Below are 61,263 nucleotides of genomic sequence, written 5' to 3' on the forward strand. Positions count from 1 at the left end.
TCACCTCAAACATTGACTATTCATGTCAGTGACAGCTTCTTTTTTTTTACACTTTTAGATGACAATGAAGCACTTTTCAGCATACACATGAAATGAGCCGTTGTGTACCTTTTCGTCTGCAAAGTTTCACTGCCAGCTTCAACAGCTGGATGAAGCAGAAGGAGACATTTTTTTGTGCTAATGGAAGAATAGAAATAGAAATGTCGGATTGTGTATTAGAGAGAGAGAGAGAGAGAGAGAGAGAGAGAGAGAGAGAGAGAGAGAGAGAGAGAGCGGGATTGATGTGTGTGTGTGTGTGTGTGTGTGTGTGTGTGTGTGTGTGTGTGTGTGTGTGTGTGTGTGTGTGTGTGTGTGTGTGTGTGTGTGTGTGTGATAATATAATAATGATATCTTGGATTTATATAGTGCCAAGAAACCCAAGGACATATATTTTATAACACATTTAAAAACAGCAGCAGCTGACCAAAGTTCTGTACAATGCACTAAAGAAACAATATGTAAATATGACAGTTATAAAAATACATGTATTATAAGTAGTAGTAATACTAATGTAAAAATAATTTATTATTTACATTTTCATTTAAATTTTAATAGATTTTTTCCCATACTCTACAACAAATGCCAGTTTCAACATCAATTGATTATTTCTATTTCTAATATTATATTATGTTTAAATCCCTGCAGACCTGTCTGGCATCATCCATACATTTATTGTATAACTGTGATTGTTTGTATGTTTGTACATTGTGTGTTTGTTGTCTTCATGTCTTCTTCTCACTTTCTTTTTGTCCCTTTTCCCTTGTCGTGCTGATTTCCTCAAGAAAAAAAAGGAAACATTTTTCTTGTCAGATCACTTCACAAGGTTGTACATAACGGGAACGGTGAAGAGATAGGGTGACTTTGTCCACAGATAATGCTCTAATAGCACATGTAATCATCCATGTAAATTAGAGGAGGCATGCATCTGTGAAAAATTGAAATGATGAAATTGCTTCTAAATTGCATCACTCAGCCCTCCTAATGCGTTTTGGTCAGCTTGGTCTAATTAGAGTGCTGACCCTCTCCTGATTCACTAAGAGGTTTGAATCTGTAATTGAATGTAACCACTGGGAGAGTGCAATCTGCTTTGGTGGAATTCTGACCAGAAAAACAGAGAAATGCTGAAAACTTCTCCACCCTGTGTGTGATGTGGTCTGTCCTCAGAGAAAGACATGGTGATGGGGATGATCAAACAGGCTCTGGATGGGGTGGACCTCTCGGGCCAGCAGCAGGAATTTCCACGCAGTGAATCTCTGCTGACATACGGGCCATCATTCAAGAACTCGTGGAGAAAACCAGAGAGAAAAAGGTCATGATGGTTGCTTTAATCTTCACAGTGTTGCTCTGTCTAAAACATTTTGTTGTTGAGTTTGAAAACCTTTTTTTTTTTTTTTTCTAAATCTACCTCCATAGCTCATACAAAGTGAACCCAGCTTTCATCAGTGACAAACCAGGTAACTCAATCGTGTCCTTCATGTCTCCTTTGAAATTTTTTAATGCTGAAAAATCAGAAAAATCTGTGTTTGTAATTCTTCTCCCACCTGCTCTCCCATATAGCCTCCAAATGTCTCTTTTACAATAATTATTACGACAGAGTGATTTAGTTGTTCTTTTGTATGCTTTAAGGTAGAAAAACCCAAATTAACAAGAATGAACAGATCTATCTTTCTGTTGAGGCCATGCCATGTTTGCTTCTATAAGAGTTATTGGCATGTTATTGATCAAATATGGATGCTTATGTATCTATTCTCTGCTACAATTTTTGTTCCATCTCATTAATGGACCTGTAATGTTAAGTAACCCCCGTATTGTATTCGATTAATATGGGACGTACTTCTTGCCCTCTCCTGCAGAGATTATCGGAGATGCAGAGGTCCTTGAAGTCCACACTCATCACAATCATCCTCACGACGAACCATTTGAGCACACAGAGATCGCATAGAGATCACTGAATTTAATCAAGGAGATGTTTCCCATCGGCTCCTATTTTTATCCCGTCCATGATAGAAGATATCGAAGGGTTTCTTCTTTTTTTAGGTTTTCACTTTGTAGATGTTTCTTAGGAACCTGCAGGTCACAGGGGCACTTCAGTTATACAAAATACTGCAGGTCTGATAGTGTTACAAATATGTGTGGTGTGCATTTTAAAAAAAAAATCATATTTGAAACTGGGGAAAGTTCAAATACAAGATGTAACCTGTTGTTACCACCACATGTTTGACATTGGTGGGTTTCGACTGAAATGTTGTGATTTAAAAATTTTAACAGATGTTTGTGTCCTAGAAAAAAAACATTTGACTTGTCCTGTTCTTTGGTTTATTCTACAATTCTACAATTCACTTAGCAGACGCTTTTATTGAAAGCGACGTACATCAGAGAGTAAGTACAACACAAGCAAGGATCTAGAAAAAAGGGAACAATGTCAGTAAGAGCAAACGATCAGCTTTGAGTCCGATTGGACACACAGGTGCTGACAGGCATTGCACAGAGGCAAAGCACAACATTGAGGGCAGTTCTTGAGAGCTCTAATCAGTATAGAAACCATCTTATAAGTCGCCGTTATCAAACAGAAACCATCGTCATTACCATCATCATCATCAATAATATTGAGACCATCATCATTAACACTAGACACGACCGGCATTCTATCACTACTAGAAAGGCCATCGCGGTCATTTTGACTGTTTACGAATTATTTGCATATCATTTCAATAATCAATATCAAATATAAGAATAAATGGATCTGTAATGTTGTGAAAGGTATAATAAACTTCAGGACACAAATATTAAATTCTAATGAATTTGAAATTTGAATAGTTTATTGAAAACCACGGGAACAGCAGCCGGCGTTTTTTGCGAATGGGAATGATCTCTGTATCATTCTCAGGTTCAATCTCAGAGCCCGTGTCAGATGAAGTTTCGAGAGACCAGGAGACATCACTTTCCGTATCCGAACCTGCGCCTCCATCAGACTCTGCCTCATCAAGGCTTTGGAGCCTCTGTGGCAGCAATCCTCCTCCTTCCTGACATTTCGTTCTATTCTGTTCTAAATCAGATCCTAATTTACTCTATTCTGCCTTTTCAATGTTGATTAATTCAAGTGTATGTCTCCTATTCTTTCTATATGGTTTTAGGCGGGTAAGCTTTCTTTCCTCCTTGGCTCGAGCGTTATAAACAATAGTTGCTAGGCAACAGCGATGTGCACCTTCAAGTAGTGGTGGGCGATATAACGATCTTAGATCGTGAAGAATTTTAACTTGCTGACGATCTGCCAAAGCAGAGAGATCGTAGAACCGGGCTAATGTGTTTATTTTATCATGCTGCAGTTTATGCTCCGACACAGACACCTTCTGCTCCGCCGCGGTGAAAACGAAACTTAAAAGTAAAGTCCGCAAAAACAACTCCATCTCGGTTGTATGCAACTGTTCTGATATTTTGTTCTGACATGCTGTGAGCAACAGTTAACTTATCTGCATAGTGTGCACAGTTAAGATTAGTCTACATCTCAGATAGCGACACAGAGAGACGTTCACAGTCACACTCAGACAGAGCAGAGCTCAGACAGACAGTGGAGTTATAACCCCGATGTTTCAAATGTTGCTGTCGGTGTTTTCTGCTCGCTCTCAGTTTTTAAAAGTTACTATCATCCTCTCCACTCGAAGCTCACCTGTTGTGATAACTGAACCTATAGGGATTAGGCTAAACGACGTTACAAAGCAGCAGGCAGGTGAGAGTGAGTAACCATGGTGACTGTCTGTCAATCAACAATGACCCGCCCCCTCTATGAATTAAACTCTTCTGTCAGTAAAACTTACTTTGATCATGTGTCACAGAATGAACACATTCTGTATTATGTTTGATTATATATAAACTAAACTAAAGTTAGTCCAATGATGTCATAAAAACAACAAAGGCTGCAGAGCCTGTATGAAGCTACAGCTGTAGGAACTCTGCAGGGCTAAAACAGAGCAGAAACACAAGAACTTGAAGTCTGCATGTTTTTAAATGAATGCATCACTGCGTGAAAATGTTCCTGATGAACATAAAAAGAGGACACATAACTAAATCATCATTTCAAAGTGGTGAGGAAAACCTTCAAATTGTGCATAAATATTGATCAAATTGAGGGAAAGACATTTCTGGTGCTAAAGATGTTCTGGGTGAGAGACCTCCAGACCTCCTACAAAGATGTTTCTCTAATAGACTAAACTTGTCAGCTCAGTTTTTGTGCATTTAAAAACATTATACAGGTAAATAAGTTTGGTTGAACTGGTCAGCAACTTACAAATTTGTCTAAACAATATGAAAAACATCGTGATAAAATCGTGATATAATATTTTTCCCATATCGCCCACCTCTACCTTCAAGAGTGGGAAAAAGTAACGAATACTGTAATGATACACTGGCTATAATGCATGCAGTCAATATGACCGCTATGGACTTTCAAGGTAGAAATACTCAAAACTCTTTTTGACAAAATAACAATGCTAGAATAAAATATAGACACATTTAGGAAAAGTCATGGTCCTGTAGTTACATAGGTTTTATTTTAAGTAAGTTATTACATTGCAAAATTAAAAAACAGTCAAAATGACTGCCTTGGTCTTTCTAGTGTTAAGTTAGTAAGTATTCATGAAAGAGCTTTTCTTGTCTAGTCTTATGTGAATTGTATTCCCTTGATACATTACCATTTTTTCTTTATCAAACCCTCCCCAATGCCAGCAGCATCCGAACAAAGTGACTCTGAAAGCTTGGTGACAGCATTTCAGGAAGTTACCATTTCACTTTAAATAACTATGATTCATGCTGCAATAAACAAAGATTGTTTTTGATTCTATTTTATTGTTTAATGAACAATTCTGTCAATGTCTTTTTTTCGGATAATAGTTATCTATTGTATCTATATAATTTTTTTTTTTTTTAATTGAACTGATACCACACATTAGAACATTTGGACTGGTGGACAGGGGACTTGCAGGAAAAAAGTCTGGGTCAAGTCTGGGTGAAATTTAGTTTTGCCTGAGTTCACTCATGAAGCGCCCTCTCTCTCTCTTGACCTAGACTACACCAAAACAATGTCAGAGTTTACGAACAAACTGACTAAGACTTGTTCTAGCTTCAAACCTTGAAAATGCAACAGTAGAGAACAAATATTGATCAGTTGACCGCTCATCTCCAACAGTGTTAGAAAATGATGGGTGTTGTGAGGTCACAGACTTGACAATTCAAATCTTGAAGATAGTTTTTTTTAAACTTTATATAAAATGCAGCTGCTGGCAGAGGGGCAGTCAAGAGGTGATCTTGCAGCTATCTGAGATTTACAAGTGCAATATAACGGTGGTGAAACAAAGCAGCTTCGTTTGGAGTTGTGTTCACACAAGTAGTTTAGTACAGGGGTTCTCAAACTTTTCAGCTCAGTAAGTTAATTATGAAAAACCCTACATATTGACAATGAATGTGAGGGTTGTTTCCTCTCAGACTGCCACAGTGACACTAATAATGTGGTCATTAATATGACTCCCCTGCAGGACAAAATATCGGTCCTGGGAGGACAGGGCCTTCTCCATTGCTGCTCCCGACCTCTGGAACTCACTCCCAAAAAACATTAGAGACTCACCCACACACACTTCCTCCAAGAAATCCTTAAGAACTCACCTCCTCATCACTGCCTACAACCACTAACTCCCATCCACCCCCCTTACATTACTCCTTCGTTGTACTGTCCTCAACGTTCTTGTTTAGTTTTTGGTTGTTTTTGTCAAAGCGTCTTTGAGTATTTAGAAAAGCGCTATATAAAATGAATGTATTATTATTATTGAAGCAAAAACAAGCAATGCTAGAGTTACTTTCCCAAGCAGGCCTGCCCGCAAAAATGTGGGCCCAGTAAATGGGCCCTCACAGGTCGACAGTCCATGGTCGCATGGGACACATGACCAAGTAACTAGTTCAATTTATAATGAGGTAACTCAGTTTGTAACTTAGTTGCATTTAACTGTAACTATTAGTCATTTTTATTTTGCCCATCATTTTTAATGTCTATAAGTTGACTGAAAAGACGATATTTCCTTACATGTTTTTCTATTAAGGAGGTATTAAGGTGTTTCTTTAATTTAACATGGATGGAGATTCATATTCTGTTTTCATGTTTAACCCCCCTCCCCAGAAAAAAAGGAAATTACTGAGGAGCCTCTGTTTCATTGTCTATAGAAAGTAACTCGGAGGCTGCATAACAGCGGGCTCACCACATCGATATGAGTCAGAAAAAAATTATGTCCTTATGATGTACGATTTTCTGCAATAACGATATCATGATATCATGTGTTAAAGGGTAAAAATATCCAGTATGCCCGGTAGATGAAAAGAAAACACCTTTAAAAATGTTTATCTGTTTAATGAAGTTTTCAAGTGATCATTTCTGATGCTTCCCAGGAGGTCAGGGAAATACATACGCTGATTGGCTTTTGCGAAAAAGCACAAAATGAATTTGTGGCCCATGTACTTCTTTCTTTCTCCTCAGTCATCTGCTGCAAATTGGCATGCGTTCGACAGAACAACATGGTCAGAACATTCCTTTAGAAAATGCCAACTGTAACAAGCAGCCATTAAAAACGCACAAATAGCCTAGCGGTTATGTCCCCCCCCCCAGGTCGTAGGCTTTAGTCCTCGTCACAGCTGCTGTGGGTTTGAATTTGAGCTCGGCCCTTTGCTGCATGTCATCCCCCCACTCTCTTCTACCATTATTTCTCTCTTGAATTGTCCTATCTAATAAAGGCAGAAAAGACCCCAAATTAAAGAAGTAAAACCTTGTTAAATTTCTAGCAGAAGACTTGTGGTTTGAAGTTTATAAACAAAGCTAGATTCATTTTACATTTTGTGCCCTGCGGCGGAATTTGTATTGACTTTCTTCCTATCTCTCTACAACATCATGAGGAAAGGAAATGACCTCATTAGCACCCTAAATCATTACAGACAAACTCTTGATATGGCAAATATAGGTGACACTTTTTACTGCATGGCCTTTGCACTAATTGGCAGGAACCTCCGCTGCACCACTGGCGAAGTGAGAGGTTCAAGGTCCCGAGAGACCAGAGGGGATTTGAAGACTTCGAAGTTTCATTTGCTCTGAGCCCTGAAACGTGACCCTGAAATGAAGTAAGAGATAAGAGCTGATTTATAAGCACGACCGTCAGACAGGGCTTAATTTAAAGACGAGCAAATTTAATGCAAATGCATGATTATGTTCCACTGATTTCAAATCCTCTGAAACAACCCTGGAGATATAGATTATGTGGATGATATGTACATTTTTTATATAACTTACATTCCCAATGATACTTATGATTCTTGTTAAATAAACCATAATGTACATGCTGCTCATTAAATTCACCAGAGAAGTTGTCGACTGACTTCATTTTAGTGGTAGGCTGTATCATCTATAACTGTGCCTGCACACATTAAAATTAGACATTATTATATCAGAAACTGTTGGGCCCAATGCTGGTCTCTCATCTCTCCTTCTGCCTTGTGAGAAACGCTGCTGATAGAGCGCCCAGCTGCCTCTTATCTATCAGAGCCAACAGGTGTCCTTGTGAGAAGGATTCATGACGTGAATGCTGAACTTCACCTGCTGACCAGGTCAGGTGACCTCAAAGTGAGGTCACGTCGCCAGGAGGGAGATGCAGCAAGGACATGTATGTGGAGCTCAAGTCTATTCTATCTAAAATTGCTCTGATGCTCATCATTCATGTCTTAATTATTCCAACATGGGTTTGAGAGAAAGTGGATTTTTAAAACAACACTAGGGATGTGTGACAGACTGAGGCTTTGTTCAGACTGCAGTTAAATAGGATTTAGGTTTCAAATCAGATATTTAACACAGACTGTCAGAATGCACTTGATGAAACCTGGTGTGTACAACACATCTCCAAGCCTTTTGCCTTATTTGTTGTTGTACTACTATGTAAGGGGAATCATTATTTCTGCTTGTGAGGTTGGTGAGAGAATGAATTCACTGCAGTCAGGTGTGTGTTTGACTGATTGTCTTTGATTAAGCCCAGGTGTGGGGAGCTTATACTCTGTGTTGACTCATTATCATGCTAACTCAGTAGGGTCAATTAAGTCGATTAACAATCAATCTCAAGGATGCTTATTTCCATGTCCCTATTTTTCGGGGACATTGGAAGGCTTACGAGTTCAAAGTCCTCCTATTTGGCCCCTCTCAAATAATCATTCACATTCACGTACAGCTCAGAAATTGACATGCAGTTGTATGATGTGAAGACAGAGAGAGAGAGAGAGAGCTGGTTCACATAATAGACACAGATTTACTGCACACTTAGAGGTAAATATTTAATAGATTGTTTAGACAACAACATTAACTAAGACAATTGGAAGATTGTTTTTTTTTACCCAAAATAATTATTATATCTATTAGAAGTATATTGTAGTTTAAGGGTGCGTTCGAATTGTCATTTTTGCTCAGGAAGGTTCCTAACTGAGTGAAATGACCCGGAAGCATTGAAGTGGCGGCCATGATAAGAGCCGTTCGAATTCTCTAAAAGCTAAGGAAAGGTGGGTCAATGCTTCCTTTATAACCTCCTTTAGCATAGGTTACACTGGACCGTCCTTTACCAAAGGAGATGAGATATGCCGCCCCACAATTCCTTGCAGCCGCAACATTTAAAGCGAGTCGCGCATCCGACCGTTCACGAACATTAACGATGACCATAAAGGGGCTCAGATCATGTTTTATTCAACGTATTTCATTCACTTAATGATGCTATGTGCACTTGTACATTTACAACATTATGTATATCTTGCATAAATGTAACAATTAATTTCAATCATGCTTATTTTGATGTTGATTTCTGAGTGGACAGAAAGGTGATGGTTTCACTTTTCTTACTTGTAGCCTGGTTTGCTTTTATTTCAATCCCAACCTTTTGGTAATTAGGATTATTTCACCAGCAAGAAGGCACAGGGGAAAGTTTTTTAGATGATCTTTTTGTAGTCCATTTTCTGAACATTGTAGTTTCACCACGGCGGACCCACGTCATTAACCTCCGCCGGCCCGTCGCATTTAATGACGTCGCCTAGTGGAAATGTGGTCGAATTGTCAGAGCAGCGAGATCGCCTTTCCCTAAGTCCTTTATGAATTCTCCTGACATCTTTCCTTAACCTCATGACGTTTTCCCCGGGGTTAAGGTAAAGTGGACAGTGAAAGGAGATAGGAGGGACAATTCGAATCCACCCTTTGTATATTGTGAAAAGAGGGCATACTTCCAAGAGGTTCAGGTTCAGAGATTTGAATTTGTTGAGTGATGCTCTGATTTTAAAGACAGCTGCCCTCACCTGATTAATTTTTAAAGCACTGAAGCCTTTATTTGCACAACTTAAGCCTTAAAGGAAGAATGTGTGACATTTTACACATAAATATCGCAGAAATCAAGTATTTCCTGTTTAAATGTCTCTCTGAGTCATGACTCTCTACAATGAGTGAGGAGCGCGAGTCCCGTCAGCTGTACTGTAGTCGGGCCGTGTTTACATCGTGTTTACATGGACGAGAAGACCTCGTGTATAAACCTGTTCGTTGAGGACTAGAGAGAAGAAGAATAACACAGCCTACTCACTGCCTATTTGGATGTCATGAAAGTGTGTTTAGATCACCGTCATTCTGTGTCAATGTGTGTGCAATGTGAAGCAACGAGCTAACCACGGCGTGCTAACATTAGCCTGCTAACACAACAATGGAGGCTACAGGCAAATGCAGCTGGAGCAAAGACCAATTAATGGTGCTTAATTACGATGCTTTGTAATTGATTAAACTCCGCTGGAGTAGACTGAGTAGAGGCTTCAGAATAGCGGAGGTGTCGCCAAACAGCAGCTTGTTTCGGTTTCATGCAGGTGCTCAAGGGCCACATTTACTGGATCAAGAAGTTAAACATTCATCGTTTAACGCAAGTTCTGTTAAAATCCATCTCAGACCACATAAAGTTGTCAAGGCTGCATTGTCTACCGAGCTATTGACATTTTTTATTTCTACTGTGATGTTGGGCATTTTATCACAGCGCTTTATAACCATAAACTCTATTTTCAAGGCAGCCTCAAGGGGCCCCTTCGGAACTGCAGTTGTTTTTCTCCACACTGCTGTGTTTGCGTAACCTGTTAAACCGTTCTAGCCTTCAGTTAACTCTTTGCTCAGAGATAGGTCTATTGAAATTCCAAGCACGCTTTTTGACGGACAGCACAGCTGAGGTTTAATATATGTATTCTCCTGTCTCTGACTATGGCAGCTCCAAAAGCTAAAGAATGGCTGATCCTGCTTTTGAAAAAAAAAATGCAGCTTTTAACCTTGTCACCATAAAAGCATGCTGCATAATGTATCACTCCACCTCAGCCATGTGTTTTGAATATAGTTAATCACCACAAAAGAACCCTAGAACATCCGTCAATAGCCTTTTGATAGGCTTTGATTTACTTATTACTCTGCCTTTATGTTGGACAGGCATCAGTACAAGACTCACCTTTAATTATTTTCAAACCAAACTCAGGCACAGCAAAGACTATTTAACTGTGTACAAAAATCAGGACATCAATACTGTAAAACTAATTTAATTACAAACCACTATTTGACCTCGCTATGTCAGAGAGTATACTAACCTGCTCAACAGCTGATACCCATTCTAGCATTATTTCATCCACATTAATCTATTAAATTCTATAAGAAACAAAATGTGCAGAATGAAATATGTACAGCAGAAGCTCTATTTAAAAAAACATGACGTTTCAGATTTCTTCCAAGCATCTCTCGTGCATCCAACTCCGTGTTAAGCTTATTAAAAATTCTTGTCAAGTTTGACCTTCAGGAAGAAAACAAAAAAAAATCCAGAGTTGGTCCTATCTATCCCTTCTCCTTATCTCGGTGCAGCGTCCTTCACAGGCCGTATAAAGACTGGAGACTTGATGTGTTGCTTTGCCGTCACTGCCATAGACCGACAACATGCTGCCTGCTGTTGTAAAGCTCTGCTGTGGAATCTCTTACCCCCACCTAAGGAACGTGGCAGGTAAAGTTAAAAATGCTTACTAAGACTTAATTTCAATTACGCCTGATGTTTTAGACTAAGTCCATTTATTTGAAACCTTTATTAAGGATTCATACATAACCTTGTATTGCTTTTACCCTTCTGATTTTCTTAATCTTTCTAAGTTGGATCTACTATTGTCAGTTTGCTCTTTGTTTTTCATCAGCTTGTCCTATGTGATGCATTTTTGGGCTTCATGTTTGTTTAAAAAGTTGAGTTAAATTTAGTTGGGTTGATGTATCATCTGAGGGTGGACTTGTTTCATTTAATGCAAACTGATACATGTTTTTTTTTTTTTAAATTTATTCATTCTCTTTACCGTTCAATCCTGCAGGTCTTCAACGCACAGCTGTGGCAGTGATAGGCCAAGAGATCACACATCTGCAGGGATGGAGATGCATGCAACACCTCATAGGAGTGCCTGCTGGATTCAATTATACAGGTAAAAAAAAAAATCACAAGTCTGTTTGTTTCAAGATTATTATTTTTTTGTTTGTTTTAGAGCGTTGAATACTAAGGAAGTTTCTTTTGCAGAGGGCAAATCTGAAGATAGAACAAATGTGCAGTCAAAAGGAGATCAGCTGTTTTATGTACAACAAGGCCACAAAGCAATGAGAAATGCTCTCAGGATGTTGGAGGACAATGAAGGATGGAGAGTTGAGATTGCAGAGGTATAGCTTCGGGTTGATTTAAGTGCAACCTCACTTGATTGACAGCCTCTATGGTTCTCTTACAATAATTAACACTGGTGGTGTTGTTGTTTGCTTCCTCAGAGTAACGGGGATGTAATCTGTAGCAAAGTGATGCCGGATGCCAGGAAGGTCTTCAGGCTGGAGGCGGTCCTAGAGGGCAGCGTCGACGAACTTTACGACCTCTTGTTTGTCAGAGTGGAGGAGATGAACCTGTGGAACCCGAGCATACAGCAAATCAAAGTGAGTGTGATACATACTGTTTAAGCAGACTGAGGAAAGAGGAGTCACATTTTTTACAAGGGCAGGTATCTTTCAGAGTTGTATTGATCTGCCTCTTTCTGTGTAGAGCCAAATCTATTGATGCCATGTTGTATTAGATGCCGCAAAGAATGTTGGAACCCCGACCTTCTCTAAAAAAAAAAAACATTGTTAACTAATAAAATAAAATGAAAAACATTGGCGAGTAAAAGAGAAGGCAGGATGGACAGTCATGCATTAAATGGTTACAATTGAGTCCTGCAGTGTTTTGAAATTGTGTCTCATGTGTTTTTAGATTCTGAAGCAGGTCGGACCTGAAACAATGGTCACTCACGAGGTGTCCGCTGAGACAGCAGGAAATCTGATTGGACAGAGAGATTTCTTAAGCGTGAGGCACAGCTGCAAACAAGAGTCAAGAGTTTATCTCGGAGGAGCAGCCATTCAGCTGGAGTCCTTCCCACCGCAGGCGGGCTTTGTGAGGTAGGATCACACAGCTCGGGCATCAGTCCGTTTCAACTGAACATCAAAAAAATGTAGAAGTGCGCAAACGCCCCATTAAACTATCTCTCTAACACTGTAGTGCTTTAGAGGAATCTCAGTCTGTCAGTCATGAGTTTCATGTTTGTGATATAAATCATTTAATAGTCCACTTATCCAGCACAAAAAAACAGCAACAATGCAAATAACGAAAAGCTAAATGATTTGTGTAGTCGATGTTATAAGGTGTTTAAAAACTGAGAATTGTCTCTCGGCTTAATTGCCCTCAGGTAATAACATTATGACATTAACATTCAGGATATGAGGAAACGGGTCTGTTGAGGAGAGTGCTTTTTGGTGGGCGGCAGTAGCTCAGTCTGTAGGGACTGTAGGGACTTGGGTTGGGAACCGGAGGGTCGGTGGTTCAAGTCCCGGTGCGGACCAAATATGGAAGTTGGTCTGGTAGCTGGAGAGGTGCCAGATCACTTCCTGAGCACTGCTGAGGTGCCCTTGAGCAAGGCACCAAACCCCCTCCCCACCATCAGCTCAAGAGCGCCCGCTGTGGGCCACTCCATCACCCTGACATCTCTCCATTAGTGCATGTCCATAGGATCCTGTGTATCCTCATGTGTGTGTATACTTCAGCCTATGTGTGTGTTGCATGACTACAGAGTGTAAAACCTGAAATTTGATCAATGAAGGTGAATCTCTCTTATCTCTTTAAACCAATTACGTACTCCTCCTGCTGTATCACAAAAACCTTTGACTTTTATCTGTGGAGTCTGAGCTTCAAAATAAACTGTGGAAAAAAAGAGCTGGGGCTGGAAATGCACTCAGCATGAGACCTTTGCTCTCGCAGCAGAGAGTGGAAGTTGTTAAGAAGCATACAGGGAGAAAATTGATCTTAAGGCTACTGTGGGGAACTCTCCATTTCTCTCATCCTGACCCCTGTGGACAAACAGTACTCCTTCTTGATATGTGGATAATGTCCAGTTACCTGCATCAGGAGTGTTTTCTGTCAAACATTTAATCCAGATTCCTTTAAAGTGTCAATAGTATCAATCCTTGCCAAGAATAAATGTGGCAAAAATGTGTTTCAGCAGTGCGCTGTAAATCTGTGGAAGCTGCAACACATAAAATAAGGTTTGACTGCCCTGATAGTGTGGAGAGGCAGTCTAAACTGAAAGTCCGAGGCACTCTGATGTGGTATAAAAATCCTTTATTAAACAGGGATGTGTCTACGCATTTCGATTTCTGATACCTGATACCTGATTTCCACACTGCAATAGCCTTTGAATAATTATTTATATTAAATATTAACACATGAGGTTATTAATATTAAGAAGTATATGTTTTTTTCTTTCATATAAAATGGCAATAACCATTTAATTTCCTTTTATGATTTTCAAAATAAATACAATAACCTCTCAACCAAATCAAACCAAGTCACTGACTTGTCCTGGAACCACTGATTATTATTGGCAGCACACAGATTTAATAGAAGGGACTACAAATAGTCGTATTTACCTCACACACTCTTCAAAAGCAATTTGACGTACCTTCAGGCTGCAGATACAAGTGGCTCCATAAAAGAAAGCATGCCTTTTAATGCACAGTGCATATTCTGTCACACTCATAACAGCTTGAGCATGTGTGGATGCTTGACCTATTTTCTTCTATTGTTGTGCACACTTACTCTTACTAGTGCCATTTTGAAACTGAACCAAGCCACACGTGTATGGTCTACTCTTAAACTGTAGTATGTCCAGTTTTGTCTTTTGAATCACACTGACGCTTTTACTAAAATGAAGTTCCAAATGGATAAAAAGGTCAATAAAATTGAATTAAAAGTTTCAACCAAAAAAAAAAAAAGGCTATCAAAATAAAAATATATTAGATCATTTAGTACAAGGACCTTGAGTTTGGTCACGCCTAGAGTAGCACTTGATGATACATACAATGATATCTTTGTTGGTTTTTTACAAGAATAAAACATGTTTCATATAAAAGACATGATTCATTGAAATTGAGACCCAATCATGGAAATGTATACAGAAATGTCTGATTATGGAGAAAATCCTTGTTAAGCTCTGGCTAAATGAAAGTAAATTAATTGAGTGTCTTTGCATGCCCGCAGAGCCGAGGATGGACCAACTTGCATCATCATTCAAGCTTTGGACAAGGACACAAGAAAAAGCCGCTTCACATGGCTCCTTAACATGGATGTTAAGGTACCTTTTCTTCAGTACATTTTTCTTTTTGTGTTTGATTATAGTAGAAGCTGGGGCATGTCCGCACTCTTTTGACTGGGGCGGCCTAATTGGGGCCATGACTTATGCATGAGTGGAATATATGTGCACATACACATGATTGAATTTCAATTATTTACCTTTTCTATTTCCACCATCTACTTTTAAATAACAAAAAAGAGGGTGAAATATAAATCTGTCAAGCTTTATTTTGAAAGAACTCAAAAAGACTTTGTCCAAAGCCACAAAAAAATGACATTGATATGAAAACTCTAGCAGCCTGTTGCAACACAGCCCCATGTTGTTGATTTTTACCACTAGTCCCACCTCTGACAAGGCAAATAGTAAATCATAGTTTAGGATTTTTGGGGTGGCTAATAAGATATCGGGGGGGGGGGGGGGGGGGGGGGGGGGGGGGGGGCATGGCTACTCCCTCTGGACACGCCCCTGAGTAGAAGCATCTGCTCAATGGAAGGTGTGCAATATGAATTATTATATTATTATATATATTCCATTATGAGAGATAACATTTGATGTGAGGAAGCATGTGATGTTTCCTACCACACTGCTTTATTACTGCTCACACACTTTTATCAGCATCTCTTTTTGGCTGAGCTTCTCAACAACAACAAAAACAATCCAAATTGTATTCAAATTACCGGCTGCAATATACAAGAATGCTATAATGATGTGCAGTGAGGCCCAGCAGGGTAGAATAGTCGGAATGAAAATGACTCAAAACGTTTGCATTTCAGGACCTGCGCTTTAAATGATACAACATGTGAATGTTCATATTATCAGCAGAACCCAGCAGACACCCATAGGAGATGCAATTGTGTGAGATACAAGGAAGCGACATAAGTAGAATATACAATCAAAGGTAAATATTCATACGACCGTGGCTTGGGGAGTCGGTGGAAGTAAATTGCACAATCAATCATCAACAGTGCGACGAGTGAGGAGCGAGGAGGCAGGGGCTCCAGCTAGTGAACAGCCAGCTTTGTGGAGCGAGATATTCCTCTTTTCATACAGCTGAAGACAAACCCCACCACCCCAGTCATTTGGCTAGAAGGCCCCTTTTACTCAATAATACTGCCCGACATGTTTAGTAATCCATGTGACATCAAAATTGAACATCTGAAACATAGTTACAATTCAGACGTAAACTGTAACTTCATTTAAAATTTGCACGGGAATAAAATGTGTGAACAAAGACTGGAGTATGAAAATGGAGGATTACTCAAATAGAAGGCATACAGAGTAAGAAAGGTGATTATAAGTGTCACCTTCTAGCATTAGCATTTAATGTAAATTTCATTTAAAACAAATGTTCCACTTGTTTTTGTACACCTGATACAGGTTAGCTTCAGGGTTGCATCAGGACACCAATTTAACTAAAAGGACAGGACCATAAACGCTCGATGGTTTGGGAATATCATTTCATGAGGACATATAAACATCACACAAAAATCGTTCATTGTTAACTGTTTGAGCAAGTCAAAATATTCTTAACCCCCGTCCAATATGAGACACATCCCAAGATCCTAATGTGGCACCTAAATGTATACGAGTAAAGTGCAGCTGTGTTAATTTGGGGTATTAGCATGCCAATGTTATATCTGCCATAAGAAAATATTAATTGTACAGAAGAGCATAATGGGATGTCATTATATAAAAAATATTAGTTTTGCTGCTATTTGACAAAAAAGTCAAAAGACTTATTTTCCTGTTAAAGGTTTCAAAGTGGAAAATGTGGTTCCTTACTTTGACATCTCTTTGACTGTTTACTCCTCATGGGGAGTCCTTCTTGGATTATCAAGGCTGATCAGTCTAACAAAGATAATGTCATTCTCAGGGCTGGCTGCCAACATCCATTGTCAATCAGGCTCTGCCTCGGGCGCAACTTGATTTCACCAGACACCTGCGCAGACGTCTCGCAGTGAGCGCTACCCTGGGCTGACTCAGTCTGTGTGATTTCCACATCGCTGCAGAACCCTGTCATCACTCAGGGGAACACCGTGAGATGGAGTCTCAGTGATAGCCTGGCTGCTCAACAAAGTGGCGCCATTTCAGCACGAGCTGAAAATACTCCCTGGAGGAGACGCTCAGCCCCCCACGCTCCACGGAGCAAAGCTGGCAGACATGAGAGTCAGTAGGCCAGTGCCAGCCTGGCGGATAAATGCTGGCTTATTATAGGAATTACTGTCACAGTGTGCCACTGAACCTCATTATGATTTCCTGATAAGGAGTCAACATTGACACAAGTATGAATCTGAAAGTCCCTGAATATGACTGGAAAAAAAATGAATAAAGTACCTGAATGTGCTTGACTCCTTTTCTTTTATCATACTTTAAAATTGCTTAAAACAAATCAAAGAACACTGAAATTGGAATCATTTTCTTAAGTAAATATTCCATGAAATACATTATGGGACTGGACGTTATACAAACTCAACTCAACACACTCTAAAGAGAAAAGCTTGCAGCGAATAAAGAAGTTGCACAAAAAACAGAAACCACAAAAATCTTGTTTCTTTCAAACATGTTTTACTTTTTTCTCCATTTCACTTAAAAATTCAATAAATATTAACATTTAAAGCTTTCATTCATGTACGTATATACAAGAACTATACAATAAACATAATGATGTTATGATCTGCAATGCAGGAATGATTTGACAGTATGAGCAGCTACAGTCTGGTGTCGCCTGTATTTTCCAATGGCATCATACCTTCGGCTTTATTCCTGGTTGTTAATTACTTTTCATAACCGGACAATTTACACTATATACATTATTATCTGAGAAATATATCAGTTACCTAAAAAAACATTATAACATAAGGAGTTTTCTTCAATTGTTTTGTTTTTAAAGTGTAAGTGACTGACTTCCACGTAGGCAGACTGAAGGCATGCTACAGTAAGTTGCCGTGATTAAAAACCAGCGAGGATGATCACCAGTACGTTGGGTTTGGGGGGAAAGATAAGAGCACCGGAGAAGGAGAAGCCATCAAGCTCCCTGTCTGGAGGGATGGTTATGGAGGATGGAGTGTGCCAATAGAACAATTATAGAGATAACAGGTGCTTTATTCTGATCACACATCCTTCAATCTAGTATCATGTAAATGAATACATTTGCATCTAAAAGACGGAAAACGAGAAAAAATGATGAGTGACATTTTTGGGATGCGCTTTTTTCACTTCTTGGTTTGGAATAAAATGACAAGACTGATACAGTCCTATGTCTGCATTCTAAAGATGCAAAACTTGATGTGAGGAACACTACCTTGCACGGTCTTGGGTCGAGAAATACATCAATAAATCCCTTTCTTTTTTCTCCTCCATCTCTGAGCCGTATCAAACAGTCTAAAAAATAGGCTAACTGGCTAGGAGAGCCCATTGCCAAAGTTAAATAGAGCTGTGGAGCGCCCTGTGGAAATGGGATATACGCCGTTCTCCCTGCTGAATTATACTATTAGATCGACCTGAAACTACTATTTTAAGTTGGAAAAGTTACGTATTGTTGCCTTAAGCAACAGACATTCTGATGAGCCTGCTGTTATTTAATGCACAGTGCACCATCAACAAATAGAAACAGGAATTCTGAGACATTCAAAAATGATAAATGGTAGGAGTTTTAAAATGTTGTTTCTAAATTCCTTCTATTCTTAAGGATAAGAAGTGGATGTTCCTGTGAAGAACTTTCTGTTTGTGTAAATATTTCGCAACTGTCTTTTCTCATCTTACCCTGTTCATGTGTAAGTAGTATTTTTTTTTGCCAATTTTTATGTTTTTTTGCTGCCTTTAACAATAAATTTTAAAACACCTCGTATGAATCTTTGATGTAGAAAATGGCTGATTCTGAATCGTACCGCTACTAACTTTGACACCTACCCTGCAGCAGCAGTCTCAGGCACTGAAAATAAAATAATAAATCTTAATGCTGATGGTCTTGTTTCACTTTTTTTGGTCATTTTGAGGCATCACTTGTTATTTGATTGTTTCATAAACTGTTTAAAAAGTCCTCAGAGGATATGAGGATTAATCAGCATATTTTGAGAGTGTTATTAAAAACATCATTAACATTGTATATAATTATTTTAACTTGGCATTATTGGTTGTAGTTGAGACAGTCTATAAATATTCTAGTGGCACACTCAGGCCTCCGTAGTTAACACATGCACCTCCATAGCCATGGCCTTCCAGCTCTCCTCAAATGTTCACAATACAAGTTCAATAGTAGTTCTAATGCACTTGAAAGAAAAACAGTCTGACACAACTGAACACAGATAAAAACATGAATGTAGCGATGCAGTCATCACATTTTGAGCACGTCTTGTAGTCGTTTTAGTTTACAGCACCTGAAAACTTTTTTTTTTTCTCTTCCTTCCATTTCATATTTGAGGCCCGAGGGGGCGGAGCCACGCTGCACACAGATCACTCTGGAGTTTCGATGAGGTAACCATCATTGTCTAGTCAAAGTTCACTGGAGTGGAAAAAAAAATCTTTGTGTAAAAAAAAAAAAAAAAAAATGAAGAAGAAAAAAATCTGCAGTGACACTGCAAGTCTTTTAGATTCTGCAAAGGCAGAGCTGATGTTTGAGAGCGTCTCACTGAGCAGCACGTTCACATCATTGCTCGCTGTTTGTTTTTCAAACTGTCAGGGTTCTGTGACTGGAGTCCCTCTCCGATCCTAAATCGTCCCTTCTTGACTTGGCAGTGACTGGGCCTAAAGTGCTCTTTGGACTGTGCTCTTTAGAGGCACCTCCACTGGAGTCTGCGGTGGGCCGCGCTGGCCCTGGAGGTAGAAGAGGCTCCGGGTCAGAGTCTGAGTCCCCCCTCCCAGCAGTGAGGAAGGAGTCCCTGGTGGGACCCGGGGACATAGCAGCACCCTTGGATGGCGAGGCTTCGGCGGCTGCAGAGGTGGTTGGAACTGGAGCAGTGGAGCGAAGCCGCCTGCCGACGGATTTAGTGGTTTGCGGCGGGCTCAGTGTTGTTAAAGGAGCTTTTGGTGATACAGCATGAGAAGTCGCAGAGGTCTCTGGTTTAACGGAAGCCACCGGTGTGTTTAGGAGGTCAGGAGTGTGTGTGGTAAAAATGTCTTTCTTGTTGCAAGACTCACAACAAAGCTTATTATATCCAGGGATGGAACAGTAACGGGCGAGAACCTCCATTTGACAGAAAATTGATTTATCCCCCAAACATGGCTCATCTAGAAATGACAGAAGAGAGGACATCACTGTGAGGGAGATTGGAATAAAAACAGATGTGGATGTAGGATAATGGAAATCAAAGTGAGTGGTTTGTGACACAAATTGCATATTGACTTACTCGAAGTGATTTTGTGGACAGGGTTTTCGGGATCCCTTTGGTGCACAGCTTCGTCTTTTATGGTGGAGTTTTCCATTGTTTCAACTGTGAGAGAAGACACCGGCTGCCCTGGAGTAGAGTTAAACAAAAACACAGCATAAAACATATTCCAACATCGGGTGTCACAGGACTAAGAGGACCTGAAAACTTCGTGACAACCTTCTGCTACAGAGAGAATACAGAACAGTGTGGTTTAAAACCTGTAATAAAGCTCACTGGTGTTTAAAGAGCGCAGAGAACAACCTGGACTTTTTTCTTCACGCTTTTGATCAAAACCACAATTTTCCACTCACTGCCTTGGCAGGGAAAAGCGGAGAATTGCCGACCCTGACCTCTTTGAAAATGTGTGTTTTGACACTGAAGCTGAATTAATTTCTCTGCACTCTTTCTGTTTTGGTATTTAGAAAGTTATTTTCTTCTAGTACTGAGGGTATTTTGTAAAACCGGAGAAGGCAAAATTTAGTCAAACAAGCAAATGAAATGCTTGGTTACGTTAGATCTGGCTGCCAGACAGGGTTAGAAAACATGACACCTAATATTCTATATTCCACATCAAGACTGTGGCTGAATGAGCATCAAATAGAAGGAAACAACCATAGGCAAGAAAAAAACCTCTGTGCCTGGTTATTAACAGCTCCCCCCACCCTTCTGCATCACTCATAAAAGGGAAATGAGTCGATCAAGCAGGGGCGGCTTCTGTACACTGATGGAAATTGTCCACTGATTACCCCATGATCGTACCTGGACACGTGTTCAGGTTGCAGATGAGGACCGTTTCAGGCTTCTCGCCCTCACATTCTCCGATGGTGTTGTCGCTGGCCTTACAGACCACCTGCCTTTGCTGAATCCCCTCGCCACAGGTCACTGAACACTGCATCACAACAACAACAACAACAACAACACACAAGCAAAGAGAACAAAAAAAAGACACATTGATGCAACAGGAAACATGCATCCAATCATGTTTGTGTGTTGAGACATGCAAGTTTTACAACTCGAAAGGTCCACAATGACATTTTGCCCCTTGAGCAGAGTCTGGTTTGTGCTTAAAAGAAACATTATTACAACAACAACAACAGTCCTTGATTTTTAATTAAAGTGTAATGAATAACTGTTATCAATGGTCATGAGATATTTTCACACTACATACTGTCCATGGGAAAGTTTACCATGGTATAACATAGTGCATATCCTGGTATTTGTACCATGGTACACCTTCTTACGGGTTCTTAAATACATTTGGTTGCACTGTGATTTAAAGCTCCTGTGAGGAACTTTGAGTTTGTTATATTTGGCAACCCCTGTAAAAAAAAAAAATACATCTAATCCTTTGCTGACTCTATCCTGTACACGTATTAACCTTTTTTTTTTTTACCCCAAAAAAATCCTCCTCTCTGAAGCAGTTAAATGTATCACTGTGGAGTTGTAAAAAAACCCAAAACAAAGCTGTTTTGACAGCCTGCAACAATTTGTGTCATATAACTACCCCACTGCAGCGGTTCCAGACATCTAAAATAACTGCAGATTATGTAGGAATAGTCTATCCTTATGCTGATGGTCTTGTTTGTTATTGTAGATCATGTGGTGGTTGGCAGACAAAATAATAATCGGAGCTTGTCAGAGCCAAACTAACCCCGTCTCCAAGTACAAGCGTTGATAAAGCGCTGTTGCTTCTGAGGATTATGTCATAAGCATTGCTGATCATTTTGCAGCTGACTCCAAATGCAAAAACATTTCTGTCCAATAAATCTTTTAGACCCAGCATATTTAAAAAAGGGACACTTATATGACTGAAATAGACAGTCATATAATTTAACTGCGAGATAGTATTGAGAGGAAAATGTTGCTAATAGCTAAGCTAACCATACCAATACTATTTGGTCTCTAGTTATTGTGAAAATGTGATTTGAAGTGAATTGCTTTATAAAATGTTATAAATTGTAAGACATTTGACAGCACCTTCGCTATTCTTTAATTTAAACAATCATTTATTAGCAAGCTGAAGTTAGCATAACAAGTGACTCAAGTAAGCTAGTACAGTAAGCTGCACATTAGCTAAAATGCAGTTAGTAGGTGTAAATGTTTAGCAACAGGCTTTCTCTTTGAGAGTTTTTCTTTGAGGTTTAGCCTGTTTTACACGTTACAGTTATCTTTAGTTTGGGGCAGCTAGCTCACCTGAGACCACGCCCCTGTCCTCCACTGAGGGGGGCACGTGGTGCTGTTGCAGACTCTCCTCATTTCGGGTCGATCGGCGGTGCAGTGTTTACTGTGGACGGGCCTGTTGGTGCCGTTGTGGAGCATCTGCATGCACTGCACCACTCGGGTCTGGTAGCCGAGCTTCCCGCAGGTCTTACTGCAAGGACTCCACTCCTCGACCACCCACCTGTCAGCACAGCGGGCTCTTTAAAAAGTTTTTCCTGTCACCTGGCAATTACTCTTTTTTCCCCTCCAGTTCACAAAAACATTATAAGGGTGCTTGTCTCTGTTTAAAAGCATATGTGCTGTGAAAAGTGACAGACAGATGGAGGTGCTGGGGGCCATCATTACCTGTAATACTTGAATGCAGCAGACGGTATTGAAAGAAAAAAATAGATTGACCGTTCATAGTTAAAAGTCACTTACGTTGGTTGACTGCAATCTTGGATGTTGCAGCGTTTGCGGATCGGTTTGGGCTTTTTGCTGGTTTCACAGAAATTACGATGCACCAAACGACTGTCACTCTTCCTTCTGCATCCATATTTTGTGTACTGAATGCCTGAAGGATGATCGACAGATAAAAAAGTAGACCAAAAGACAAAATCAATATAGGACATCTGCACACACATAACAAATAACTGCAGTACATGTAATGTGTTTTGGTGCATTGATTTATACGAATAGAATTGGGAATATTTAGCATATGTTGTATGGAGGGTAAAAAGTGCCCTTAAGAATCTGTTAATTGAAGGCCTATTTTCTTTTATTTAAATTGTATTTTGTATTTTCCTTGAAATACAAAACCAGTTATCAACATTCTGTGTCGTGTGTTTAATTAATTCTCCACCACCTCCAAGAGTCTAACCTACATTAGCCCAGTACACCTTAATTTGTTACATCTTGTTTTTTTTGATAATTTATTATTTATAAATACATATTTGATTTAAAGTAAATTTTGTATCCTGAGTGTTACAGTGGGGTCATACAAGCACAGGTAAAAGCACTAATTCAAAATCTTAACCCTTTTTTTGGGGGGGGGGGGGATTTTTGAAAATAAAATGACTTTAACTTTGACATCCGGCGCCCCCAAAATTTCAACTCTAAAAGGAAGAATGTTAAACTTTTTGATCCCTTGAGCACCAGCACTACACCAAAACAAACTGCAGCTATGTGACACCTCCGTTATTCTGAAGCCTTCACTCTCCTCCAGGGACACACCTCCAACCCCACTCCACTCGTGTTTACACAAAGGAGTTATGAATTAAAAAGCACCATAATTAAGCACCATTAAGCGCAAGAGGGGGAAAGAAATTGTCCTCTGCTGGAGCTTCAATTACCTGCAGTCTGCATTGTTGTGTTAGCAGGCTAATCTTAGCACACCGTGGTCAGCTCGTTGCTTCACATTGCACATACATTGACACGGAATGACGGTGATCTAAAGACACTTTCATGACATCCAAGCAGGCAGTGAGTAGGCTGTATTATTCTTCTAAAATGTGGCACACTCTTCCTTTAAATCTTTTTGTCGCTTTCTCCAAATTGAATAGAGAATCGAATCAGATTCATATTTTAAATAATTTCAAAACATGCATGTCTAAGGCTTTTACTCTTTGCTTGTGTCTGTCTACAGTACCTCTTCATTCCACATCAAATCTTTTTTAAATTGTTATATTTTAGACTGTGGACTATGTGTCCAAAATGTGTTGCAAGTGGCAATGTTTCCATGGCTTTGAAAAGTTCTCTTTTTGTCTTTTCTTTTAGTCTTTTCAACTTTCAGAAATCAAAATATATATTTTTATTATGACTAGACTCAAAGAAAAGTGACTCTGCAAAATTGGAACTAGCAGTGGTTTGTCATTCATAGATGATTCAGATGGTTATCAAAGCTGTTCTTAATTCATTTCCCATTGATTCCCATGCTTGATTTGAAGAACATTTCAAATCAAGCACAGTGACAGTCAGACTGCACTGTGGTGGATTTTCTGATTGCCTGAAGGATACTGTGCTGTGACAAACATATTAAATTGCTTATTTGTTACATGAAAACACACTCACTGACCTCCTCCACAGGGTTTGGAGCACTGAGACCAGCTCTTCAGAGCCCACTCATAGGTGTCGAGTTCAGCCAGGAGGACGTTGTTGTTGGTGATGAGCGGCAGCAGGTCCTCGTGGATGATGTACTTATATGTCAAGCTAATCTTGGCGTCATCTTCCTGAGGAATAACCTGAAACAAGGAGAAGACACTTAATAAGACAGAAATTAAGAGATAAATCACTAAAAAAAAAAAAAAAAAAAGGTACTCCAGTCGTACTCACCAGCACCACAATGCCTTCATGCAGGGGCCCGCTGGTCTTCAGCGTCTCCTTCTCTCCATCCATGGAGTACTCCCACTGTAACCCGTTTTCTATGAAGTTCTTTGATTCTGCTTCTTCACTTTTTGCATTTAGAATGAAGTTTCCAGTTACTTGATTCTTCACAGCTGTGAGTAATGAGAGTGGGGAAAGGTTTTAGTCATAAAAAATAAAATGTGTGCACGCTGTGTAGTCTTTAGTTTCATTCAGTAAGAAGCTCCAAAAATTTAATGGACATCCATCATCGACAATGCTCTGCCAAACAACGGCGAGATTTCCCTTTCAGCGGGGAATGTGTCAAGATTAATGTTGGGATTTTTGGCACTGTGGTACGCAACACAGACAGTAACTTCTCAGGGATGTGTGTCATCTTTTTTTCCCATGAGCTCACAAAAGCGAGTGAGGGGGAAAAAAAGAGCGGAGAAAAGAGGAGTCAGTGTTCTGCTGTGTGCCAATTAAAGTTATCCTGACTCAGGACGCACTCGTCCGATTACGCAACGAGAGTTGAATGTTACAAGTCTATCAGTCGGGCCCCACATGTAGCTTCTTAGTTTCGAGGCCTGGGGCTGTATTCACCAAGCTTCCTCAGTACAAAGAGGTGCTCCTGGTGAAAAATCTCACAATCATGACATTTTCTAAGAATTTCACCTTATATTTAGGACCAGATCCTTGTGAAGATAAAAGTTATATTCACTAAGCATCTTAGCCTTTAAGAGAGCCTGAAGGTAAAAACTGTTGGGAGACTTTTAAGAGGCTGAAGAATTTCTCTAGAGGAGAAAAATGGGGAAATGGATTCCACTCACTGAGTGAAGAACATTATTATTTAATCATAGTTGGGCTGAAAAGACCAAACATATTTATGCATTTCAATCCATCTTGGACTTTTTTCCAGTGCAACGTGAGACATGCACATTGAGACCCTGTCAATGTGGTTATCTCCACGGGTGCATCCAGTCACTGACTAAAGACCTTTAATGCTGATGTCACTATCAGCATGTGATGAGACTACTTATACACTGTACTGCTACATACATTAAAAGCATGGCTTTTAATTTATTCAACAGAAATGTAAATTTCAAAGTGTATTGTACCATTTGAACACACAAACACTTAAAAAAAAGAAGAAGGTGTTAATGGTGTCACTTTTTACAAACCAATTATCAAACGTTGCCCTGGGTGTTTCATACATTGTAACAGGATGTGAGAAACTCACCAATTATATGAGGAGAGGTCTCGTTCTCTTCAATGACGATGTGTCGGGCTCCTATCGGGATGTCGAACATTTTAAGCATTCCTAACAAGACACAGAGACACAGGATGGTCATACTGGGGGCTACACAACACAGGGCACTGAATGTGAGCTGGGATAGCAGCCAATTATTTGTGAATCAAAACACTGACACAAAGTTGGCTCCTCTGTTTGCTCATAAGTAGGATACCAGTCGTGCTAAAACATAGAAGATTTGGATGAAGTCATATTCTTTTTTTTATCGTTTTTTAGCTTTAATATGGAAAGTCGTTGCATTGAATGACACCTGTGAAGGAAAGTTGAGTTCAATCTGATTTGTCCACTCAGCGGATAATTACCGTTCTTCTTGGGCGTCTTTGTGAGCGTCAGCTTCACGGTGCGACAGTGGGAGTTGTCCCCCTCGCACACTCCACATTTGTCCTCTTGTTTGTAAGAGCCGACCTCCTTGTCGCAGCCAACATGCTGTGAGGACCAAAGGATACGGCAGTCAATCAATCAGGCCGGTGCTGTGTCTGACTTTTATAAAGACAGAGATTACTCTTCTGGGGAAATGATGCCTTAAGAAAACTCAGCATGCATCTGGTTTGATGTCTGGTTAGTGATGATGCATAACAGAAAGCAGACATAACAAGAATAAAGTCTAAACACATAAAAGCAGCCAGCCTGCAACAAGGAAACTCTCGACTTTATCTCCAAGGATTCTAACATTTAGACAAAGCCATGTATGTGAATGTTTTTGTGTTGGAGCAGAGATTACAGCTCACTGACAGTTGAATCATCATCATTATTATTATTATTTATTTATATCTTTAAAGCACTGCAGCGTAACTGTATTCAGTTGAATTTATTTGGCCTGTTTTTGAGTTATTGAAATCCCAAAATGCCTCGAGATGGTAATTACAAATGAACACGTTTCAAATTAAAAGAAAACCTGCAGTCAAATATACGACATGAGTTCTACAATTCTACAATTCATATAGCAGACGCTTTTATCCAAAGCGACGTACATCAGAGAGTAAGTACTCTAACTAACACACTCTGGGCTTTTTCTTAAAGGTGCAGAGGGACTCTGCAGATCGAATGGAGTTTGGAAGTTTGTTTCACCACCGGGGGGCGACAGAGGAGAAGAGTCTAGTTAGAGTTTTAGGACCCTGTTGTGAAGGTTGGATCAGACGCCTTTCATTGGCAGAGCGTAGTGGGCGGGAGGGAGTGTAGACCTGGATGAGAGAGTTTAGGTCAGGAGGAGCCGTTTTTGTCGCTGTTTTGTAAGCGAGCAGCAGAGTTTTAAATTTGACACGAGCAGTAACTGGAAGCCAGAGATGGAGATGAACAACAGAGTGACGTGCTCTTTTGGGTAGGTTGAAATGCTGCTGCATTTTGGTTCATCTGCAGGGGTTTCATAGTGCATGTAGGATGTGTGGGAGTTCATATGCACGGGTGGGATTACAAAATATAAAGCCTCCAGTTCACAGACTGAGAACAGTATTTGTTGTGCCATTTTGCCTTTGTTGGAAAGGACAGCTAAAGAGAGACAGGAAATGTAGGGAGAAGAGAGTTGGTGATGCCATGAAGGAAAGGGCCGAGATCGGATCGAACCCACGGGCGATGCGACGAGGACTATATCCTCTGTACATGGGGCACGCAACATAACCACTAGGCTATCCGACACCCCTGAAAACTGAGTTTTAAATTACACACTAATGAAGTGAAAAAGTAACACATAACTATTGACATGAAGACTTTTTGGCATTATTATAGATTCTGATCTCTCACGAGACAAATATAAACAGTGTATAAGTACATTTATTTAGGTATACATACTATAGAAGACATACCAAACATTCTCCTCGAGCGCACACGCTGAATGGTTCTGAATAGCTGCAGTGCGTCCCATCATGCATCACCTGGTTCATGAACACCACCTCTCCTGTTTCCTTTGACTTACAGCTCAGCTCACACTTACGAGCCTCTGAAATACACAAAGCACACACGCACACACACCTGGGTTCATACGAGAGTTGTAAGGACCTGAAAAAAAAAAGACCTCAGCAGGACACAGAAGACTTTTAAACCTGAGTCCAAATCTGCAAAGATCATCATCTGTCCACTTGTGCCGCGTGAAGAATTTAAGCCAAAAAGACAACTTTGAGAGAGACAACTTTGCTCTTTATATTCACCATCTGGGTGCTCATACGGTAGCCAGGTGTGCTTGATGTTTTTGTGGTATTTGTTGCTCCTCTGGACGCACTGTTGAGCACGGAAGTCCTCGTAAGGTCCAGCACACTCCTCCGTGTTGCACATCTGGTAGTCAAAAGTAGAGCCAGGGCAGTCTCGACCACCGTAGGCAGGCCTGGCGGATGAGAAAAACAATCGATTGCATGAAAGATGTTTCACGTCTTCATTTCTTTCTTAGCGTTTTAAAAGCTTGTCTCTCAAGCTATAAATCAGGAGATCATTGAGGATATTTATCCTCGAACAAATCGCTCTCAGCAGCACAAGCTTTTGTATGAAAGATCAGAATTCAGAAGGTTCTGATGAAAACGAAGGTTTCGAGACATCCAGTCAAAGTTAACTATTGGACTTAAAAGTATCTTGAGTTAAATAAAAGTTTCATCATAGCTATACATTCTTCCACACTTTCAAGTTTCTGTTTACTTAATAAAAGCTTGTTTTGGATCCCTGCTGTTCAGAGCTTCATTCACACATTAACAGTTACGTCATCCTACGCTGGATGTACACACAGATCATAAACTCACAAACTCTTGGCCTATGAAAGTTTCCTCACTGCCACGGTACTCACGTTGGGTTGTTGCACTGTCGGCTGCGGGAGCGGACGCCGCCTCCGCACGTCCTGGAGCAGGAGCCGAACTTTGACCAGGAGCCCCAGCTGCCATCGTGGCCCTGAGGCTGCTGGCTGGATCTCCAGATGCAGTGTCCCTTAAAGCACCACTTTAAAAAAAAAAAATGGCAAAGAGAGGAGAAAAGTTGAGAGTAATGTCAATGACATTAGAAATAATGTCATACCTTTCAAGTAACATGACATACTGTACATAGCTCAAAGCCAAATTGCAGACATTTCCTACCTTTCCGGGTGCGCACTCTGTTCCATCAACTGGAGGACCTTTTTTGGTTTTACAGAAGTACTGATTATCGGGGTGGCTGCACCACAGCTGCTTGCAAGGGTCGTATGTTCGAAACTGAATGAGAAAAAAGCAGCCATTCAAATCTTCAGTCATTCTTTTCTATCTTTTTCTAAAAGAAACTACAATTTCCTCCAAGCCAGTGTGCTGCTTTCTTTGTAAAAGTCTGAGTTTCTTGCAGTATCTTTTCAGGGTCCTGATATGTATTACAATGTGATGCTGATGTGCCAAAAGATGATTTCCTTATTTGTGAAACCCCTACTAAAGTATAACTTCACAAGAAGCTCCACGTTCCTCATTTTTCTCTTTATTTTAATTCATTTCTAACTATAGACTAAGATAACAACTTTATTCGCTCACGTCTTTATTCTCTCAAATTTACAGCTTTATTCTCGTATATTTAAGACTTCTCATAAATGTACGACTTTATTCTTGAAGATTGATGACTTTAATCTCCCTGATTTCCCCCCTTAATGTGGCCCTAAAACTCCTTTGTACCATGTATTGAGTTTTTCTTTTACTTCTTTATCTTTGTTCATGTCTTTAGGTGAGGTACTGAGATAAGCCCACAGTGGGTTTCTACCTCAACAGCACACGTGATTTATTTGTATTCACTTTATTCTCTGTCTGACTTTTCTGTGCAAACTAAAAAATAAATCAATTATTTTTTTTGATTTGGACTCACAGCTGTGCACATCTTATATCCAACGCCAAAATCAAAGCGGCACTGTTCGTCCATTGAATAATTGATTCCAGGGAGCTCGGGAAGCTTGGGCCACTTATGTTCAAAGGGATCATCCAGCAGGCAGTCGTAGGAGCTGAGAGAGAGAGAGAGCATAACAAAAACCATAAACGTGAGAACTCTGGACAACAGACCAGATAAGGAGAAAGTTCTGAGAAAATCAACAGCTTCATATATAAGCCGTCCAGCGATGACCCTGTAGTTGGAGGATGATATATAAGAAATTATGTACTGTGCGAAACAGAACCTACTGGATGTATCGATTGAGCTCCTGCTTGCTGCAACGTGACCAGTGATAGCGATGGAAAGCTGCTTGGACGAGAGGTGCCATGATGCTACCCATGCTGGTCTCATCTGCACAACGGTTACCCTGCCCGTCATGCTCCATGCCGAGCCTGATGGGAAGGAAAAAAGGTTTATTGAACAGGAGGCGCACAAAATGTATGGGGGGGAAAAAAACAACAGAAAAAGCTCCCTTTTAATCGATGAAAATGAACTCAAAAAGAGTAGTAGAGTAATGTTGTCTGGTTGTAGAGCAACCAGACAACATTAGTGTAGTTCTTTTGTAAGGTGGTCTCTTTGGAAAAGGTCATCTCTTTGTCATCAAAGACTGTCTGAAGTCTTTCAATATTTAGCAGTGCTAAAACAAAGAAAACAAAGCACTACAAAATCAGTCAACCCCAATCATTATCAGAGGGTGGATGTTGTTCAGCAAGGTTGAAATTACATTCACTCGGAGCGTCAGTCACACTTGAAGAGGTATTAAAGCAGGGACCAGCATAGCATGGAGTCTGTCAGCAGATGAAGGGGTTACTGACATCTTTCTTATGATCTTTTGTGCGACATGGCAGTCAATCAAGTTTCCAGATTCATGCCACAGCAGGCGGCGCACTTCACAGGGGTGACCTTGTTAACCTTTTCAGCACCATCGGGGGAGAAACGTGTGACAATGGTGGACATTTGCTTGTGATTCAAGCTAAAGATCACAAAATCAATACATACTGTAGAAAAGACGCAGCCTGTTGCTAAGCTATTCATCAAGCAAGAATCATAGAACAGGCCAGATTGGAAAGATGCTTTTCAAGGTAAATAATGATGATTTTTTTAACCTTAAAAGAAATAAATGACATTATGAGAAAGGTGAAGCCAAAGCTTGCAGCCAATTAGCTTAGCAGACATAAAGAACATCAGAAACAGTTAGCACATCTAAAGGCCATAAAATAAGCCTAGCAATCCTGAATAATAATTCCTGAATTTATTTGTATTATTTGATTGCAGGGATGTATGTTAAGTTAAGCACAGTCGTGTGTGATTGGCTGTCCAACAGATGGGCTGTCAGTGTGCTGCTGCTTGCTGATATGTAATTGGGCATGTGTGATATTATTATAGGGTCGACATAATGCGGGCGTAATGAATGAGATGAAGAATGGATCAAGTCATAGAATACACTTTTATCCCAGGTCTAGAAGACAATTAGCTTTATTAGGGGTTTTACCTCCTAGGTAGCAAATGAGGATTGGATTCAGCACAAAAAAAAGAGTAGTTTAAAGATCAGTAGACAACATGAAATATCTGATGAATCAGGATATGTAAATCCTTAGTAGTCTCCTCGACTTCATAGTTTTCTACAGTCAATGCTAAGAACACATTACTAATGTATTGAGGTTGGATTCCCAACGCGAATAAAACTTCTACTTTTAGATACAGCTGTTTGGCTACCTGTTACTGCTAATGCTGTATACTAAAAGCCTAGTTACAGGACTCCAAATGGCATGTGTATGATATTTTTGGAAATAATTGTGTTCATTACTCTTTTAATATAAATTGTAAAATCCAAAAAATCAGCTTCTTCATTCTTCAGTGGTCACACAGTATTTTTATGGATTATTTACGAGACCATTTTAAGTATTGAATAAAGAATGTGCTCAGTGGCTTCTTCATTAGGTGTGTCAAGTAAAAGCTCATGAAATCCAGTATATCCCTATCATAACATCTACCTTTAAGGTGTTCCCAACTAGGGGTAATTGCTCAAGTTGGATTTGCGTAAATTACATTTAGAGGTGCTTCTCTTTCCCCTTCTTTCCTCCTCGTGTAAATCAGTGTAGTGATGAAAGATACAACAGAAAACTCAAAGCACTTGGTCTTTTTCGATTCTCAATTTTTCAAAATCCATCTGCCTACATGAAAAAAATATATAGGCCATAATTTAGACATCCAATTACTAAGACCTCAGTTCTAAAACATATCACGCAATCAACACCTTTATGATAATCAATTAACACTCCTATAATAATGAAAAAACTCTTGACATGTGCATACATGTACCTGGGTATCGGGTGTACTGTAATACATGTGGTTTATGTTCTTCCTACTTACACACTTATAATGTATTTGGTTTGTTTTCCAAAAACAGCGCTGAATAATCTCATCTTGTCTGGCTGAGTAACTGCTTGCATATGTTGTTTTATAAAGACAACAGAGCCCAGTCAAACGTCTCTCTGTGCCGTGATTACAGCCTACAGTTACTGTGGAAAACGATCGCCTTAATTGGAGGCAGTCAAGACTCATGCCGGTTTGCTTTTTCATTGTCATGTCTTTACTCACACATGGCCGGTTTCGTGAGCGACCACAAAGGCCGAGGAGAAGCCGTCCTCGTGGTTCAGAGTGCAGCTCCTCAGTGGGTGGCACATCCCTGTCACTGGAGCGTAACCTGGGCAACACAAAGACCACACAGACCTAATAATCAAGAATCAGGGTGAAGGTCGTGACATTCTCGCTGATGGTCCACGTGGAAAATTGCTCTTCATGTGACGTAAATGGAGTTTAGAGAGTCTGAAATGAGACTGTGGGTTCAGTCACTGTGAAGATCTCAATCTTTTTCTTAGTGCACTGCTGGCCGACACAATCTGGAGTTCAAATTGGCGGATGGAAAAAAGAGAACCACAGACTGTGACGCTGCTGGTAATGTCTGATAGACTCATATGTTCTACTGTTATCTGATGCAGAAGGTTGCACTCAGCAGGCTCAAAATAGTCAAACACACACACACTTAAGGTGAGAGACAGACAGAGGGAATGCCCCTTATAAATCAGTGACAGTGACTTCTGTCCAAGTCATTTGATCGGACAAGAGCCATGCTCTACGATGAGTGCTGATAGGGTATGACAGCACTGAGTCTTTTAACTATATCAGGTGTTCAAGGCACCCTTCAATAAATTACAGCAAACGTTGTGTTTGTCATGAATAATCAATTACATGTGCCATAAAAACACAACGGTCAAATCATTAAGTCAGCCTCTTGTACAACTGTTGTATGAATGCAATATCACACTTGACGTTTTCTGCTGTTGAACTCAATATTAGTATGGCTGTGATTATAGTTAACACTTAGCCTACAGCCTCATGCCTACAACTTTTTAACATCCTACTTATTTTCAGGACTGCACTCCCTTTAGTGCGATGTTGCTAAGCTAACCTGCTACATCATATAACCGTGTTCAGAAAAGATGAATGCAGTACGTCTTATTTTAGATGTGAGAGCCTCTTAAAAAGAACATTCAAATACTGACTACGCTATCAGAAAGAAAAAATGTCCTCAAAGCACCATAATAAATTCACAGCATATACTTGGTGAAGTTTGAACAGGTGGACGAGGTATGACGCAGCTTTTGCTGACAGCTTGCCAATTGATCATCTCGTTATTGTGCCTGGAGGCAGACCAACAGTAAACGGCGAGCTCAGAAGCCTCTCGCAGTGTTTCCCAGCAGCCATCTGCCCGGCATCAAAACATTTCACACAGGTCACCACCTTTTTAAGCAAAGCAAAAACATCAAACAAAAACTCGATCAAGAGGTGTGCAGCGATTCAGCTTGGTGCGCTTGATTTGGATCAGGAGCACGCTTTTTTTTTTTTTTTTTTTTTTTTTTTTTCACCTTTTTGGCGACTTTCAGATCATTTCCATGCTCTCTGACCATCAGAAGACATTTCTTTGGCATGCAGGTAAAAAGCAGAAAATGCAGCAGACAGACAGCCGGTGATGGAGACATGTATGTCAGGTTATGTAGTTGATGATGGTAAAGAGAAACATCTACAGAAAGTAATATGAGTCATAGCAGAGTGTTTCTTTCCTGCTACGTGATGATGGAAGTGCTTTATGAAGGCCAGTTTGGACCCAAATTGTTGAAGGTTCTATTCATGAAGAGCAACACAATGAACACATGAAGTGCCACAAAAGAAAGCGAGCATAACCCTTTGTCTGAAAGGCAGATAAAAGGAATTAAAGATGCACTTTGCATTCCCATGAAGAGGCCAGTGGGAGCTTTGCACATTGAAGCGAAAAAGGTGCAGCAGCAGAAGCTAGCGGCAAAAAAAAAAACAACAACAATTTTTTTCGACTGCTGATGTGCCGAGAGAAGTCAAGTGGTCTTCCTGCAAGGTCGAAAATACATACACACTGAACATTAAAGGAGCAATATGTAAGATACTGAATTAAATCATAAAATGACCTTACTAAAACAACAGATATGAAGGAAGCTATGTTGAAAAGCTGGCTTCTCTGGCAACAATCCAGCAGCCAGTATGTCCTCCTTCTAAGTTTCCATTCTGGTCCAGAATGGTTTGTTTGCCTGGCAAACCGACAGGTGTCGCAGCGGGCAAGCGATCTGGTTCAGATATAACTGATTGTACCCGACCCAAAAAGCCTCAGCATTTTTCGAATAAACTCCAAGGCTAGAAACGTGGTGAAACTAGGATCAATATTGGAGATGCTTTTTGAAAAATAGAGGTTAGAACCTTTCAATATCGATGCAGAGCTGGCTGAACACTGAAGCTTCCCTGTACATGACATACTGAGCAGTAGACACTAGGGAGGAGGGGGCTCTCGCCAATGTTTTGAATTTGGACTGTAGTACCCATTTTTAAACTCTAGGTGCCAGAGTTACATATTGCTCCTTTAAGGGTGAATAATAAGTCAGCCAATTAAGTAACAGTGCGTTTTGTAAGAGTAGACAAACTCATTAACGGTAAGCTTACTTTATTCTGCATTGACACACGGGACTAGACAGGGTTGCACTGTGACCTTTCAACCCCCCCTCCCACCCCAAAGCACCACCACACTCGATAAAAGAACCTCTGTTCAACGCACCAAGGTCTCCCTCCCTTTGTAAGGTATTTACTCCTTAGTGGTAAGGAACCATTATTATCTTTATTTGCTAATGGCCTATTACATATATCAGACCAAATGAAAAACATTCATTACATATAACTGATTTCTCAGACTTTTAGTCATTCTCGGGGTCGAAGTCAACCCACTTCACCTCCACTCGAGATCCAATAAACAGCCTTGAACTACGTCTCTAGTTAATTGATATTCCCTTTAAAAAATCAAATTCAAGTGTGGTTCATACCGTTGTATCATTTTTATTTGTTCGGCAGCTTCTCCATGAACATAATGCAGACTTTCTTATTTTTTATCACACTGCCAAAGATATGCGTTTGGATAGAGAATCTACCATCTCACATCTAAACTTTGACAAGGGCGTGTGATGTCTCCTCGTGACCTCCAACACACAGCAGCACAGCAAAAGGTGCCATAGCAACCGGGCGTTGTTATGAACACAAAACAACGGTAGCTATGGCAACGTGCAGAGTTGTGACAAGCAAACCAGGTAGCCTCAGGTCGTACTCTCAACATCTAAACATGACACTGGTGCTTAAAAAAGTTAAAAATACACTCAGTTATTGAACTTGGGCTCAGAGGATGTTTGTTCATTCTGCACCGAGTTGCTCTGGCGTTTAGGGCTGCTCACTTCAAATTTTGTTTTGAAGGGCTGGAAAGAAGAAATACAGCATGAGTCAAACTCGAAAACTCACAGAACATGTATGGTACAAAACTCCTCCTACAGATTGCATACATGTGTTATTAGGAATGAAAGTTTATCTTTCAAACAACATTTTTTGGTCTGTAATAAAAAACTATCACACATTTCTGATTTTTGTCTACATGCCAAAAACCTCCTTCAACAATATCAGACGTTATTTTTTCATATCCAGGGTGGCATCAATGTCAAGTCAGCAAGGTTTTGGAAAGTTTCTCAGTATTTATTTTTGCTGTGAGGTCAGCGTCCGGAGAATTGGTTTTGTGAACTCAGCTGCGGCTTCCACTTTTTTTTTTAGTCTCTAATCGACCTTACCTGGGCAAGACTTGAAGCCAACCCCTTTGTGAATGGAAGCAGATATCAGCACTCACTCTGCACAGTCCTCGATCGAGAAAAATACAGTACCTTGCATACCTGCGGGACCAAAATCTTGCCTTGTGAGGAAGATGGCGTGATCGTGGTACTCGGCATGGTCGGGGTCCCGGCGCTGCTGCGTGTTGGCCCATCGGCACACCTGCTCCAGGCTGCGGGATGGGTTGCCACGCTCGATCAGACTTATAGACTGCAGAAAGACAAGGCACAGGGAGATGACGATATGTGGTTCAAATGATCAGCTCCTTGCATGGGTAAAAGCTTCTCATCATTTTCCCACCCCTGAAGCGTGCATAGCCTTTCACTTCATAAATCCCAGAATAAGCTAACTTTCTCCCTAAGTATTCTGCATAATGTGTGGAAACTTGGTGAAAATAGATTGTTTTTACTATTGTTTCTGTAAAAAAAAAAAAAAAAACGTATTAAAAGGTATACTATTTAATGGCAAACTGCAGAAAAAGGAGCACACAAATCTTCAGGTGCACGATCGCAAAAAAAAACACTTTCAGGAAAACAGAAAAGTCAGCACACATAATTTCCTTTAATGTTTTAAAATCTGGGTAGAGCAGCAGCATATAGATCAGCAACTGGTATGTTTCAGCACAAAGTCGTCACCCGCGTTCGTTGTCGCTTGACCATTGGCTATTCTGTTTTCTTGTTATACTGTTTCATGTCTTCATCAGATGTTTTCACCTGAATATGACTTGACTTTTTCCAGTGATTATAGAATAATAGTGGTTTGTAATTCACATGATCTCTTAATTCTCCTTTCTTTGGCATCTGAGGTGGCAGAAGTATGCAATGAAGCTAAATTTGAATATAAATCCCACTTAATGGAAGTGTCCACTAGACAGATAAAAAATACATTTGTGAAAGACACAGAGTGCAGATCTTTGTTCCCCTCTGATGCCCAAAGTGTCTCACACAGGACCACATTTTGCATCGTGAACACTAAAAGTTGCTGTATGTGTGCTCGTCTATTCCCAATCTGGCATGCGGCTTCAAAACCCACTGGTGACTGCAGACAGATAGACTTCCAAATGGAAACTGCTGCAGGAAACTGAAAAGGCCTGACAAATATCAAGTAGACATGGAACGCACTTTCCTGTTTGTCTGGCGTGTTGTGAAAAAGCATCCAAAGAAATCACCAACAAAACTGAGGCTGGGATGAGCCAGCCTGTTGGTGGATAACATTGCTGCCCAAACAGTATTTTGCAAACTGCTTTGGCACCTGGACAAGAAAAGCCAGATGCCAGTATCCAAGCAACATCAAGCAGTCAAATGAACAGGTGCTGACAAAGTGATGGACATGCACTTGGAACAAAGTCCATCATTTTAGCATATATACATGAGAATTATAGTATAATTAATAAATGTCTTGAACCCTGCTGACAACAAAATTTTATGAAGAACCACTTCAAGCAGTAAATCAAACATGACATGAAACAGAATTACAAAAGCTGTTGAGGTTTTGACTTTGACTAACAGCCTACATTAAATGTTATTTCCTTGTGTGACAGGCTTATTGCATGGTTAAATAAAAGAAAATCATTTCTTCCTATGAAAAAGTTGTAAGGTTAAATGTAAGGTTTGTTCAAGTGAAAATTCATTTATTTTATAATCCAACATGGTATCCACTAGATTGATTTTCAGTAATAACTTTCACACACATTTATGTGTTGTGTAATAAGCAGAGATGAGGAAGGGATACGTCTGCAACAGAAGAAAGGAGAAGAGGTAGAACATGGATGAATTTAATGACTTCTATTTGGTTCTCTCCTCCACAAATTGGTGGAACGAATGATCAAACTACCAAAGCAATAATAAATCACAAACTGGACGCTGTGTGCCTCTCCATGCGACTGATTTGTTGCATCCGTGACTGATTGGCCACATCTACTTGGTCTGTGCTAGCTGGGTACACAGTACAGATAACAGCATGTGTATATATGCTCTGAAGGAGCATGTAACATGAAAATGTTGTCATTATGTCCCTCATTCAGCCCACGCACTGAGCGATAGAAAGTATTCCTCGTGGTCCTGGAAACACTGCTGCAAATGTCTCTTTGTATTTTCATTACTGACAAACTGAATTGTCGTGATTATATCCCTTTGTTGATGTCCTGTATTTATATTTCTTGTGATTTTTTTAACGGGTGTGAAAAAAAAGTATAAAGTATTTATTTTCTATCGAAACCTGGAAAAAATAAGCTTATTGATTTTTGTCTTCAGTCTGTAATCTCTTTTTTTCATTCCAAACACAATTGAACTTGTATTCACAGGGTGACCGGCAGAGATTCATTCATATGAAAATACGCTAGTCCTTGCACATGGCTCACCTGTCTGTAGCCGACCATTATCATGCGCACAAGGACGATGTTGATGTTGGTTCCCAAAGATTCATCGTGGTAGATTTCATCAACCTGAAAGGAAAACACAATCTCTCAATTGTCTGTTGGATGAAAGAAAAGCGATACAAACTGTTAACAATAATAAGAACATACAAAAATATTACATTATAGGAAACCTGTTTGTTCTTAAAGGAAGAATGTGCTACTTTTTGATCCAGTAGATGTCGCCCTTGAGCACCGGCATGAAACCAAAACAAACAGTTGTTTGTTTGCACCTCCGCCATGCCGTCCAGTGAAAACATCTCCAACCCCCCTCCCCCCCTTCATTATGGTTTACGCATGCAAGTGGCAGACAAAATTGTGATTTGTCCAAGCTGCAATTGCCTGTGGCCTGCATTGTTGTGTTAGCTACTAAAGTTAGCATACTCGTGGCTTCAGACTGCATGTAAATTACACAGAATGACTGTGATCTAAAAAAAAACGCTTAAGTGACCTTTAAATAAGCAGTGAGTATGTGATTCTTCTTTTCTCTAGTCGTGGACTTAAACAGCTTTTACACACGAGTGGAGGAGTCGGCTGTCCCGTCCATGGTAACATGGCTACGACAACAACACAGCGAGACTCGTGCTTCTCACTCATTGTCGACTGTCATGACTCAGAGAGACATTTACAGGGGATATACTTGAGTTCTGCAATATTTATGTGTAAAATGTCACAAACTTTTCCTTTAAGGAAGTGAATTAATACAATCAAAAGACAAGAACAAACCCAAGTTCCGATAAAGTCTAAGCAATAAAGAAAGCAGTCCTTTGTTGAACAAAACTTATGAAGTGCGTGACTTTTTCAAGGATTCAGTTCTGTGTACTAAATGTGTTTTTCTTTAAACTTAAAACTGAAGTGGTCGAAAGATGCTTTTTTATGGCCAAACTAACTTCACATCCAGCCTCTAATTTTATGGGTGGGGGGGCTTTGTTCAAGTGCACACTGTGCACAAATGTTTTCCACTCCAGTAAGTGTGTGTTGCTTTACACTGAGGCTTTTCAAAAGCAGGAAAAGAATAATAGGAAGAAAAGAGTGTGTAATATTGGTGGACACAACAGAACTCTTTTAGTTTTCAAGTAAAGATGAACAGTACTTGAAGTTGTTTGTGCTCTTGCTAGGTAAATTCATTTTCCTCTCCCTTTCTAAATCTGTATGGAATCAATGTGAGGAGCAAAGTGTTTGACACTGCCCTCATAACATTCAGGAGAATGTGTTGCTTTCACACTTTATACCAACATTAAGAGTCTCAGTAGCTGCTCAGTAACCATGAGAGAACTGTTTTTTTTTTCATCTCTCACAACAAGAATTATGATGTTAAGATACAGGAAATGATGCAATAAAACCAGCGAGTCATGATCAACAGCAAAGACGTATGACCTAGGAATACATTGAGTTTGATATGGCTTAATGATAATGCTATTTGGCTGTTAAACAAAGGCCGAGCTAAGATCTCATGCAATTCCCAAGTCCAATTTCACCATGAGTGCATTTATTTTCTCTTAAATTCTTACATTATGTCTCCATTCCTCTGAGGAAGAATAAAGTCCATCTTATACTTCACTCTTTGGCTGATAAATAAAGTCAGAAGTAAACACGTGCCCACTTATCCACGCATTCTGGGTAGAGGATAATATAAAGACATATAAAGTTGACAGTCTTCCCTAAAATATGTAACCTTGGAATTTTCCCTACAAACTGTAAACTGAGCGATACAGATCAGACATTGGTTATTTTCTGTTTACGTCAAGATAAACATACTACATACTATAAAAGACCAAGCCTACAGAAGTGTCTGTGTGGGATTATTACACAGTCTTGTCTTAGAAACACTCACTGTGATAATTAAGGGAAAATATTCTAAACTCAAGAAAACATGGGGTTATTTTATGGAATTTATAAAAGGGGAAAATTATGTAGATGCCTGTTTGCCTTGATTAATATAATTTATGTGCGTTTTTCTTTCTTTCTTGATTATAGTGTTGTCCTTGAGGAATCTAACTTGTATTTCAAAATGCTTTGATGCCCTGTCAAAGCCTGGTATAGTAACTTGTTGTGAATGTTCTTAAGTGCACCTTAATTGTTGGTTTGTCTGGATATGTGTAGTTTTTGTTAGATTGAAAGTGTAATATTGAAAATCTCAATATCAAGAAACACACTTGTTTAAAAAAAAAGGGGGAAAAAAAGAACTAAACACGTGTTCAATATTTCTTCTGTCATAACTCATGAGGTCTTTTATTTTGGACATGTGGTGGTTACGGATTGTAATTAAAGTGCTGAATAAACTTGGTGACTCTTGCTTGGTAAACATGGCGCTCCACGAACAGCCTTCACACATTTCTCCATGTGACTTCTGAACTTGAAACACATGTTCTAAAACTGTCATTTTACAAAGCACAGGGGGATGACACTGTGTGTGTCAGAATCATAAATCTAAGTTTCCATGTTGTGTTGCAAGCTTGGGAAATGATTTCCTGCAACATCTGCGCACTATTTATCATTATTTTCATAATCTGTGCAATGTTTTTGTATTTCCTTCTCCTACTTCAGCTTCTCCCTGAAAGATCGTAGAAAAAGTTCAGAGCACTCAAATAAAAAAATGAACCAAACATTCTGAGATTACTCTTTACAAAAGCCCTGTGTACACTACATGATTTCAGGCTGATTTAGGGTGGTTTCACACAAGGGATCCATCAGCAGTGTTGATGGCTGACCACCATAAGATCAGCTGCTCCCTACTGGTCAGATGAGTTTCTGACGTGTTAGATATTTAGGTTTTTACGACTGCACACAATCGCGCAGCGTGAGCAGAGCCATGAGCCAATTTCCCGCCCATTTGAGCTACGCATGTCAGACGACTGAAATCAACCTCCTTCTGAGAGAGTTTTTCTATTGAAAATTGCGAATTGCAGATTTTACTTGTGAAGTGTGAGCTCTCAGTGTGTGCCCGACAATCAGACAATTGAACCCGTTTTGCTAGGTATGACAACAATCTTTCAAAAGCTGTGATTGGCTAATCCATAAAAGAGAGAGAAATAAATAAAAATGCTCTCTTAGTGATAATGGGGATAGAATGACAGTGATATTGATTGGACTAATTACAGAATCTAGTCAGTCGGTGTATAACCATGAAGACTATTTTATGAAATGAACATCTCTATATTGCCGACACATGCCCACTGGTTCAGATTGCTCACGTACATTCACCATTCAGGTACTTTAGAATATTTCTCCTATCTCTCCTTTTTCTGACATCCTCTTCTCTGCTTTAGAAACTCTTAACCATCTTGAATGTCCTCCTCACTACTCCATCAGTTCTTCATTTTGTGAATGTATTTCAGCTTTGCAAGGATCTATACTTACTATATATTTTTGTGCTGGGGAGCTTTGTAAATATGGCCCAATGACGCACTTTTGCAAGACACATCCAATCACAGAGTTTTATAAATTTAAACGATGAACTGTTTGACTGAAGTTAAAAAATTTAAAAGTAGACAAAATTAATAATAAGACCTACAGCTTTTATAATCCCAATTTTAAATCATACTGTAACTGATTCTACTTAACAGCAAATTCATCAAAGGCTTATGGGTACTGTAGTATTAATAGCTGTGCCAAAACTAACAAAACAAATGGTGTACATTAACCAGGAGTGTGTGTTGTTTTTGTATTCAAGGTCTATCCTCCTTCTCAACCAGTTTAAATGAGTCTAAATCTACTCTGATCCTATATTTTTATCATGCCTTTAAACCCCTCTATTTCAGCCCTGCTCAGAACAGGCTGATTCTGAGTCTGTAGCTTTAAATGACCACGCCCCTCTCTAGAAGGGCTCAGGCTACTTTCTTGCACCATTCCCAATTGTTTACGGTGAGAATTCAGACTCGGAAGGCAGGACAAACCCCTAGCTGTGGGAGTGTCACCCACCTGGGGGAGGGGTTACTGCCATTTGTGATGTCACAAAGGTAAAAATCTCCGAACGGCCTGTTTGAGCACACGTTTTCTGAAAAGTGGAGCAGGCAAAAGACTGAGAGGATGGACTGTTCTCATAATTGGGGAGTTTGTAGACAGACTAAGGACAAGTATTAGTGTTTGAAAAACATGGTAATTTGAATTTTGCAGAAAACACAAAGAGAAGCAACATTTTAAATTGGATAACCGATGTGGGAGTTCCAGAAGCAGATCTGAGGTTTTAAATGTTAAAAAAGGTTTCAGTTTTATTTGTATTGTATTTCAGTTAAGTATTTGACATTTGAATTAAAAGTTATGCCACCGACTCGAGCTCAGAAGTTATTTAACTGTCTTACTGTGTGGTTTATCTCATTAGATTTCGGTACAGATTTGCATTGATCTCTCCTTACTGTAGCAGCACAGCTTCTGACACACAAGTCACATCTTTCTCACAGTCCTGCCTGAATTGTTTAACTCCACAAACAGTATGAGGTGCTCATTATCTATTTTTTTAAAAACTCTCCCTTTCCCCTCTGAACTTTTCCCTTGTTGATTCTGCAACAACAATATTCAGATGTTTAAAACAAAGATATGATAATGTATTTGCTTCAGGCTAACAACAAAAAAGGCACCATGCTTTTAAACGTAACACCCCACTCAGTGAAACTTCAACAACATTTGATGCAACTTATTTGAAGCACTTTGAAGCTCTGGGTTTAAAAGGAGCTTTGAAAACAAAACCTTTTTATTTTTCTCACATTAAAAAAATTCTAAAAAACAACAAAAATGCCCTTTTTATGTTTCATGAGGCTGGTGACTCAAACAGTGATATAAACTTTGTTACTCTCAGAAGCTCTACGACACGTAACGCTGATCCACCAAAGGTCATCGATTATTTGGTGTTGCTGAACACTGATTACTCAGAACAGCCTGGAGGGGTAAATCTGATGTGTTTGTAATGCTGTAGTAGAGGAAATGAAAAGATGTACCAACAAGTGATGCTCGGCTAAATAAAGGAAAACAACCCTGTATTTTATCTACAGAATATTAAAGCTCCTGTGACCAACTTTCCCTTGTGTAGATTTTGGCGACCTCTATGGACAGCACCGTCTTAGATGATAATGTCCTGTACATGTGTGGGTAGTGTTTCATGACGAAAAGAACCTTCACTGTGCTGTCTTTAGACGGTACATTACACCACGCATTATGAATCTTTGACATGAAAAATGTAGAAAAAGGCTGTTTCTGACACCTACCGCACAGCAGTAGCTTCAGAGATTACAAATAACTTAATAGAAAAAGGCAATTTTTATGCTGAAGGTCTTTTTTGCTTTTATAAATCATACAGACGCATCACTTTACATTTGAATCTGCTTCATAAAAACTCCAACCAGGAGCTTTAAGTAAAACAATCTGGATGTTGCTAAAAAAAAAACTAAAAAAAAAGACATTCTAACCACTGAGGTCTTCATTGTCAAAGCTTCATTTTATATTCCTGAAGTTTAATGTCTTTTCTTTGCATTTTCTGATCAAAAATAAGCAGCAAAAGCGAAATATTTTTGATTTAGATTCATTTAGATGTACAGATGTTGTCTAATCTCATACTTGTGTTGTGAGAAATGGCTGAGATGCCAAGGTACAAAACAGACAATGTTAGCAACGTGGTCTGACGGTTGTCTCCAAGACTAACCAAACACAATTCAATCACGGCTTGGAGAGTCGGAGTGTTCTGGAGTGTAGCACGCTCTCTCTTTTTCTTTTTCAGGGACAGACTCTGAACTCCTTATGGGTAAGAGCAGCAAATGTCCTTTCTCCTAACCAGGTAGGCTGTCAGGTAACTTCACTAATAGTTATTTCCAAGAATAATTGCAGTGCAGAAACCAACAGGATTTAAACATTCCTTCTAGTTATTCTAAAACTGTCTTTTATTCATGCTTTCCTGTTTCTGTCTTTGTGCCGGCTCAGAAAGGACATTTCCAAAAGATTCACAGTGCTTCTCTTTGCTTTAAACACCAACAAGTGCCTGTGTCACTTAGCTTTCTCTGGCCAGAAATTATGACTGTGTGGAACAAAAGCTCTGTCAATGAAGGAAGGATATCTGGGCTTCAGAACAAATTTGCTCTGGGGGCGCAGGGTTACACCCAAAGGTATTTAAGCAAATATTCCATTCACAGAAGCCTATTCAGGTCAATAAATGCTGTAAAGAGTACTTGGGTGACCCCAAATTCTTCCAGATTTGTTACGAGCTGAAATTCCTCAAGCGGTCAATACTGACCTATATATATGTGTGTGCTTATGTTGGACACCTGACAAAGTGAAGCAGCTGAACGAGAACAGCATCAAAAATAGAGTCATAACAGTTCCATTATAGCATCATTTTTGTCTAGCAGGACTCAGGTCTTTGCTTTCTGACCTGATTATAATACTTTATGGTGAGTCCTGCTGAAGGGCGGGTTAACCCCACGCAGGCTGGGATAATGACAAAGCCAGGAGGAGCACACACACACACACACACACACACACACACACACACACACACGTACACACATACTCAGAGGGCTGGAATGGGACTGCTGTAGCTGCAAAATGAGAGTAGCAGCTGTGCGCTGCAGGCGCTAGGTGTCCCTGGTTTGTGTACGGCATCACATCGACGTGGAGAAGAAAAAACCTTGGTCGAACAACACGGCCATTGTGCGGCAGGCACCACAGCAGTCACCTTGGCTTTACACAGACAGGATGTTCAGTAATCAATCCCTCAGGGAGAGTTTCTCCAGGTGGTACTACACACTTTGCAGCCACGGAGCAGGGATTCAGAGGGATTTGAGTGGGCAGAGCGCTTTCAGACACAGCAAGCCTGTGGCTTACGCGTGGAACTAAACACTTAAGACCCTCGTTTGTTTAAACTCTGCCTCTGGAGGTTGCACATTGCTCTTGTCTGATTCCGCTCAAAATGAAGGGTTTGAGTTGTACAGGTATTACTTCAAAGAACTTCACTGTATTTCTCTCTAAGGATGGGTCAATTGAATCCCTAAAAACCTCCTTAAATTCACTCCTCCTGACTGATCTGAAAAACTTATTAGAGACCTCAGGATCAAGCTCTCACAGCCACTCCAGAACAATCAGCCAAAGTCATTAAAAATCAAGACAGCTCACTCTGCCCAAGACAATTGAGGACAGATTGTAAATATAATATCCTATTTAAATAAACACTTCATTCCATGTAAGAAGAGTTTGGCATTGTGACAGGACCACTGGCGCTTGTTTCCACGCTCGCCCTGCACAGCTCCCACTCAACTTTCTAATTGGTCTAGTGCAGCTAATCAGACCACCATGCACGGTCCAAATGGTAACTGTTACAGAGTGAAACCAGCACCCTGTGAAAATCTGACTTGGGGGATTTGGGACCAGTAAGCAGATTATGGTGGTAGGAGCTGGTGGAACCCGTAATGAATTAGCAGAGAGTTTCTTTTTTTTTCCTCCTCTCATCTGATAATCCATAAACAGCTAGAGACAGCTAGGGTCCAGGGACAAGTGTGGCAAGGTCTGTTACGAGCGTGAACAAGGTGGAAATATCTCCAAGGGTTGGTAAAAATTTATGATAGATTATAGACCAAACAATCAATAAAGCCATATAATTATCTGCATTATTCATGTGGAAATCCAGATAAACAAACAGCCGCCTGTGAGAATCTTTCATGCTAATTAAAAACAACAAAAATAAATCATAAAACACTTACTATGTTCATGAGCGTGAGAACATAATTCTGCACGTGCTCCTTGCCGTGGAAGCGCACCACCGAGTCGTCCACAGCCAGCAGCACCTCAATGTTGTAGTCGTCCTTCTTTGCGTGCCTCCTCTTGCGCTCGGACTCGGACAGTTTGTGTTCGACCAGATCCAGAGACGCAGGAAGGCTCGCAATCCCAAAGTCTGCAACTGCAAGAAAAATACGTGCGGGACATATTTGATTCCTCTTGACTTATTTTAACCCCCATTCTATGTAAGTGGCAAACCAAACGTGTAAATGTTCCAGGATGGACAGGAAGAACCCTTGGGGTTATTGACAGGACAACAATCCTGGATGTTTTCTGAATAGAGAAGTTCAGATACCACTTTGCCTTCCCAATGTCATTCTTGAAATGTAGACTCCAGTATTGGCCAAAACCAAATACCTCTCTAATACTTAGTGCAAATAGAACAACCGTATGCTGACATTTTGGTGGCTTTGAGTCACATAAAGCACAATGCAAGCATATGTGTTAGCACAGTGTGGTGTTACATATGCTAGCACTACACTGTTGTTGTTAATAGTTATCCTCACACCATAATTTACCAGAAACCAGTTTCTTTTTGGGGGATGTTAATTGGCTTTGGTATCAGATCTGTGCGTTGACTGACACACTTGCCGATATCTGTTCTAGGCAGTATCAGAGGATAACGCTGAGACTAGTATCCTTTAAGACTTTAAAGAGCTGATCACAAGAAGTCTCTGTCACATTAAGCCTGCTTTAAGAGTGTTCATCGAGATCAAGAATCCCAGTGGAGTCAAACCAGCTTCATTCATGTCATTAAGCACTCCCTCTGTTTCCTGTATGTGTGAAAATGTCAAAAAGTCTGACATCAATCTGTGAATCTGTGGCTCTCAGAGTTGAAACACTTGAGTAGAAATAACTTGTGAATTTGGATTTGACAGAAACATTGGATGCAGAGCGATGATGTGAAGAACTTATTTTTGCATTTGACATCTTGTCTTTTTACTTTTCTTTTGCCCATCTCATGATTATCCTTCTATTTGCTTATTTTGTTCTGCAGGAAATAACTATTGCAACATCATCATGTAAATTACAGATAAAAGCAAGAATGGAAATATGAAATGCAATAGTTATAGTAGTGATAGTAATAATTGTTTGTGGGAAACATTCAAAGTCTGGTTGCAAAACCAATAACACACATCTGCAGTACTTTATAAAAGAATGTAGCTCGTGAAGAAAAAAATGAACAAAATGCATCATGAAGATGTGACTGAGTGACTTGATTACCTTTTTTTCCATAGGGCAAATTGGCAGTGGAGTAAAATGAAAGAGCCCATGCCCATTAGTAGTTTCATAACAGCAGGGGAACTCAATGAATTAGAGAGTACAGTGAGAGTCTTCCCCCAGATGCTCAATTTTGGCTGCAAAAAGGTCAACCCCCCCCTCCTAACTGAGTCCCTAGTACTACCACTGGAGCCCAGCATTCCTCACTTCTCCAGCTGGTTGAGGGAGCTCCAAAAGCTAACAGCTTAGGAAGTGATTTTACAAAATTTGAGCTTCTTAACTGCAAATTCTTGTGCAAACTATTTTTAAACTTTTATATTTAGATGTTTTTTAAGATACCGGTAAGACACATTTTAATTGATTTCAGTTCAGTCTCTAAATCACATTTTAGGCTCTTCTGTAAATCATGTATGCCTTCACTTTTGTCAATGTTTCATTATCCCTGTGTTGGAGGAAAGGCTTCCATCAAACGCAGGGGAAATATGGGTGTCAGAATATATCTGTGGAAATCGTTTGCTCAGTCCTTCAAGATATCTGGGTCTTTATCGTCATCATACCTTCTGTAAGTCTACTGTACATGGTAATGTGAACCTGAAGGTTGGTTGCACAGCGGGTTTAACAGGGCTTAGCTGCTGTAAAGAAGGTACCAATGAACCAAAACAGTGAAGTGAAACCAAAACAAGGAGCTGAAAGAAGCTAAAACGCTACGCATATGTGGAACTAAAGAGCCGCAAGTGAATCCTCTTAAGGGGACGCCATTAATTAATAAACATGGGGCGCTGGTGGCGCAGTGGTTAGTGCGCGCACTGGAGGCTATAGTCCTCAACGCGGGCAGCTCAGGTTCGAATCCAGCCTATTGCTCCTTTCCCGCATGTCATTCCCCTCTCTCTCTACATTAAAGGCACAAAAAGCCCCCCCCCCCCCCCCAATTTTTTTTTTTATTCCATTGTAAATATAAAGATATAGATTTTGTCCTCTAATGCATGTATATATCTCAGGAAATAAATGGAAACTTGTGACGCTCCTCGCCTACCTTCATTGTGTAGGTCCTCCCTCCGCTGGCCCGACTCCCGCTTGATGGCCGACCTGCGGTAGACCACATGGACACGCCCCTTCACTTCCACATCCTGCTGGCCCTTCTCAAGGGGCTCGATGAAAAACTCCCCATTATCAGTCCGGATCAGACCTGCCTGGAAGAAAAGAGGGCTTCAATTAGTGCACCCCTTCTCCTTCAAAGGGAAATTCAACTGGAGGCAGTAACTATAGTGTGCTTGATCAATTGTATAGTTTTTGAGAAGGGCTTGGAATGGAGAATGACGCAGGTAGACACAATTTGGTCCATTTCATTCCTTTTACCAAGATCGATTCAGTGTCCACAAAATTTCATCCCAACCAAGATGAAGAGCTTTTACTGCTTTTACATCCCATTTCTATCCTCTTTATCCATTTGTATTTACTTAAAACCTGTTTTTGAAACTGTTACCAGTCACTACCAGATGTACTTTTGAAAGCAATTTATTTCTTCCTAACTTCCTGTTGTGCTCCACTTTAATTTGAGTTTGAGATTACTGCCACTTCTTTCAGCTACCCGCTGAGTGTAGCTCAGACCTGACCTCAACACTGACTTCCATCATGACTGAAACTGTTGTCAAACGTGGAAGCTCTGGAAAAAAAACCAATTAATTAGGACGTACAGCAAACACAAGTTGACATTTACCACTGAGTTCCAACATGACAATACTTGTGCAGTAAATTTATCAACTTAACTGTTGACAAATATCCAACACAGCCTTCACTTAACATATTCCCTCTCTTTTCTGCTGTTTAATTCACTTTCTCTTTGGGAAGTAAATATATATTGTGGGGTAAACCTACAATATATCTACATGGGGTACATTTGATTTTTGCTATAATTATATTCAGAATGTTGCATATTATTCCTTTAAACAAATGCAAAGAACTGCAGTGTTTACTTAATGAACTTGGTTTAACCAAATGAAAAGTTCAGAAGAGTTTCTCTGAATGCAAGACAAACTTATCAACGTCAGGTCTGTGGGTCATTATTGTGGCATTCTTGCTGGGCCATTTTCTCAAGACTAGAACAATACTTTTTTGTTAGCTTTGAGCTGCAATGACTTGAGGTATTTCTTGGTCATCTTTGTCATCAGCCTTTACTCAATTAGACTCTTTCTATGGTTTCAATCTCTCACAAAAAATGAATGTTTCTTCCATTCTTATCCATTTGTTTTATCTAGTGTAAAAATGGAAAATCATTACTTCAAGCTGTCGGCAAACACACATGCTGAGTTTGGACTGAAGCAGAGATGGATGATGGTCTTTATAGTTCAGGTTTCTCATAATGTCTTAGTTATGTTTGCAAGGTATTTTTAAGGATGTGATAACCTTAGCTAGGTAACCCAGTTATTGCTGATATGCAAAGTCACTATCAGCAATTCTTTTTAAACTTTCAACTTTCAGGCCACCAGTCAATCATAGAGATGACACCTGGGCTTGTTGTTCAGACTGCAGATACATTAGATTAGATTCTCTCGTCAGACCTTGAAGATAGACAGTCCCATTGATATTTGCAGGTGTTAAGAATGGATTTGTGTTTCCAGACATCACTCTGGAGTTTTGTTTTTGCTGCGCCCTGTATTTAATTTTTTAATGCTTCTCCAGCAAAGTTGTGATTTATTGCAATCAGCGGAGACACATCGCTAAGATGGGCCAAATATTAAATCCACCAGAAAAGCCATGTGTTTTTCGCATGTTTCCTTCAAAATGTTTCGGGTTTTTTGTGCATTTATGGCAGAGATAGGACAGTGGATCGAGTCTGAAATCAGGGAGAGAGAGTGGGGAATGACATGCGGGAAAGGAGCCACAAGCTGGACTTGAACCTGGGCTGCCCGCTTGGAAGACTATAGCCTCCATACATGGGGCGCACGCACTAACCACTGCGCCACCGTGCCACTGACACCCCAAAATGTTTCGTTTTTGAGCTAATAGTGGACACTGCAACAAGATTTGTACAAACCCATCCAGGGAACATTGTTCCATCATGGTTCCTGTTGGACATCATCAGCTGTGTCTAATTAAGTGGAAAAAATGAAGCAAAAGCAATGTTGCATCCTCTGCCAAAGAACCAAAATATAGTCTGAGGTTGATACATTTCCTCTTCGTGTTGCCACCTTTCTATGAAGCTTAATAGACTGAATTTGTGTTTTCTGACTAGCGCAGATAATGGAAAGTAAAATTCTGATAAAAAAATCCATCCAGTCTATCATTATACCCCTAGCAAAGGCACATCCATTTTGGCAATATGGTGTGTAATAACAGCTGGAAAAAGAGGTCTTCAAACAGGAAAGCAAAGGAAAAAATAAATCCTTTCAAATCTTTCCCATGCTGACACTGGGGATGAAAAACACAAGTGCTGTGAAGTGAAGGGTTGAGTTGTGACGGTGAGGGCAAAGAGGAGTGAAAGAATCTGTCCAGCCTCTGACCAGGAAATGCCAAGTAAGACATGCTCGAATACTTCCTCTGTGGTCTCTTATTTCAGCAGTGGCTGGAGAGTGAAGCCAGCTCTGCGAGGGGAGAGAGGGAGAGCAGTAGCATCTGGAAGGAGCCTCAGAAGAACCAAATGTAAACATGTGCTCCCTGCAGGGAAGTATGTCTGGGCCAAGGAAAGGTGGAGGTTTCGCTGCCAGAAGTCAGGAAGGGACACAGAGTTATTTGATTTTTAGAAAGTCTGCCTAAATTTCTTCAACACAACCAACAATTACATGTTATTACTGAAGACCTTAATACAACTATTTGCTCTCATCTATAAACCCAAATTGATTTTTAATTTGCCTAAATCTGATTAAGATTGACAAATAATTTGGTTGATTGCTTGACAAAAAAACAATCGTAGTTCATCCAGGATCATTTCCAATTATATTCTAGCTGAAGCCTGAAATTTGCTGCAATTCTCCTCTTCAAGTTTTTTTCTTAGTTTGACTTCAATGGCTGAGTAAGAAAAATGAATATGGAAGTGTAAAAGTAAAGGGGACAAACAGGATTTCGGGGGACACATGTCAATGTAGCTCTACTACTGGCAATACGTTGTTGAGACTGAAAGAAAACATGGAGCTATTTTACATAAACAGAGGGAATGAAAAAACATATATACTATATATATAAAGGTGTTTTTTAAAGATGAGCTTAGCCAAAGGCCATGGATGTTTGAGCTGCAACGTGCGAGAAAATCGAGTCCAGGCATCATCCCAGAGGCTTAACCTGCAATTTGTGGCTCATTGATTTAAAACCAAGCCCATGGTTGTAAGCACGTTATTATTTGCTGATCTACACAGAGACTAAAAAAATCTGCTGTCAACTGTTGACTTCAAGTTGAGCATGGTCACACAGTAATGAATTAATTTCGATTTCAAAAGCCGTAGTATGTCTGGATCAGGACCCATGGCATAACAAGATTAGACAAATCTTCCTGAAGTCCTTGCAGTGACGGACATGTCGGTGACTCTGGATCAAAGCTTTACTCGTAACACCAGGTAGATCAATGAGTCAATAAGGGGGTCATTCAAAAGCTGAGTGTGTGACAGCTTGTGGTAGTGGGGGATTTCTACCTCATTCCTTTTTATCAGCTTTTTGACCTATACTAAGATGGACCACAAAGGGCAAGCTTTGCAAGCAACAGCTGGTGATCAGGGAAAGGTTTAATAAAAGGAAATTGAATTGAAAGTTAATTAATCACATAACCCCCCCCCCCCTGTTCTGAACTTGTATCAGAGAGGAGAGACATTATATTTATTATATATTTAATTTAACCACTAGCAGGAACGCTTCATTGAAGTAGAAGGTTATAATTAGGCTGCTAATTGGAGCTGATTAACTTTCACATTAAAGATGAGCCTGATTTTCAGCAACTTGTTGAACAAGAAGGATAGATGCCGCTTATAGTGGTGGATTGCCTTTTACACTAAATGTACTAAAATTAGTCAGTTTAAAAGGGTAAATCATATTTTGGTAGTTGTCCTGGTGGTAGCAGAGGCAGTTATTGTGGCAGTAGTTTTAAATCAGAAAAAGTGTAGTATTATTATTAGAACAGTATGGACAATAGCAATGCCCATAGGGTTGAAGAAGAAGTAGTAGGCTGGTCAATAGAGGGCGCTAGGAAGCCGCCATACTCCCTACAAGTAGCTAATTTAAATATGATGTAGTTCATGAGTAGAATGTATAACTTGCAATAAAAATGTAGATTTAAAAGTTCTACATGTCTAAGGTTAGTAGTCGATGTAACAGGCAGCAGAAATTACAGGGGTAGTCATATTATAGAAACAGTGGTACAATAGTTGTAGTTCTAATTGTAGCAGCAGTAAAATAACTAGTGGTTAAAGAAATGGAGATAGGAGTAGATAAATTAGAAGTATGATATCTACTGTACTACCAAGAAGAATAAGTAGTTCAAGTCATGATAGTAATTTAAGAGGTTGTGTGTAGAACAAGTCTATTAGCAGTTTATTAGTAGCAGTAGCATCCACCGGTGTGTGTGTGTGGGGTTGTGTGTGTGTGTGTTGCTAACTTGTTAAATAGTGTTTTAGACAGTGATACTTAAGATGCTGCAAATGAATATCAGACTCAGAGAAAATCAATCATAATATTGGCCGAGTCGTCGGACTTCCTCTGATAGAGCTCTTAATTTAGTGACTCCACCTCAGTGCCAGCAGAGTCCTCGTACACCAGACAATCCTGAAATACTGGAATGGGACCAGGCCTGTGCAGATATCCCTACAAACTTTCATGAATATAACAATCAAAGCAAGCTTTTTCCATCTACAACGAATGGAAAACTGCAACCCCACCCCTAAAAAAAGCAAGCAGACTTTTGACTGTCCTGAAATACTGGAATGGGTGTCTCTCTTTTTAACTGATGAACACACAAATAGCCCTCTATCGACTGAGGCTTGTCTGGCACTCGTGTTTCCATCACACATGTAATTCAATCAAGCCCCCCATCATGATGGGCACCAGTTTAATCATAGCCATCCCTTGTAGCTCCACAACAATAGGTCACACTTGTTTGGAGTACACAGCTGTTGTCATCTAACAGGAGAGGAAGACATCCTAAACAGGTCAATCAAACATAGACCAAATATATCCAAGATAACAGATTCATGTATGGCTCTACTGTACGCAAGTCTTATCTGTCATGAGCTTGGAATGCCATAAATCTGGCGCCTCTGGGCACATGGCAGGAGACTCAGTTAACGTAATCGGTTTCTGATGATGTCATGCCTCACTGGTTGGGATCTCTGTGAGAGCAGTCCCACTGCTAAGGACACACTGATAGCAAAGCAAATCAAGGATGGACTGAAAAACTGTTGCGGTGATCAAGTCTGAGCACTTTTCAGGAATGCACATGGGTGTGAAAATACAAATCCTTGCAGCTGTGATTAACACTGGATGTTTGTGCTAAGCACGTCAACCATACTTTTCAAGGAGTTAAGTACAGTTGTGTGCATCACATCTGAGTTTTGGATGAATACAAACCTATAAAGGCAGAAGCTAGCAAAACAGCAAATCTGGCATAGTCTTTCATCAGGTCATAAAATTAAAATCTGAATCCAAAAAGCAACAGGACTTGGTTGAAGTTCTTGAAATTTGGACTTCAACCAAGTCCAGTTGCCTATTGGTTTCAACCAGGTTTCAACATCAAAACTACTAGCAAAGCACATAAGCTAGCACAAAAGCTAGCAGGATAACGCCTCGCAAACAGAAGCTACAAGAGCAGAGGCTGAGAAAAATGTAGGTAATAGGGATGTTCGTCAGTGACTTTGTTCCAAGTCAATTAAAGGGAAATTTAAATTGCCTTTAAAAGGTAAGAAAACATTCATAAAACAGTCAAAGCTGACCAAAATGTATCTAAAATTGTCTGTTGGTAAACAGTGTTATTTAGCTTGCAGAGTGTTGCTAATGTTAGCAGTGCTAGCGCCGTCAGCTGTTGGTCCTCCCTACTTGTTAACGTCCACATTCCTCTTCTAAATGTGGTTAAACATTGCTTAGGTTTTGTTTTCTAGCACATCAAATATACCTTTGTAGATGGAGAAAAGTAAAGATAAAGCACTATACATCTCAAAGGTTTTGCCCGCATGCACCTCTGTGCAAGATTAACGTGCTTATTTCCTTTAAACGCTGCCTTTCATCAGGCATGATCTCTTTCATGTCTTCCCATCAAGCAGACACTTTAGACTAAATAATTCGCCTGCATCTTCAAATGCTCCCCGGACAACTCTGCATGCACAGACAGGTCTATGTTTATGTTGGCTTTGATGCAAGGAAACGCATGGAATGTATTCCGAAGTGTCTTTATAGGATGTTTTTACACACATCACAGAAAAAACATGCATCGAGTACATATTTGTTGCATACTGGAGCCTGGGTAGTGTAAGACTTCTGCCTCCACCACAGTTAAATAAAGATGATAAAAACGTTGACATCATTGTCTTTATCCACTTTGTCTTTATTTACTTGGTTCTTGAGGCCCAGTAAGCCATATTAAAAGAATCAATCAATCAATCTTTATTTCTAAAGCACCAATTCATTACAAATGGTATCTTAAGAGACTTTACAAAAAAGAGCAGGTCTACCCTTACTCTTTGTTATATCGTTTACAAAGACCCAACGTTAATCCACCATGAGCACAGCGCTAAGCAACATTTAGCAAAGTTACAGCTATTAAAAAACTAACTTTAAGAGGCACAAACCTCGAGCAGAACCAGACTCGTGTTGAACAGCCATCTGCCGAAACTTTGTTGGGGTTGAGAAGGGAATAGAGGGAGATGCAGAAAGAGAGAGACGGAACAACAAGAATAAAATACATCTATAGCAAAAATGTGAGTGCACATGAAAAAAGTATGTGTTGTATTAGGAACAAAAACTAAGACAATAGACTGATCAGTCTAATATTAACAACTGCAATATTAACAAGACCGATTATGGTAATTGCAGAAGTTTAAGTTTAGCAGCTCGAAGATTAACTTTAACATTTATAATAATGAAAATAGATGTGAGGCTGATATTAATAGTTGTAGCTCTTAGTTTCACTTTAACACTTATAATAACGATGGTCGCAAATAAAAAAAAAGAGGTTGCTTTTGAAATTGAATTAGTTGCCTGCTTGTGACTGTTCCTTTAAGTTCTGTCTCATTCCATCAAAATATTCTTTGTTATCTTTCTTTCCCTACAAATTGGGGCTCTGAGGAACCCAACATGATGGGTTTCTCTCAGCAAGCGTCTGTTGAGAGAGAAACATTTTCAAAGCTGGTGAGTCTTTATTAAAACCAATTTAGAGAAAAGCAAAGGTGGCTCTTTTTCTTTTACTACTTTGCAATACAACGACAAGGGTTTCTCTTGAATAGTCAAATATGAAAAGGGATTTAAGGACAGTAATCAACACACAACGTAACCTAAATTCATACAAATATTCTCTGAAGACATGAATGTTTGCAATTCAATAACATAATAAATTCCCCAACAAGAAACTGAACTGAGCATTAAGACCCCAAATGTCTGTCTTTCAGGGTTGTTGTTTTCAAAAAATGCTGAATCATTATTGGAGTTGATTGCATTTTTAGACAACTCTAGATGATTGTATGATGATTACAAGCAGGCAAAGAAAGGGTTAAAATTGTGCTTTGACAATTATACAGCTCTGTATTGATAAATTTTTGTTTCATTACTTTGAAAACCAATTTTGTCAAAAGTATAGCATCGGTTTTGTTTGATTTTTCAGACTTGTCCATTACATGAATCGCAAAATCGATAAATTAGTAAAAGAACCCACAATTGATCAGAGTTCTATCGAAGACTTTTAAAGTTATAGAATCACAACATAGCTTTTAAATTCCAATCAAAATAGGATGCTTAAACTGTACTGCACAGTACAGAAGTTCAAAATACATACAAAAAAACAGTACATAAAACATCTTTTCAGTAAAAATGAACCTAACGTAAACAAAGAAGAAGTTAGCCAAACAACAAAAGCAAGCAAAACAGAAGCTAGCTTAAAAATCATCTGAGCAGAACAACAACAGTAAGACAGAAGCTAGCACAGAAGTTAGCTAAGGAACAGAAGCTAGCAGACCAAAATGCAGAAGAAGCACTCACTGTATAAGGAGTAGACTCAAATCATCCATTGCTTAGAAGACTACTATTTTGGAGCCTAGAGGTTGGTGTTTTGGCTGTAACCGTGTTGTTTTTGGAGCCAAAGCTAACAATATAAAAGACAGAGTGGATACATAAGAGGCTCCAAGTTCAGTGGCTCCATTGGCTGAGATGACAAAGCTTAGCTCAAAAGTCACAAATAGCGTCATATAAGTTGAAAGTGTCCCCCTACTACATGTTGTCAGTAGCTTTATTTGGAACATAGACTTTTACATTTTTCAACCAAGTGGTTGCACAGAACAAAAGCAAGCAGTGAAAATTTGACACAAGACTGGAATCACATTTCTGCTTTCTGAAGGGCATTGATTTTATCTTCTTGGCTTCTCTACTGAATAATATGTCCTCTAAACCATTATAGCTTTCGGTATTAGGCTACATGAAAAATCTTGTAACACTGACAGAAGATGACCTTTTGTGCACCTAGCTTTGAAGAAACCATAGAATAAAAACCTTTCTTATCATAACATGAGCTGAATCCAGCATTGTTCTGCATTGTGTTGCATGAGGCCACTGTGTCAATTTTAGCCTCCACTCGCTTGAAGGATACACACACTGTCGCCTTTCAGGAAATTAGGCTACTTGTGAGTAGACATAGCATGGCATTGTTCACAAAGACCACTCACTGTTATTACATTAAAGGTCCCATATTATGCTTTTTCTGGTTTTATATGCTCTTTAGTGTGTTTTCCATGTGTCCTGTGCATGTTTAGGCACATCTATGTGCAAAAATTCAAAGTCCGCGGAAACGCGGCTTCTCCTACGTCCTCCTGTTAGCTGTAGCATTAGCTGCATGTAACACTCGGTTCTAGCCCCCCTCGATAAAAATTTGTCAGTCCGACGTCATTGTCAGTGTGAGATCACTGATCTAAGCCCATTGGCTCGTTGTGGCAAGCCCTGCAGCTCATGTTGAAATTTCCGAGACACGTGCTGAGCAACTGACCAATAACGACAGAGCGGATCGGCAGACCAATCAGAGCAGACTTGGCCCACGTGGGGTCTAACAGTGTGGGCTCAACAGAGCGTAGCTGACGGACTCAGAGCGGAGAGGGAGCATGGAGGAGCAGTACATGAAAACAGACACTTTTTTCGGACTTTAGCTATTGTGAACATACAAAAGTAGGTACATAGATTAAATATACGAACCCCAAAAAGGGCATAATATGGGTTTTTTAAGATGAATAACTATTTGATATGTGATAAGGCCCTTTTAAAATCGCTCAGCGTCAGCACAGTTTGTTGTATTTATACAGATATATGACTAGAGATAGGAAATGTAGCAGTGATGATAAAATATGCAAGTGTCAAGAGATCTCCAATGTTTCTTTGTGCTGATGCAAAATGAAAAGCTCAACTGTCCACACAAACACATCAAGACACTAAATTATGGGCCTGTGGAAATTCTAGCCAAGAGTCTCAATTACAGTACTTGAATCAGTACTTGAATCAAAGAAAGTCATCTCACTTTAACTCTCAAAGAGTGTCATGTCGAAATAAAGGAATCATTAGTTAAACGAGACCCCTTGGTGATATTCAAAAGCTCCAAGGTTGGGAGGTTATCTCGCCCTCCCATTCCACACGTTATTTTTATCACAACAACTCAGACAGCTGACTCAGAAAAACTAAAGGGCAGCCTCGCTTTGGTCAACCTGCCAATTCAAATGTCACATGCATGTTTGAAAATTCTCTCTAATTTGCTGGAGAACAAACATCCATTAATGGCTCAGCTCACCTCCTGGCACTTTAGACTATCACTGCACGACCAAACTACTGCCCTTGAGCAGAGTGATTGATAGATAAGCAGTCATGGAGGAGACACAACGCTTTGGAAGTACAGTGATTATCTTGGGATTGTCGCCTTGCATTGTGAAATGATTTTTACATGGATAGTCCTTAAATACCATTACTGACACCAAGCCAATACTAAGGATGCTTTGAACAGTGGTCGGTAATGATGTTCCATCCCAAAATCATTGGAATAAACCACTTAACTCCAGTATGCTAGAGGTTGCTTCTCAATGTTTTTGGTTTCTTTTTCCTTTATATTTAAGTTTGGATTCAAGTCAGTTTCCAATGGTTGCCATTTTTTTCTCAAAATATTTGAAGAAACTTCTGCTTCCATGTTGATTGCTTAAATCTAGCAGGTTACATAAAGTAGGGTTGCACAGGCCCTGCTGTATGCTAATCAATGCTAATTCTTGAAACCCTCCCAGTCAACATTTTATTTAAAGAAAAACAATGAACGTAATTACTTGTGTGAAAGACGTCCATCACAGTAATAGATGTTGAGAGCATTTTTAATTTGCAATTTGTTCAGCCTTGTAGAGCATTTTAGCACCTTTCAGCTGTTTGTTTTGGTTTTATGGCATGCACATTTTATGATTTTGCTCCTACTCACTGCTATAGAGCCAGATGTGCCTGCCCTAGTGGATGCATTGCTAAGTGGCCATTGTCAAGGACTCTCTCATCATGAATGACTAACCAATAACATGCCACATTATGCCAGACACTCAGCAAAAGAGGGACAAGGGTATTTTCTTCATGCTACATCTCTCTCTATCTGAGGAACATTTCAACTGTGCATTAGTGACTTACCAGTCCATCACAGTTGCTGATAGCCACAGAGGCCTCTGGCATGTCGCTCACATCTCCAGTGAAAACACAGTCCCCGTGGATACGCTCCTTGGACTTTTCCACAAAGTCCTCCTGCCATTCCACAAAAGCCCCCGGGGCCACCAGCCTCCTGTTGGCCCTCAGTCGGAGGTGCAGTTCCTTCCCAAAAACAGTGACATTGAAAAACAAGTGCTGAGCCAAGGCAGGGGTGACCGAGGGCATCTCGGGGGCACCGCGGGCCACCCGTCTTCTTCCGCTTCCATAGTTTGAGGGGGCACCATCAGCAGCACCATCACTTTTACTTCCACTTCCAGCAGACACCACGTGAGAAATGTAGCGGCCACGGGAGTCTGTGCTGAATGGCACGATAAGACCATATTCACTTAACTTTCCAGAGAGTTTTTCTGATGGAACAGACAGTGTCAAGTGAGAGTCACATTCACAGAACTATTGCAAGTTCCTGTGGGAAAAGTCTACAGTACAAGTAGTAAAAAAAAATGCTGTATTATAGAGAATAGGACCAGACTTCATTTTATGTATACAATTGTAAGAATCATATGTAGCTCCAGTTCTAGTATAATAAATAATCATCTGAAATCATAGAGCTTAACCCACTGTATTAACTTTAACAGTTGGGCTGTCAGACCTATGTATATCTTTCTATGAAACAGCCCACATTTCTATCATTATCCACCAACATTTAGATCTAAAATACATTCTACACAGACAGCAAAAGCAAAGCAGGAAAAGTGGATTACTCACCTTGCGTTTCTGCAGCGAAAATATGATCCAAAAATAACTGACTGAGTGAAAAGCACATCAATAAATACATCCAATCCATAGCGAGGGCTGTAATGTTAGAGCTGCCACTTCAGCGCTGACTTTTCCTTTCTGTTGTAAACTCTGAGCAGAGTCCTTCCTCCTGACAAAAAAAAAAGCACAAATGCAGGAGAGAAGTCCTCAGAGTTGAGCTGCAGCGAGGCAGCCGGGCATTTCTGAGCTTCCCCTCTAGACGCAAAACTTTCGGATATTCACAAGTTGTTTCCAATCTTTTGGCCTGTGCTGAACTGCAAAGACCAAGACTGCCCCATCCATTTAGAGAGCAAAGGGGGGAGATATCTTGGGTGCTGATGACGACAACTCCCCGGTAAAAACCGGGACAGTTTGAAGAGAGAGCCCACTTTTTTTTTCTTTCTTCTTCTTCTTCTTCTTCTTCTTCTTCTCCTTCTCCTTCTCTTTCTCTCCGTCCTCTCCTTCCTCTGATAACTTTTTAAAAGGCAGGAGAGCAAGTTAACGCACGCCTACGCCGAGGGGAAAAAAAAAAACGTCGGAGGAGTTCAGATAAAGTGTGCAGAGACAGAGTGTCCCGTTGGTGAAACATCTGCCGTCCAGTCGTGCACCATTACGCACCAATGGTTCTGCTGCGGGACTCTCCACTGCTCCACTTGAAGCCACGAGCAGCCAACAGTGGGAGCGCATGCTCTGCACCAGACAACCACAGATTTAGCCAAGCGACTTTTTTTTTTTTTTCCAACTCATATGCTGCAAAAATATCCACCTCCACAGCTTATATGAAGTCTTTAAATATCTCTGAAAAATAGTGAAAAGGTTTTTTTTTTATGTTTTCATATGCAGGGTAATAACTCTTATATGTTTACATTAGCCCACGAACACACGTCAGAAATAAGGCTGTAAATCCGGGGTGTCAGAGGTCAAAAAAGTTCCAATGCACATGCCTCCAAAGTCACATTTTTGTTGCCTGAAGAAAAATGTGACTTTGGATTGTTCAGAAAGAAACTAATACGTGTTCGTCACTCTCGTTGATTTTAGTTTGCAGATAAGTTTAACATTAGTCAATCACGCGTGCAACCATTTAAACAAAAAGTAGTAACCCACTGTCCAAACAATTCAGGCATAAAATAAAGAAATACAGTATTAGAAAGAATCTGTATGTAATATATAGGGGGGGGGAA

The 61,263-nt window shown here is 39.9% G+C and overlaps 3 protein-coding genes across 5 annotated transcripts in view; 2 read left to right on the top strand and 1 right to left on the bottom strand.

Moving 5' to 3' along the window:
* Positions 1-2,611, top strand: part of tbata (thymus, brain and testes associated) — an 8,641-nt gene extending 6,030 nt beyond the window's left edge. Inside the window, exons 7-9 of the mRNA XM_061028353.1 lie at positions 1,204-1,348; positions 1,453-1,493; positions 1,893-2,611. Of these exons, the coding sequence (XP_060884336.1) occupies positions 1,204-1,348; positions 1,453-1,493; positions 1,893-1,981 (275 nt within the window). The 3' untranslated portion in view covers positions 1,982-2,611. The remainder of the gene's footprint in view (positions 1-1,203; positions 1,349-1,452; positions 1,494-1,892) is intronic.
* Positions 2,612-7,556: 4,945 nt separating this feature from the next.
* Positions 7,557-17,126, top strand: star2 (steroidogenic acute regulatory protein 2). Of its 2 annotated transcripts, none has more exons than XM_061028912.1 (8): positions 7,557-7,730; positions 10,967-11,102; positions 11,455-11,562; positions 11,655-11,791; positions 11,894-12,052; positions 12,366-12,550; positions 14,685-14,778; positions 16,652-17,126. In XM_061028912.1, the coding sequence occupies exons 2-8, from the start codon at positions 11,039-11,041 to the stop codon at positions 16,754-16,756; spliced, it is 852 nt and encodes a 283-aa protein (XP_060884895.1). In that variant the 5' UTR covers positions 7,557-7,730; positions 10,967-11,038; the 3' UTR covers positions 16,757-17,126. The 2 variants fall into 2 exon arrangements, with proteins under 2 accessions (XP_060884895.1, XP_060884896.1); XM_061028913.1 differs by having other exon boundaries at positions 10,979-11,102.
* Positions 17,127-17,323: 197 nt separating this feature from the next.
* Positions 17,324-60,698, bottom strand: LOC132955384 (A disintegrin and metalloproteinase with thrombospondin motifs 14). Of its 2 annotated transcripts, none has more exons than XM_061028230.1 (22): positions 60,053-60,698; positions 59,273-59,694; positions 48,495-48,651; positions 46,165-46,361; positions 38,429-38,512; positions 36,132-36,279; positions 32,446-32,551; positions 30,093-30,236; positions 29,785-29,917; positions 29,043-29,156; positions 28,760-28,908; positions 28,137-28,309; positions 27,795-27,928; positions 26,298-26,421; positions 25,924-26,004; positions 24,675-24,838; positions 24,418-24,583; positions 22,785-22,917; positions 22,338-22,545; positions 20,904-21,033; positions 20,124-20,231; positions 17,324-20,004 (listed from the first exon to the last, which is right to left on the bottom strand). In XM_061028230.1, the coding sequence occupies exons 1-22, from the start codon at positions 60,129-60,131 to the stop codon at positions 19,445-19,447; spliced, it is 3,714 nt and encodes a 1,237-aa protein (XP_060884213.1). In that variant the 5' UTR covers positions 60,132-60,698; the 3' UTR covers positions 17,324-19,444. The 2 variants fall into 2 exon arrangements, with proteins under 2 accessions (XP_060884213.1, XP_060884212.1); XM_061028229.1 differs by having other exon boundaries at positions 36,123-36,279.
* Positions 60,699-61,263: the final 565 nt, after the last annotated feature.

This window comes from Labrus mixtus, chromosome 21 (genome assembly GCF_963584025.1).
Source record: "Labrus mixtus chromosome 21, fLabMix1.1, whole genome shotgun sequence".
Lineage (NCBI taxonomy): Eukaryota > Metazoa > Chordata > Actinopteri > Labriformes > Labridae > Labrus > Labrus mixtus.

What these genes read in the sequence shown, in the direction of transcription:
- star2 (XM_061028912.1), top strand. Translation starts at nt 11,039, where the DNA reads ATGCTGCCTGCTGTTGTAAAGCTCTGCTGTGGAATCTCTTACCCCCAC. An exon ending in TGCTGGATTCAATTATACAG is followed by an intron (nt 11,563 to 11,654) that starts GTAAAAAAAAAA and finishes TTTCTTTTGCAG; the next exon opens with AGGGCAAATCTGAAGATAGA. An exon ending in CGAGCATACAGCAAATCAAA is followed by an intron (nt 12,053 to 12,365) that starts GTGAGTGTGATA and finishes ATGTGTTTTTAG; the next exon opens with ATTCTGAAGCAGGTCGGACC.
- LOC132955384 (XM_061028229.1), bottom strand. Translation starts at nt 60,131, where the DNA reads ATGGATTGGATGTATTTATTGATGTGCTTTTCACTCAGTCAGTTATTT. An exon ending in TTCTCACGCTCATGAACATA is followed by an intron (nt 38,513 to 46,164) that starts GTAAGTGTTTTA and finishes TTTTCCTTTCAG; the next exon opens with GTTGATGAAATCTACCACGA. An exon ending in GCTCACGAAACCGGCCATGT is followed by an intron (nt 30,237 to 32,445) that starts GTGAGTAAAGAC and finishes CCTTCCCATCAG; the next exon opens with GCTCGGCATGGAGCATGACG.